We start from the raw sequence: 72089 nt of genomic DNA, 5'->3' as shown, positions 1-72089 counted from the left end.
TGGGATGAAAACCCGAAGATCCGTCAGAGAGAAAATGGCTTTTCTCTTGTTGGAATTGTGAATAATGAATTAATTTAATTCAGAAATCTATTTATAGTCCTGAAATATTTTGACAGAAAATATTTTTATTCCGGACATTGGACTATGACATTATGAAACTTGGAATGTTCAAGTTTCACAAATCCAGGAGCATCCACTCTCCTGATATCTCCTTAAACATAAACCCTAATGTACACAAACTTGTTTGGAAAAGTCTGAAAATCACTGAAACTGGACTGGCTTCTATTGAATAGATATTGTTCGTACAAATGGAAATTTCGGGTTGTCACAATTTACTTATTCAATAATCAACTATACACAACAATGCGTTTTATAACATTGAGTTACCAATGCGTTTTCGCATTATCAATGTATAATCAATTAGCAAATAACAAACCATATATCTAGGTTTTAAGACTATATGATATTATCGTCTTGCGATCACCCTTTTATATCATATTCCATAAGGTGATTCCAGCAAGCTCGGGTTTGTTCCAATGCTCAAAACCAGTTCATAAGCACTCATGAATGTCGCAACAACCCTTCGCTATGTCTAATACCATTTAGACAATCTACGCACCGATTCATGACAATCTTCATTCATATCTACTTCCAATATATGAACGATTGTGGACAATTTGAACAATTCGATTATTCCTAATAAACTCAATTATTCTGGAAGTCAAAACATGCAAAGTGAAACAATAGCTAAACAATTAACATAAGATAGTAACATTACTCATAAATAAAACTCCTTTATTTAATCATCAAATGTTAATTACATTTATCTATTACACGTTTCTAATACTATCTAATCTATGCTAATATCATCCTTCAGCCCAATACTCCTAGCATGCTGCAAGTGCTTAACCCTACTCAGTCCCTTCGTAAGCGGATCTGCTGGGTTATATTCTGATGATATCCTCTTCACTACAAGTTGTCCTTCTTCTACACGATGTCTAATGAAGTGATATTTTCTGTCGATATGTCGTGATCTACCATGATCCCTCAGTTCCTTGGTCAAGGCAACCGCTCCTTCGTTATCACAGAAAATCTCCATGGGCTCCTTTATGGCAGTTACAACTCCAAGATCACCGATGAAGTTCTTTAGCCATATTGCCTCCTTCGAAGCTTCGCTCGCTGCAATGTACTCTGATTCGCACGTTGAATCAGCTACGGTTTCCTGCTTGGAACTTTTCCATGTCACTGCTCCTCCATTTAGGGTAAAGACCCAGCCCGACTGCGAACGGTAGTTGTCCCTGTCGGTCTGAAAGCAGGCGTCACTATACCCTCGCACCTTCAAGTCATCACTCCCTCCGAGGACTAAGAACCATTCCTTTGTCCTTCGAAGGTACTTAAGGATATTCTTCACCGCAATCCAATGTGCTCTGCCAGGATTCCCTTTATATCTGCTAACCATGCTCAAAGCGAAGGCTACATCAGGGCGAGTACAAGTCATAGCATACATGATTGAGCCAGCTGCGGAAGCGTATGGTACTCGGCTCATTTCTGCTATTTCAGCTTCGGTACTCGAACTTTGAGTCTTACTCAACTTGGCATTACTTTGTATCGGCAATTCTCCCTTCTTCGAGTTTTCCATACTAAAACGTTTTAGTACCTTCTCCAAGAAAGTGTTCTGACTAAGTCCAATTAGTCTCTTACTTCTTTCTCTTACTATCCTTATTCCCAAAATATAAGAAGCCTCTCCGAGGTCCTTCATAGCGAAACACTTCCCGAGCCAAGACTTAACCTCCTGCAGAGTCGGGATGTCGTTTCCTATGAGTACTATGTCATCGACATATAGAACGAGGAAGCTTACTATACTCCCACTGGCTTTGACATATACACTAGACTCATCTTCGCTTCGTACAAATCCAAACTCTTTGACTTTCTCATCGAAGCAAAGATTCCATCTGTGAGACGCTTGCTTAAGTCCATAAATGGACTTATCAAGCTTACACACTCTATTCGGATGCTTCGGATCCACAAACCCCTCTGGCTGAGCCATGTAAACATCCTCAGCCAACTTTCCGTTAAGGAAAGCGGTCTTAACATCCATTTGCCAAATCTCTTAATCATGAAATGCGGCAATCGCTAGCATCACTCTAATAGATTTTATCTTCGCAACTGGTGAGAAGGTCTCATCATAGTCAACTCCGGGAGTTTGAGTAAAGCCCTTCGCAACCAATCGCGCTTTATATGTGTGTACGTTTCCATCCACGTCGGTCTTCTTCTTGAAGATCCATTTGCACCCAACGGTCTTATGTCCGGGCACATAATTAACCAAATTCCAAACTTGGTTATCATACATGGATTGGATCTCGCTATCCATTGCCTCTTTCCATTTCGTAGACTCCGGGCCTGCCATGGCTTCCTTATAGCTATTAGGTTCATCAAGATTTATTAGTGTACCATCACTAATATACGTGTCCCCTTCGGTAGTAATATGAAAACCATAAAACTGGGGTAGAACTCTAACTCTATCGGAACGTCTCAGACGTAAGGATTCGTCAATCGGTTCAACCGGAGTTTCCTCCTCGGTTTGAGTGCCAGCGGTAGAGGTTCCTTCATCTATCGACTCTTGAATCTCTTCAAGCTCGATTTGCCTCCCACTATCTCCTTGGCCTATGAGTTCTAGCTCTCGGAAAACTCCTCTCCTCGCAACAAAGACAACATTGTCCTTCGGTCTATAGAAGAGATATCCAAAGGATGTCTACGGGTAGCTGATGAAAATACATTGCTCACTTCGAGGTTCGAGCTTGTCATGAGTATCTCGTCTTATGAAAGCCTCGCAACCCCAAACCTTAATATGTGCCAACGAGGGAGCTTTCCCTGTCCACATCTCGTGAGGTGTTTTGGCAACCTTCTTAGTAGGGACTCAGTTAAGGATATGGGCGGCAGTCTATAAGGCATACCCCCAAAAAGAGATAGGTAGTGAAGCACGACTCATCATAGAGCGAACCATATCCAATAAGGTTCGATTACGCCTTTCTGCCACACCATTCAACTGCGGTGTCCTAGGAGGCGTCAATTGCGAAACTATTCCACACTCCTTGAGATAATCGTGGAATTCAAGACTTAGGTACTCTCCTCCTCGATCGGATCGAAGCATCTTGATTTTCCTACCCAATTGATTCTCCACTTCATTCTTGAACTCTTTGAACTTTTCAAAAGTTTCTGACTTTTGCTTGATTAAATAGATATACCCATATCTACTATAATCATTGGTAAAAGTCACGTAGAAGCGGTTCTCATCCTTCGTGGTTGATCTAAATGGTCCACATACATCGGTATGTATTAGATCTAATAGGCCCTCACCCCTTTCACACGTACTTGTGAAGGGTGATTTAGTCATCTTTCCAAGTAAACAAGACTCGCATGTGTCATCTTCCCTAAGGTCGAATGACTCCAACACTCCATCCTTTTGGAGTTGGGCTATGCGTTTCTTATTGACATGTCCAAGACGACAATGCCACAAGGATGCTTTATCCATACTAGTGGAAGAATCTATGTTCAAAAGATCATTTCCTAAGTTATCAACAATCATAACAGTTTCATAAATTCCATTACATGGTATAGTTTCAAAGTAAAAGACACCATTTAGATAAGCCAAAATAGAACCATTCTCATTATTAAAAGAAAATCTAAAACCTTGTCTATATAAACCATGAAATGAAATGATGTTTCTAGCCATTTCTGGCGAATAGCAACAATTTTTCAAATCTAAACATAAATTATTCCTAAGCACTAAAGAATACACTCCAATCTTGGTCACAGGCGACGATCTTCTGTTCCCCATGATTAGATTGATTCTTCCTTGCTCCACATCCCTACTTCTTCTTAGTCCCTGCACATTAGAACAAATGTGGTAACCACAACCGGTATCAAGAACCCAAGAAATAGCATGATTAGAATCGTTAGATTTAATTGTATATATACCTGCGAAAGATGGCTTGATCTTTCCTTCCTTGATGGCTTGCCAGTATTCCGGGCAGCTTCTCTTCCAATGTCCTATCTTGTGGCAATGGTGGCACTCTGCCTCCTTCGGGTTAGGGCAGGGCTTAGCAGGATCAACTTTGGTCCCACTAGAAGAGGCACCATCTCGGGCTTTTACCTTGCGATAGTTCTTAGACGAAGCCTTCCTCTTCTTTCCCTTTCCTTGACCAATAGCCAAGACAGGAGCAGCGGGTGGATTGGGAGTTGGTGCAACAGACTTGTCTTTGAAGTTGCTCTCAGCGACCCTCAAGAGACCTTGGAGTTTGCTTAGGGTGACCTCCTCTTTGTTCATGTGGTAGGTCATCCTAAATTGATTGTACATCGGAGGCAAAGAGTGAAGCACCATGTCGATCGCCAAGTCTTCCCCAAAGTCAACATTTAACTTGCGAAGGCGGTCGACATACCTTTGCATCTTTTGCAGGTGCACGGTAAGAGACTCTCCATGACCCATCTTAGCGGAAATCATGTTAGTGAAAATCTCATAACGCTCTTGTCTCGCGTTTTGGTGGTATCTGTCCAATAAGTCTTGATGCATCTCGTACGGGTACATGTCCTCATAGGACTTTTGGAATTCGGAGTTCATGGTGGCTATCATGATGCAATGTACCTTCGTTGCATCTCGCTCATGAGTTTCAAAAGCGGTAATTTTAGCCGAAGTAGCGATTTCGGGGTTAATCTTCTCGAGCTTCTCATCGAGGACATACTCCTTATCCTCATAGCGAGCAATGGTGCGAATGTATCTTATCCATTCGCTAAAGTTCGTCCCATCGAAAGTGACCTTTTGACAAAGGCTCATCAATGTGAAAGAACTAGCAGCAGCGTTGTTTGCGTTCGACATCTACAAATAGAAAGGACAAAGATAGATTAGAATATGAATCCCTAATTATCACCCAATAAGAAAAATTAGGGCTAGGATCCAACAACAATATTTACATATTAGAAAAGGGATGTCGTAATCTAACATGCAAATAATATGAAGGTAAGTGAATGACGATTCACTAATTCTCCACCATAAAAAAATTACTTTAAGTCCTAAATGTATTGAGAATTCCTAGGTTCGGATGAGATTCATTGAAACTATTCAATGGCATGTTTAAATCTTGATATGCCCCTCTTGTTTGTGACTGGGATACCGAGGATCACAAAGCGGGTGTGAATTACCATGCAAATTCACATGGTGCCTTCATTGTAACGATCACCTATTCGATGTGCCGATAAACCACACACGCTCCATCGAACTATGATAAACAATGAATCACCCTTTGCCACCTTTGCTTAGAACCAATTAGTGTGCCGATAAACCACACACGCTCCACTAACTTCTTAGCAAGGGTGCAAAGTGTAATTTTATGGGATTGCATCAATTCACTTTTCCTAAAGTAACTAAGATTGGAAAATTTTAAAATATGTGTAGTTACTTTGTATTTCCTATTATACTTTTAATGAGAGTATAAGGTTGCCCTATCCTACCCGTTCGGCTAACGACCCTCCACCGATCAAGCAAGCGGTGGGTGTGAGTGTACACCCATTAAGCGCCATTTTATAGGCCGCAACCTTATACCCACCTTATAGATCGGCTTCGTGAATGAGGCCTACTAACGGTAAGACTAGCATTTTCGTTATACATATATATATATATATATATATATATATATATATATATATTAATCTTGTAATATCATATTAGTATAGGGTTGTATTTTAAACCTTTTAAAATCTAGGGTTTGAAATTTAAATTGTCCAAATTAAAACTTTTAATCACAAAATATAAATTTCAAAACTTGAGGACAAGTTTTAAACATTTAAAACATGGAGGATCAAATAACAAATAATTCCAATTAACAATTAATTTCCTAATTATCTATATTTGATTTATTCAAGATTTCTTGCAAGATAAGTACCAAAATAATCAAAATAATTAATTAATTATCAGATAAGGAAATTAAATATTTTATTAGTTGATAAATATCTTTAATTAGATCAAGATAATAGTCATATATATATCAAAAAATCGGATTAGGGTTGATCTAATATGATTAAGGTAAGTTTCCATAAGATAATCATGAAGAAATCCCGAATCTGGCCATTCCTGACGCTTAGACTCGCCGAGTGCACCAAGTGACTCGCCAAGTCAGGCCAACTCGCCGAGTCCATGACTCAGAAACACAAAAATCGAATTTTGCAGTTTAGTTTCAGACAATTAAGCAACAATTTAATGAAAACCAAGCTAGGCTCTGATACCACTGATGGGTTTTAGCCATAAGAACTTTCCTATGTGCGCATGCAAAATCCTAATGCTTGGATCTAGGCTTTCTAATTAAACATGCTTTGAATCCAAGACTTCTAATGACTATTTAGGAATAAGAACAATATTAAAACAGATCTAGAATCATACCTTTGAATTTCTTGTTGATCTTGTTGTCTTGGAGCTTCTAGAGTCACAATTGTCACTCCTCTAATGGCTTACAAACACCAAATAGCAAGGAGGAGGATTTGGGAGAGAGGAGAGGGGAGGAAATTGGCCAGGGTTTTCTTACTTTAGATGAAGTGCCGATTTCCCTTTGCCATAGGGTCTATTTATACTTGTAGACTCCTTAAGGGTTACAACCTAAAACCTAATTGGATAATCTTCTCTTAAGGCTATCCAAATCCATTCCTTAGATAACCCCTTGGACTATTTGAAGCTATCCTTAGCTTCTAGAATCCGTCCAATGCATATCTATATGGATTTACAGTCTAAATTTTAACTATCAAACAATTGACAGTTTATACCCTCTTATTTAATTAAGTCACCAAATTAAATCCAATTAATTTATGACTTATATTAATCAAATAACAAAATATTATTCTTTATATTATTCTCATAATATACTAATAATATTTACTCTCTCTTAATAAATCATCCTATCAAGTTGTTATGGTGAAGGCAACCCAAAAGGACCATGCACAACCAGGTCAAATACTTGCCTAATATAGTTGCAGCCTTAGACACTATTCCAACAAGTTTATGATGGCTGACTTCACTACTGTTGAGATTACAGCGGTGACCTGGGAGACGTTCACCACCATGTTCCGAGATGAGTATGTTCCCCTTTCGAGAGGGAACGTTTAGCCCAGGAGTTCTTGTCCCTTAAGCAGGGGACGGAGTCCGTGACTGTAATTACATGGATGTTTCATGAGAGGGCGTTGTTTTGCCCTGAGCACGTGTCTACCGAACACGCATGCATGAGATGATATCTGAGCATCCTGAGGAGGGACATTCATGAGCTCGTAGAGAACTCGACATACCAAACATTTGCCAAGCTCCAATAAACTGCCCGGAAGAGGGAGATTGAGCTAGAGACTCAGGCCAGGGAGGAGGCCGAGTCTCAGGGGAAGGCCAGGCGACCGGTGCAGTCACAGCCGGTAGCCAAGCGGGTAAAGCCCGCAGATTCGAGATATGGGGTTCAAAAGGGCCGCACGTGTGGGAAGTGCGGCAAGATCCATGAGGGAGTATGCAGAGTAAGGGTGTCCTACAAGTGTGGCAAGGAGGGGCATTCCGCGAGGGATTGCCCCAAGGGGTTTGTAGTTTGCTTTCACTGAAACCAGACCGGTCATCGGAAGGTCGAGTGCCCGCAGTTACTTCATGGATCAGCACAGGGAGCCGCACATGCTGCTAGAGCTACCAAGGTCCAGCCAGCGAAGGACGAGGCACCGAAGGCTCGCTAGAGAGCCTTCCAGTTGACAGTGGAAGAGGTCCGCGCAGTGCCCGATGTCGTGGCTGGTATGTATCCTTTTATCTTCTATTGCTGAGTTGAGATTTTGTGCTTATTTTGTGGTATGCTTAGGTACTTTTCGTGTAAATTTTGTACCTGCTTTGGTGTTGTTTGACTCCGGTGCGAGTCGATCTTTTGTGTCATTAGCATTTAGTCAGCACATCAGTATCCGGCGAGAGGCGTTGAGTCGACCTCTATGAGTTTCTATAACTGACGAGCGAGCGGTTATTGCTGCCGATGTGATTCGAGGATGTGTACTCGAGATTTGTGGTGTTGAGTTCCTGATAGATTTGGTACCGATTGTGATGGGGGATGTATGTGTCATCGTGGGTATGGACTGGTTAAGTCGATTCGGAGCCGTTATCGAATGCGAGTGTCAGTTGGTAACCATACGAGACCCTAGTTGTCACACCCCAAAACCAAGAACGGCGGAAACGTTCTGGGCAGAGGACGTCATGTACAGTATCACAACAATGAAAAGTAGTAAACAAGCAACAACATCATCCATTGCATTAATAATATAATTATTATACAAGTGTGTTCTGTCAAATTTTGATAAATACTAAAGCATAAATCAAAATGAAAGATGAGTCTTGAACGAGCTCCATCTTCTCTAAACCTTGCATCGGTACCTGTCTATGTTTGACCTGAGGATAGAAGTTATTTTGAAAGAGAGTATCAGCTTTAAAGTTGGTGAGATCATAAGTATTTTAGTGTCTTAATTTGTATGTAAGAATTTGTATGTATATGAACTGTAAGTATTGAGAATGTATATGAACTGTAAGTATAACAATGTTTTGTAAATCAACTGTAAATATTTGAAAAACCCTAAAAATCCCTATGATTCCTACTATTATATAAGGGTGTCTTCTACCAAGACCTAACTGCTCTGAATGTAGTCTTCTACCAAGACCTAACTGCTATGAATGTTCGTTTCTTGTAAAAGTATGTAATTTTCCAAGTGTAACTATCATTAACAAAATATAGTTTTTACATTTAATGTTTAAGTGAAAAGATCACTAAATATATGTAAAGGGAAAATTAATGTAGTACTGTAGTGTAGTGCTATAAGAACTACTGCTGTACTAACTACCTTAAACCGGATTTATATTAAGGCATCATGTGATTAATTGTACCATACTATCGACTGGATAACAACGACAAAGGTAAGTCGTAAAAAGAAATGACGTTTGGCACCCGCAGACCTGCAGGTCCGGCTGTAGCTAGCAGCAAGGTGTAGGATAGTCAACCCAGTATAGATCTATACGCAAACTCACGCTCTCCCTCCAAGAGACTCTAGCTACAACTCGGGCCATGACATTGAAGGCATGCTCTGATACAGTGGATCACAATTATGTCAACGTATTTATGTATATGTAATGTACTGAAATGTTCTACGTGTGCTAGCTGTATTGTGTGTTCTCTCTCTATCTAGCAAGTATAGTAATGTATTGTAATGTCTAGCTGTAATGTATGTTCTCTCTATCTAGTAAGTATAGTAATGTACTATAATGTTCTAGCTGTAATGTATGCTCTCTCTATCTAGCAAGTATAGTAATGTACTGTAATGTTCTAGCTGTAATGTATGCTCTCTCTATCTAGCAAGTATAGTAATGTACTGTAATGTTCTAGAAAGTATTGACTCATGAATGAACTGACTCATTGTATGATATCGTGTTCTAGTAATAGTTCTAGTATCTTCCTAGACTACCCATATGGTAGTTTACTAGTAATCTAACTGGTACGTATGGACATGGATGTATACCCTTGCTACCCAAGGGCATTGGATGAACTGGAAGGACCTTTATGACTATATATGTACACATGATATATAACTAATATTTAAACGACCTTCGGACGGGTACCCGATATCCCACCAGACCACATCCAAATCGAGGAAAAGGAAATAGGGTGGATAGCCTTCCTAAGTATTTTAAACATTTCTTATATAATTATACATATATGGGCATGCAATTGATAATATAAAAGCATAAAATAAGTTTTGTAAAACCTTTGAACATAATTATTATCTAAGAAAAGATCGACTTGATGTCAATCTATAAAACGGTTTCAAGGCATGGGTTTGATAAAACAGTTTAGTATAAAGAAACATTTGTTTGAAACACAATTGTAAATAAGTTTGAAATGTAACATACAGAGTAAAATGAACAGTTTAATAATGAGTTTTAAACATATAAATGTTTATGAAAAACATTTTGAGAAAACTTTTTGGTAAAATGGCTAATGAGTAGCCAATCATTTGAATGTTGTTTATTAATCACAAGTGATTGATATAATAACTAGCATGATTCTACTTGTATCTCCCCCCCCCCCCCCATAAAACATTTAAAAACAGTTAAAACATTGATTAAGGGGTATGAACTCACCTATTGTGGGTGATATGGATGAACTGAAGAGATAGGACTGCTAGGTGTCAAGTGAAGACTTTAGACACACACAATGGTCCTAATTACATATAAAGACATATGTATATAAACAATTTGTGATTATAACACTAATTAAACATGTATAAACATCCTAATGCAAGGAAAACACTTTGGTCAAGTGCTAGGAGGCTAATGGGTTGCAACAAAGGAATGTAAGACCTCATATGGAAGTTGATGGTCTAAAGACCATGCGTGTTGGAGTTTACGGCCCAGGGGAGTAAACTCCTGGCCGTAAACTCTCTATAGGGTCACTAAATGAAGCTTAAAGTTATTACAACTCAAGTGGTGAAGTGCTTCTAGGCTTAAACAAGTGTTTGGGCTTCTTTTTAACTCCTTTGAGGAGTTTACGGCCCATGGACCAAATCCCATGGAGATTACGGTTTTAATCTCCCTTGGGAGGGTGTTTGTGGTGTTTTCAAGTCCTTAAATTAACTAGGAACTAAAGTAGGCTATTGTACAAGGCTTTAGAAGAGTTTATAGCACCATTTGGCACTATTTTATGGAGTTCACAGCCCTAGAACTTCTTGGGCCGTGAACACCTTACTCTTGGTGTTCTAAGGGTGTTTACTAGTCCTAAACTCATTAGGGTACATGTCTAAATTAGTCTCTTGGTTTAAGGAAGGCTTTTAGGGCATTTTGGCACATAAAAATGGAGTTCACGGCCCAAGAACTTCCTTGGCCATGAACTCACTTCTAGCCTTGATTCTTAATTGTTTTGTGGTCTACACATGTAATGGTAGCTTCTAGGTTCATTTCCAAGGCTTTTAGGGACATTGGGACACTTTTGGCCCTTAAAAAGGAGTTTACTCTCCAAGTGTTCTTGGGCGGTAAACTCCCAAATCTTGGGGTTTTGATCCAATTTTGATGTTATAAAACACAATCTAAGCTATAAAATACAACTAGATAGAGGTACTCACGATTTGGGATAAAAACCCGAAGATCCGTGAGACAGAATTCGGCTTTTCTCTAGTTGGAAATGTAACTAATGAATAAATATGGTTCAGATTTCTATATATAGTCCTGAGATTTTTGGCATAAAATATTCTATTCCTGGAATGAACTCTAATATCATAGAGTTTTGGAATAACAGTGTTGCACAAAACCCTAGTGCATCCACTCTCCTGATATCTCTTTAAGTGTAAATCCTGAAATACTCAAAAGTCTGGATTTTCACTGTAACTGTTCTAACTTCTATTGGCTTGATATGGTTTGTTCAGAATGGAAATTTCGGGTTGTCACACTAGTGGGGGAGTACTTACGGTGTATGGCGAGGGTACCCGATCTGGGTTAGCGTTTTGCACGGCTGCTAGAGCGAGGCAGAGTCTATAGCAGGGCTGCAGAGGGTTTGTAGCCTATGTCATGGATACACGAGTTGCCGCCGAAAGGCCAAGTTCATTCGATGAGGTCCCGTTAGTGCGTGGGTTCTCAGATGTTTTCCCCAAGGAGTTGTCAGTGGTGCCTCCGGAGAGGCAGGTGGAGTTTCACATTGATTTGGTTCCGGGAGCAGCGCCTATTGCCAAGGCACCCTATCACCTTGCGCCACCAGAGATACAAGAGTTATCCTCGCAGCTTCAGGAGTTGCTGGGGAAGGGATTCATTCGACTGAGTAGCTCACCGTGGGGAGCGCCGATCCTTTTTGTCAAGAAGAAGGATGGTACACATCGGATGTGTATTGATTACCGGGAGTTTAACAAGTTGATGGTCAAGAACCGTTATCCACTACCGAGGATCGGCGATCTGTTCGATCAGTTGCAGGGTGCATCTTGGTTCTCCAAGATTGACTTGAGGTCAGGTTATCATCAGATGAGGGTGTGGGATGAGGATATCCCGAAGACGGCGTTCAGGACTCGTTATGGGCATTACGAGTTCGTGGTGATGCCTTTTGGGCTCATCGATGCACCCACAGTGTTCATGGATCTCATGAATCGGGTGTGCAGGCTGATGTTGGATCGTTATGGTGATTGTGTTCATCGACGACATTCTAGTGTATTCGAGATCTAGAGAGCAACATGAGGAGCATCTGAGAGAGATCCTTGGGGTGTTGAGATCAGAGAGGCTTTATGCCAAATTCTCCAAGTGTGATTTCTGGTTACGGGAGGTCCAGTTCTTAGGACACCTCGTTAATCAGAATGGAATATTGGTCGATCCGGTCAAGATCGAGGCGGTTATGAGTTGGGAGGTGCCGAGATCCCCCACCAAGATCAGGAGTTTTCTGGGGTTGGCCGGCTACTATAGGAGGTTTATCAGATATTTCTCCAAGATAGTCGTTCCCCTCACCAGATTGACCCGGAAGGGAGTTGCTTTTGTTTGGGGTCCCGAGCAGCAGACCTCGTTTGAGACTCTTCACCAAAGACTATGCGAAGCCCCGATGTTATCCCTTCCCGAGGGAATGGAGGATTTTGTGGTATACTGTGACGCATCTTAGCCGGGTTAGGAGCGGTGCTCATGCAAAGAGGGCATGTGATAGCATATGCATCGAGGCAGTTGAAGCCTCATGAGACGAGGTATCCCACCCATCATTTGGATTTGGGGGCAGTAGTTTTCACCCTCAAGATATGGCGCCATTATTTGTATGGGGTTCGGTGTACCATATACACGGACCACAAGAGTCTAAAGTACCTGATGGATCGGCCCAACCTGAATATGCGCCGGAGGAGATGGTTGGATGTGGTAAAGGATTACAACTGTGAGATCATGTATCACCCGGGCAAGGCTAACATGGTAGCCAATGCTCTGAGTCGCAAGGCGGAGAATGCCCCGATTTGGGATATATGTATGAGGATGACGGTGATGACTCCGGTATTTGATAACATTCGAGAGGCCCATGCAGAGGCTGTGAGACCGGAGAACCGCAAGAGGGAGCGGGTGATTGGACAGGTATCCGAGTTTGTGACGGATAGCCGAGGGCTTATGACCTTTCATGGTCGGATTTGGGTGTCATATACGGGCGGGGCACGTAGCACCCTGATGGAGGAGGCGCATAGATCGATATTTTCGATCCATCCCGGGGCCACTAAGATGTATTTGGACCTGAAGATAGATTATTGGTGGCCTTGTATGAAGAGGGATGTTGCATGGGTCGTCAAGAGGTGTTTGACCTGTCGTCGGGTTAAGGCCGAGCACCAGCGTCCGCATGGCAAGTTGCAGCCATTAGAGGTTCCCCAGTGGAAGTGGGAACATATTTCTATGGATTTTATCACCAAATTGTCGAGGACCGCGAGAGGTGTTGATGGAATTTGGGTGATTGTGGATCGGCTGACAAAGAGCGCTCACTTTCTTGCTATCAGTGAGAGTTCTTCTGCAGAGAGGCTGGCAGAGATATATGTGACAGAGGTGGTGTCGCGGCATGGAGTGTCGATCTCGATTGTGTCAAACTGAGATGTACGTTTCACTTCCAGGTTCTGGAAGAAGTTCCATGAGAAGTTGGGTACGAGGATGCACTTCAGTACTGCCTACCACCCACAGACGGATGGATAGAGCGAGCGGATGATACAGACGCTCGAGCACATGCTTAGAGCATGTGTTATGGACTTCGATGGAAGTTGGGACACATACCTACCTTTGACTGAGTTTTCCTACAACAACAGCCACCATTCGAGTATTGGTATGCCTCCCTTTGAGCTGCTATATGGGAGGAGGTGTAGGACCCCCATCTGTTGGGGATAGGTAGGACAGCGAGTGATAGGTAGCACTAGGGATGAGCATATGGACCGGAGAATCGGCCGGAACCTGATGGATTTTAGCCATATGAACATTCCTATATGCACATACAAACCCTAATGCTTGGATCTAGGTTTCTCTAATTGAACATGCATTGTATCCAAGACTTTTGAACAATAGATCTAGGTAATAACATAAGAAAAACAGATCTAGAAGATTACCTTAAGTTGCTTGCTTGAATCTTCTTGTCCTTGGAGCTTAGAGTCACAATTGTCACTCCTCTAATGGCTTACAAACACCAACTTAGCAAGAGGATGATTAGAGAGAGAGGGGAGCGGCAAGAAGTCGGCCAGGGTTCTTCCAAAGGCAAGAGTGCCGATTTCCTTGACCCCATGGGTCTATTTATACTTGTGAGGCTCCTAGGGTTTCACCCTTAAACCCTAATTGGATAACTTAGGCCCTAAGCCATCCAATCTCCTTATGATAAGCCTTGGACGATTTCTAGGTCTATCCAAATCCCCTAAAACTGTCCACCCCTTATCCTTAAGGGGTTATAGCCCAAAGTACAACTATCATACAATTGACAGTTTATGCCCTTTTATTTAATTAATCTCTTTAAGTCACCAATTTAATTCCTAATTAATTTATGACTCATATTAATCAAATAACAATATTATTATTCCTTATATTATTCTCATAAAATATTAATAATATTTCTTCTCTCATTATAAATCATCATGTCAAGTTGCTATGGTGAAGGCAACCCAAAAGGACCATGCACAATCGGGTCAAATACTTGCCTAATATAGTTGCAGCCTTAGACACTATTCCAACAGTCTCCCACTTGGATAAGTCTAGTAACTATATACACAAGTATAATCCGATTAGCAATCGTAGCTCTCAAAGACGCTGTCAAACTCTGATCTTATCAGTCCTGTCCTTTAGATAAGGGATCGTACAGTCCTCTATTTAAATATCATGCGGAAAATTCTATGGAATCTATTGTCCAGCAATTGGTTTCTCGATCTCAGATTTATTCGACATTGAACTTAATCGAACACATCAATTTAGTTCTAACCGGGCCCGGCACATAAGTCAAATCAAATCATCGAGCGGCCGAGATATCGCTTTTACCCTCTTAGGATAAAAGTAACAGATAAACTTCGACTTATATACATTTACTTATTCATTAATCAACTATACACAACAATGTGTTTTATAACATCAAGTTACTGAAGCGGTTTCGCATTATCAATGTACAACCAATTAAAAAATAACAAACCATATATTTAGGTTTTAAGACCATATGATATTATCGTCTTGCGATCACCCTTTTTATCATATTCCATAAGGTGATTCCAGCATGCGCGGGTTTGTTCCAATGCTCAAAACTAGTTCATAAGCACTCATGAACGTTGCAGCAAACTTTTGCTATGTCTAATACCATTTAGACAATCTACACACCAATTCATGACAATCTTCATTCATACCTACTTCCAACATATGAATGATTGTGGATTGTTTGAATAATTCGATTATTCTTAATAAATTCAATTACTTTGGAAGTCAAAACATGCAAAGTGAAACAATAGCTAAACAATTAACATAAGACAGTAACATTACTCATAAATAATACTCCTTTATTTAATCATCAAATGTTAATTACATTTCTCTATTACACGTTTCTAATACGATCTAATCTATACTAATATCATTTTTTAGCCCAATACTCCTAGCATGCTGCAAGTGTTTAACCCTGCTCAGTCCCTTTGTAAGCGGATCTGCTAGGTTATCTTCTGATGATATCCTCTTAACCACGAGTTGTCCTTCTTCTACTCGATGTCTAATAAAGTTATATTTTTTGTCAATATGTCGAGATCTATCATGATCCCTCGGTTCCTTGGTCAAGACAACCGCTCCTTCATTATCACAAAAAATTTCCATGGGCTCCTTTATGGCAGGTACAACTCCAAAATCACCGATGAAGTTCTTCAACCATATTGCCTCCTTCGATGCTTCGCTCGCTGCAATGTACTCTGATTCGCACGTTGAATCAGCTACGGTTTCCTGTTTGGAACTTTTCCAAGTCACTGCTCCTCCATTCAGGGTAAAGACCCAGCCCGACTGCGAACGGTAGTTGTCCCTGTCGATCTGAAAGCGGGTGTCACTATACCCTCGCACCTTCAAGTCATCACTCCCTCCGAGGACTAAAAAACATTCCTTCGTCCTCCGAAGGTACTTAATGATATTCTTGACCGCAATCCAATGGGCTCTGCCAGGGTTCCCTTGATACTACTAACCATGCTCAAAGCAAAGGCCACATCAGGGCGAGTACAAGTCATAGCATACATGATTGAGCCAACTGCGGAAGCGTATGGGACTCGGCTCATTTCTGCTATTTCAGCTTCGGTACTCGGACTTTGAGTCTTACTCAACTTGGCATTACTTTGTATCGGTAATTCTCCCTTCTTCGAGTTTTCCATACTAAAACGTTTCAGTACTTTATCTAAGTAAGTGTTCTGACTAAGTCCTATTAGTCTCTTACTTCGTTCTCTCACTATCCTTATTCCCAGAATATAGGAAGCCTCTCCGAGGTCCTTCATAGCGAAGCACTTCCCGAGCCAGGACTTGACCTCCTGCAGTTTCGAGACGTTGTTTCCTATGAGTAGTATGTCATCGACATACAGAATGAGGAAGCTTACTATACTCCCACTGGCTTTGACATATACACATGATTCATCTTGGCTTCGTACAAATCCAAACTCTTTAACTTTCTCGTCGAAGCAAAAGATTCCATCTGCGAGACGCTTGCTTAAGTCCATAAATGGACTTCTCAAGCTTACACACTCAATTTGGATGCTTCGGATCAACAAAACCCTCTAGCTAAGCTATGTAAACATCCTCGGCCAACTTCCCATTAAGGAAAGCGGTCTTGACATCCATTTGCCAAATCTCATAATCATGAAATGCGGCAATTTCTAGCATCACTCTAATATATTTTATCTTCGCAACTGGTGAGAAGGTCTCATCATAGTCAACTCCAGGAGTTTGAGTAAAGCCCTTCGCAACCAATCGCGCCTTATATGTGTGTACGTTTCCATCCACGTCGATCTTCTTCTTGAAGATCCATTTGCACCCAACGGTCTTACGTCCGGGCACATTATCAACCAAATTCCAAACTTGGTTGTCATACATGGATTGGATCTTGCTGTCCATTGCCTCCTTCCATTTTGCAGACTTCGGGCCTGCCATGGCTTCCTTATAGCTATTAGGTTCATCAAGATTTATTAGTGTACCATCACTAATATACGTGTCCCCTTCGGTAGTAATATGAAAACCATAAAACTGGGGTTGAACTCTAACTCTTTTGGAACGTCTAAGACGTAAGGATTCGTCAATCGGTTCAACCGGAGTTTCATCCTCGGGTTGAGCGCCAGCGGTAAAGGTTCCTTCATCAATCGATTCTTGAATCTCTTCAAGCTTGATTTGCCTCCCACTGTCTCCTTGGCTTATGAGTTCTCGTTCTCAGAAAACTCCTCTCCTCGCAACGAAGACAACATTGTCCTTTGGTCTATAGAAGAGATATCCAAAGGATTTCTACGGGTAGCCGATGAAAATACATCGCTCACTACGAGGTTCGAGCTTGTCGTGAGTATCTCGTCTTACGAAAGCCTCGCAACCCCAAACCTTAATATGTGCTAACGAGGGAGCTTTCCCTGTCCACATCTCGTGAGGTGTTTTGGCAACCTTCTTAGTAGGGACTCGGTTAAGGATATGTGCAGCAGTCTCTAAGGCATACCCCCAGAATGAGATAGGTAGTAAAGCACGACTCATCATAAAGCGGACCATGTCTAACAAGGTTCGATTACGCCTTTCTGCCACACCATTCAACTGTGGTGTCCTAGGTGGCGTCAATTGTGAAACTATTCCACATTCTTTGATATAGTCGTGGAATTCAAGACTTAAGTACTCTCCTCCTCGATCGGATCGAAGCATCTTGATTTTCCTGCCCAATTGATTCTCCACTTCATTCTTGAACTCTTTGAACTTTTCAAACGTTTCTGACTTTTGCTTTATTAAGTAGATATACCCATATCTACTATAGTCATCGGTAAAATTCACATAGAAGCGGTTCCCATCCTTCGTGGTTGATCTAAAGGATCCACATACATCGGTATGTATGAGGTCCAATAAACCCTCACCCCTTTCACATGTGCTAGTGAAGGGTGACTTGGTCATCTTTCCAACTAAACAAGACTCGCATGTGTCATCTTCCCTAAGGTCGAATGACTCCAACACTCCATCCTTTTGGAGTTGGGCTATGTGCTTCTTGTTGACATGTCGAAGACGACAATGCCACAAGGATGCTTTATCCATACTATTGGAAGAATCCATGCACAAAACATCATTTCCTAGGTTATCTACAATCATAACAGTTTCATAAATTCCATTACATGGCATTGCTTCAAAATATGAGACACCATTTAGATAAGCATAAATTGAACCATTCTCATTATTAAAAGAAAATCTAAATCCTTGTCTAAACAAACCATGAATCGAAATGATGTTTCTTGCCATTTCTGGCGAGTAGCAACAATTATTCAAATCTAAACATAAACCATTACTAAGCACTAAAGAATACACTCCAATCTTGGTCACAGGCGACGATCTTCTGTTCCCCATGATTAGATTTATTCTTCCATGCTCCACATCCATATTTCTTCTCAGTCCCTGCAATTCAGAACAAATGTGGTAACCACACCCGGTATCTAGGACCTAAGAAATAGCATGAGATGAATCATTAGATTTAATTGTGTATATACCTGCGAAAGACGGCTCGATCTTTCCTTCCCTGATGGCTTGCAGGTATTCTTGGCAGCTTCTCTTCCAATGCCCTATTTTGTGGCAATGGTGGCACTCTGCCTCCTTTGGGTTAGGGTTAGGCTTAGCAGGATAAACTTTGGTCCCACTAGAAGAGGAAAGATATCAGGACTTTCCCTTGCGGTAGCTCTTAAACGGAGTCTTCCTCTTCTTACCCCTACCTTGCCCAATTGCCAAAACAGGAGCAGCTGGTGGATTGGGAGTTGGTGCAACAGACTTGTCCTTGAGGTTGCTCTCAGCAACCCTTAGGAGACCTTGGAGCTTACTTAGGGTGACCTATTCCTTGTTCATGTGGTAGGTCATCCTAAATTGATTGTAACACGGAGGCAAGGAGTGAAGCACCATGTCGATAGCCAAGTCTTCCCCAAAGTCAACATTCAACTTGCGAAGACGATCGACATACCTTTGGATCTTTTGCAGGTGCACGGTTAGAGATTCTCCATGACCCATTTTAGCGGAGATCACGTTAGTGAAGATCTCGTAACGTTCCTGCCTCGCGTTTTGATGGTATCTCTCCAATAAGTCTTGGTGCATTTCATACGGATACATGTCCTCGTAGGACTTTTGGAATTCGGTGTTCATTGTGGCTATCATGATGCAATGAACCTTTGTCGCATCACGTTCATGAGTCTCAAAAGCAGTCATTTCAGCCGGAGTAGCGATTTCTGGATTGATCTTCTCGAGCTTCTCATCGAGGACATACTCCTTGTCCTCGTAGCGAGCAATCGTGCGAATGTATCTTATCCATTCGCTAAAGTTCGTTCCATTGAAAGTCACCTTTTGGCAAAGGCTCATCAATGTGAATGAACTAGCAGCAGCGTTGTTCACGTTCGACATCTACAAATAGAAAGGACAAAGATAGATTAGAATTTGAATCCCTAATTATCACCCAATAAGAAAAATTAGGGCTAGGATCCAACAACAATATTTACATATTAGAAAAGGGATGCCGTAATCTAACATGCAAACAATTTGAAGGTAAGTGAATGACGATTCCCTAATTCTCCACCATGAAAACATAACTTTAAGTTCTAAATGTATTGAAAATTCCTAGGTTTGGATGAGATTCATTGAACTTTTCAATGGCATGTTTAAATCTCGATATGCCCCTCTCGTTTGTGACTGGGATACCGAGGATCACAAAGTGGGTGTGAATTACCATGCAAATCTACACGGTGCCTTCATTGTAACAATCACTTGTTCGATGTGCCGGTAAACCACACACGCTCCATCGAACTACGATAAACAATGAATCACCCTTTGCCACCTTTTCTTAGAACCAATTAGTGTGCCAGTAAACCACACACACTCCACTAACTTCTTAGCAAGGGTGCAAAGTGTAATTTCATGGGATTGCATCAATTCACTTTTCCTAAAGTACCTAGGATTGGGAATTTTTTGAAAAACATGTAGTTACTTTGTATTTCATATTATACTTTTAATGAGGAGATGAGGTTGCCCTATCCTACCCGTTCGGCTAACGACCCTCCACCGATCAAGCAAGCGGTGGGTGTGAGTGTACAACCATTAAGTGCCATTTTATAGGCCGCAACCTTATACCCACCTTATAGACCGGCTTCGTGAATGAGGCCTACTAACGGTAAGACTAGCATTTTAGTTATACATATATATATATATATATATATATATATATATATATATATATATACATATTAATCTTGTAATATTATATTAGTATAGGGTTGAATTTTAAACTTGTAAAATTCTAGGGTTTGAAATTTAAATTGTCTAAATTAAACTTTTAATCACAAAACATAAATTTCAAAACTTGAGGGCAAGTTTTAAACTTTTCAAAACATAGGGGATCAAATAACAAATAATTCAAATTAACCATTTAATCTCATAATTATCTTTATTTGATTTATTTAAGTGTTTCTTGCAAAACAATTTATCAATTTAATTAAAATAATTAATCAATTATCACATAAGGAAATTATTATTCAATTAATTGATAAATATCTTTAATTAGGTCAAGGATATACTCAAATATATATTAAAATCGGATTTATATTGACCCATTAAGATAAAGGCAAGTTTCCATAAGATAAACAGCAAGAAATCCCGAAACTAGCTCTTTCTGACGCTCGAACTCGCCGAGTACCACAATGGACTTGCCGAGTCCACTATGGAACTCGCCGAGTTCATCAGGCAGAAGACAAAAAATCGAATTTTGCAATCAACAATCAAGCAACCAATGCATCAATTCAATAGAAACCAATCAAGGCTCTGATACCACTGATGGGTTTTAGCCATATGAACATTCCTATGTGCACATACAAACCATAATGCTTGGATCTAGGTTTCTCTAATTGAACATGCATTGTATCCAAGACTTTTGAACAATAGATCTAGGTAATAATATAAGAAAAAAGATCTAGAAGATTACCTTAAGTTGCTTGCTTGAATCTTCTTGTCCTTGGAGCTTAGAGTCATAATTGTCACTCCTCTAATGGCTTACAAACACCAACTTAGCAAGAGGATGATTGGAGAGAGAGGGGAGGGGCAAGAAATCGGCCAGGGTTCTTCCAAAGGCAAGAGTGTCGATTTCCTTGACCCCATGGGTCTATTTATACTTGTGAGGCTCCTAGGGTTTCACCCTTAAACCCTAATTAGATAACTTAGGCCCTAAGCAATCCAATCTCCTTATGATAAGCCTTGAATGATTTCTAGGTCTATCCAAAGCCCCTAAAACCGTCCACCCCTTATCCTTAAGGGATTATAACCCAAAGTACAACTATCATACAATTGACAGTTTATGCCCTTTTATTTAATTAATCTCCTTAAGTCACCAAATTAATTCCTAATTAATTTATGACTCATATTAATCAAATAACAATATTACTATTCCTTATATTATTCTCATAATATATTAATAATATTTCTTCTCTCATTATAAATCATCCTGTCAAGTTGCTATGGTGAAGGCAACCCAAAAGGACCATGCACAATCGGGTCAAATACTTGCCTAATATAGTTGCAGCCTTAGACACTATTCCAACAAAACCGGCATTGGAATCGGAACCGGAACCCGATGGAACCGGTCGGGCCAGGACCGGGACATTATTTTTGTGGATTTTTGGAACCGGGAACCGGTAGGAACCGGAACAGATATAACCGAAACCGGTAGAACCGACAAAAACCGGAACCGTATGATGCTATTTTTCGAGGACCGGTTCCAACATTTGAATACACGACAAGAACCGGTAGGAACCGGGAACCGGTAGAACCGGAACTGGTAGAACCGTCGGGCCGGTTCGGTTCTTGATTTTGGCCGAAGCCGGTTCCCGGGTCGGGTCCGGTTTGGGTCGGTTCCAGCCGATTCGGTCCTTTTGCTCATCCCTAGGTAGCACCGAGATAGTGCTTAAGACGACTGAGCAGATTCAGTAGGTCAGACAGAGATTACTAACAGCCCAGAGTCACCAGAAGAGTTACGCAGATAGGCGATGATTCGTGCTCGAGTTCCATGTTGGAGAATTTGTTCTCCTGAAGGTATCTCCTTGGAAAGGAGTGATTCGGTTCAGGAAGAGGGGCAAACTGGGGCCCCGATACATTGGCCCTTTCAGGGTGATCGTTAGAGTGGGCAAGGTAGCATACCGTTTAGAGCTACCTGAGGAGTTGAGTCGGATCCATGATACCTTCCACGTATCCTAGTTAAGGAAGTGTATAGCCGATGAGACGGCGGTAGTGCCGTTAGAGGATATCCAGGTTGACGCGAGCCTGAATTACATTGAGAGGTCGATCGCGATCTTGGATCGGAAGATCAAGGTTCTGAGGAACAAGGAGGTACCCCTGGTTTAGATCCAATGGCAACACCGGAGAGGGTCCAAGCTGACCTGGGAACCAGAGTCGGAGATGCGGGAGCAGCATCCAGAGTTATTTACGGCAGGAGACTTCAAAGACGAAGTCTGATTCTAATGGGGGAGAATTGTAACACCCCGAAATTCAGGTATATCTCTTTAACCTTTCTTCTTGTCCAAGTTGTCGAAATTAGCCCTAGATAGGAAATGGTGACAAGTGGGTACACTGGGCGTACTAAAGAGTACGCTACGCTTACCCATGGGCGTGTTGATTACGCATACTCCACCCACGTATGTGACATCCCCATTTTCACGGCCAGAAAAGACCGATTTTGTTTATGCTTTGTAAAAATCAGAGTACTTCTTTTCATAAAAATGTTGCGGAATTTGTTCCCAGAAAAACATGGTAAATACGTTATTAAAACATTTTCGAAGAAACGTATTTATTTCATTTTAAAACGTTTGGGATGCCATCGTTAATACAGAAACATAAGCATAAACAGAACTTACAATTATTTACACTAGTGATCTACATCTCTTTAAATCTCTCAGTGTAATGTCACTTCATATCGTCACCTGTGATATAAATAAACTGAGTGGGTCAGGTTGGGAAACCTAGTGAGTACATAGGGTTTTCAACCCACAATAATATAATTATTATGTTAAACAATCAAACAATCCACCCAATTACCCATCCCCATTATCTTCTTTACTCTTAAGGATTTAACCTAAGAGTCATATATCCTGCATTCATTTATTCCAAAGTCCCTTACTTCCAGGGTTATAGGACTGGCACTAAATCCATAGAATGTTCGTTCGTAAAGCACTAATTCCATAGCTGCTATAGTCTACTCATCGGGTACTAAATCCATAGCTACCAGTGTTCATCTAATAGGTACTAAGTCCATAGCTACCAATTCCTAACATGTACTAAGTCCATAGCTACCAGCATCTAACTAATAGGTACTAAGTCCATAGCTACCGATTCCTAACAGGTACTAAATCCATAGCTACCAACGTCTAACAGGTACTAAGTCCATAGCTACCGGTGTTCGTCCCATAGGCACTAAGTCTATAGCTGCCAATGTATACTCACATCATCTTCATCATTCATCTACCCATCTCATACCCAACATATTCGTATATATAAAATACGTATACAGTTTAAATCCCTTAAAAAATGTATAAAACGTTCATCCAGCATAGACAGCAAGTATTCAGATAATATGTACACATAGCACGTAGTTTATATAAAATACTTCATATCTATGTGTAAGATGAAAGGGACTATGCACTCACTTGAAAGGTGGTGACTCAGCACTCGGACAGCGCTTCAATACTCTCAAAACGATATTCCTTCGATAAAACCTAGTACCAATACCACTAGGGTTTAGTCTAACGATAACCGCGACAAATTAATTAGTCTGACTATTATTAAGCGTTAATAACACTTAATATAACTCATAATAATAGCCCAAATAATTATTTTAAGGACCTAATAACATTTCTATAATTATTTGAAAGCTTTATTAAAAATTGCGTAAGCGTAGCACACTTACAGCGAATTTTATCGAAAACCGGAACTTAACTGGAGCAGTGTTTCGAAACCGAAAAACTCCTTTTTCTCGGGACTCCGGGAGCCTCGGGGCTTCCCTCGGGAGCTAGGGGTTTTATCTAGGGCTTAGGGGTGTTTAGAGGTGCTAGAGAGAGAAAGTAGTGAGAGAAAGAAGAGGTTTTGGGGTGAAGAGAAATGGCAGCCTCGCACATAAATTTGTAGGGTCAGGCTTCGGACATTACGCTGGGCGTACTCCTCGGATAAGAACTCCAGCTCGGACCCAGCTGTCTTCCACTCGTCGGATGGATCAGACCGAGGTTTACGCGGGGCGTTCCGGATCTCGTACGCGGGGCGTAGGGCGAGGCTTTGTGGCATGATCCGAAGCGAGATCTAAGACCATCATCGGACGGCCCACAACATGCCACGTCATCAATCCTCATCAGCCTTCGCAAATACGATCATAAACTTTAAAAATTCGTAACTTTAGCGTACGAGCTCCGTTTTCGACGTTCTTTATATCCACGCGAAGGCGGGAACGTACTCTACAACTTTCGTTTAGACTCCGTCGGCTAATTTTGGCTCGATTTTAAATTTTATATTATTAACGGGCCGGGATATGATTGGTCCGTTAAATCCTCATAACTTCTTCATCCGACATCCGTATCCGCCCATCTTTTTCTTGTTACGCTACTTTTAACGAGATCTTCGATTCTCATTTAGGTCGTGTCTGCTAAAACCGCTCGATCTAATATTCGAATTTCGGGCTGTACACTGCTAGTCCGAAACTTCGAAAAATCATAACTTCTTCATACGAAGTCAGATTTGAGCGTTCTTTTTATTGATGTTCTTAGTTTAACATATTCTACGACCTTTGTTTAGATTGCTAAGGCTAAATCTTGCTCTATCGTAAATTCACTATTTACGCTTCCCGGTGTCGTGCCGGTTCCGTCACGAAACTTCGACGGGTCATAACTTCTTCGTTATAACTCGGATTTCGGCGTTCTTTATATGTACGGAAACCTGGCGACATATCCTACATCTTGGTTAAGTTCTAAATAATCTTTTGTCGAAAAGTCGTTTTCGACCCCTATTGCCTCTAATTTGACTAGCCCGGATTTGCGGGCGTTACAATTATCTCCCCCTTAGGATGATTACGTCCCGGAATTATCAACGAAACAGGGTCATATAATGACTCCATACGTCATCTCTTCATCCTAGGTAATAATTATAACTTCTACATTCCTTCAAGTCTATATCTTAGACTCATTGACTGCAAGCAGTACTCAATCGTGCACCTGCTCTCTACCTCAGGCTAGACTCCCAATTATGACCTTCAAGTCACAATCTCGATCCTCCCTGGATACGAACTTGAGATAATTTCTTTTACTACTACTATGGATCGATGTGTCATATTCTTATGACCTATCATCGTACGTTGCAACTCTTAGACTTAGGTCTCTTAGAGTTAAACTCTAAAACAGACTATGCCTTCCTTCATGTTCTAATGTGATATAATCACACTTTAACATTAGGCATTTCTAGCTATCAACTTCTTTAACAACGAGCATGATATTTCTATTGATCGCTTTGATTCCAATCGTTTGGTTTAAGTCGGACGCTTCATCAAACTTGGTTCTCTGAACCACGTAACCTACTCATCGTAGTCGGACTCAATGGAATATGACCACTAGGGTCGGAATATCAACAATCTTCTTAGTCATTACTGAAACGATGGTAACAACACACTTGAATAAAATGAAATCAATTACTATCTTCTCGGTGACCTTGTGACTTTCCCTGATCCAAGTGTGAGTCCTGTGCTTCCGGTAGTATAGACCTCTACTACCATTCACACCTACTCATACTCGTCCCAAGTATTGTCCCGTAGTTTCCCAAGTCACCATCCAGCAAATCACACAACAATTTAACACACCAGATAACAAAACGAAGATTTTATTATTTCTTGAAACTATTACATAGGTGTTCAAGTTCACCCTAGACTATGCCTCTAATAGGCTACATCATAAAATACTATGGCTACTACATAACTTGATCTTCCGATATGAAGTCCTCATCCTTGATTCCTCGCACGGTTTTCTGCTTCATCGAGGATCATGTGAAATGCCCTTGGCCTTGGTGGTGTTTCTGGTCGTGCTGCTTTATTTTTCCTTGGGCAGTCTTTGGACATGTGCCCCTTGCCTCCACATCCGTAGCATACTTTTTCATCATGTGTGCAGTCTTTGGAATAGTGACCAGTCCTCCCACACTTGTAACAAGTCACTTCTTTGTTGCACTTCCCACCATGCTTCTTCTTACATTTATCACACCATCTTGCTTCACCTCCATCTCCTCCCCCAAGCTTTGAGAATTTGCTTTCCTTGTTCGACCTCGAAGATCCTTCAAACTTCCGCTTCTCTCCTACCTTATCTTTTTCTAGACCATTTTCTCTTATCTGGGCCTCTACATTCTTAGCTGCCCTAACAGCTGCTTTCAAGGTAGGTGCCATTTTGATCATTGGGCCAAATTCAGTGGGCAGTCTGTTAGCAAACCTATCAATCTTGGAGATTTCAGTAGGCACCAAGTAGGGGAATAGCTTCATCCTCTCGGTGAATGCGGTGGCATACTCATCAACACTCATCTTCCCTTTTCTTCAGGTTCTGAAACTCGTTGTTTAGGTCTATCAGATCTATCTCCGAGCAGTACTGCATTTTCAACTGTTCCAATAACTCCTCCCATGACATCCTTATGGCTTCTCCTCGTGGCATCGTATCTGCCAATAGCTTCCACCAGCTCAAGACTCTAGTTTTCAGTTGTCTTACAGCGAAGACGGTCTTCTGTTTCTCGCTACAGTCGCAGCTCTCAAACACCATTTCCATCTCGGAGATCCAATCCATAATCTCAACAGGCTTTGAGCTTCCTGAGAGACTTGGTGGTTTCGCACCCAAGAAATTCTTGTACATCCGCCCATCCTTGTTGTTTCTCCCTTCTGGGCCATCCCTTTGCTCACCTTGAGTCCCTACTTGACTCACTTGGCGGCTGTAGTTCCCTTCCTTAGATTGCTCGGGAACTAGCTCCGTCGGTTCAACATGTACGGTAGGTTCGTCCCTATTCAACATCTGTCTCATTTCTTCCCTTTGTTCAGCCAACATAGCCTGAATCATGGCTTGAACTCCAGCCATGGTGACTGGCTCAGGCACAACTTCTTCTACAACAGGTATTTGCTGAATCACTGGGGGTTGATTCCTATTCCCATTTGCATTCCCAGCTCCACTACAGATTCTTGCCATTTTGATCTATACACCGAATAAGGTGAATCTAGATCTTAATTTAGGATTGACGTCTTAAATCATTCTTATCACCCCGAAACGTTTACATGCTAGTTCTAATATCGTAGTCGTACGTTTAGAATCATTAACACATAAGGTTTCCAGATCCGGTCGGCAACAGACCATAGATCCCAACAAATAACAATATATCATGCACAAAGCATTTAGCACATAAAAGCAATTTAGGCATCATTCCTAAAATAAGCTAGTGCTCACACCTCACAATCATCGCTTAGCATTCTAAGTTTAAGTCTAGAAATAAATCCATATTCCTAGTTCGCTTAAACTAATGCTCTGATACCAACTGTGACATCCCCATTTTCACAGCCAGAAAAGACCGATTTTGTTTATGCTTTGTAAAAATCAGAGTACTTCTTTTCATAAAAATGTTGCGGAATTTGTTCCCAGAAAAACATGGTAAATACGTTATTAAAACATTTTCGAAGAAACGTATTTATTTCATTTTAAAACGTTTAGGATGTCATCGTTAATACAGAAACATAAGCATAAACAGAACTTACAGTTATTTACACTAGTGATCTACCTCTCTTTAAATCTCTCAGTGTAATGTCACTTCATATCGTCGCCTGTGATATAAATAAACTGAGTGGGTCAGGTTGGGAAACCTGGTGAGTACATAGGGTTTTCAACCCACAATAATATAATTATTATGTTAAACAATCAAACAATCCACCCAATTACCCATCCCCATTATCTTCTTTACTCTTAAGGATTTAACCTAAGAGTCATATATCCTGCATTCATTTATTCCAAAGTCCCTTACTTCCAGGGTTATAGGACTGGCACTAAATCCATAGCTGCTAATGTTCGTTCGTAAAGCACTAATTCCATAGCTGCTATAGTCTACTCATCGGGTACTAAATCCATAGCTACCAGTGTTCATCTAATAGGTACTAAGTCCATAGCTACCAATTCCTAACAGGTACTAAGTCCATAGCTACCAGCATCTAACTAATAGGTACTAAGTCCATAGCTACCGATTCCTAACAGGTACTAAATCCATAGCTACCAACGTCTAACAGGTACTAAGTCCATAGCTACCGGTGTTCGTCCCATAGGCACTAAGTCTATAGCTGCCAATGTATACTCACATCATCTTCATCATTCATCTACCCATCTCATACCCAACATATTCGTATATATAAAATACGTATACAGTTTAAATCCCTTAAAGAATGTATAAAACGTTCATCCAACATAGACAACAAGTATTCAGATAATATGTACACATAGCACGTAGTTTATATAAAATACTTCATATCTATGTTTAAGATGAAAGGGACTATGCACTCACTTGAAAGGTGGTGACTCAGCACTCGGACAACGCTTCAATACTCTCAAAACGATATTCCTTCGATAAAACCTAGTACCAATACCACTAGGGTTTAGTCTAACAATAACCGCGACAAATTAATTAGTCTGACTATTATTAAGCGTTAATAACACTTAATATAACTCATAATAATAGCCCAAATAATTATTTTAAGGACCTAATAACATTTCTATAATTATTTGAAAGCTTTATTAAAAATTGCGTAAGCGTAGTACACTTACAACGAATTTTATCGAAAACCGGAACTTAATTGGAGCAGTGTTTCGAAACCGAAAAACTCCTTTTTCTCGGGACTCCGGGAGCCTCGGGGCTTCCCTCGGGAGCTTGAGTTTTCGGCTAGAAGTGTAGAAGCGAGGATTATTTCAGTCAAACATATATATATATATATATATATATATATATATATATATATATATATATATATATATATATATATATATATATATGGTAGTTTACGGCTGAAACCCGTTTACGGTCAGAAGCGAGTTCACAGCCGAGAACGAGGTTCTCAGTTGCGAGACGTTTACGGTTGCGAAGGGGGTTTTCGGTTCCTGCGAGGCTCCTCGGATTTTGAGTGTTTAAATTTCAAATTTCCACAGCCCCTTTTAACTAAGTTTTTAACATGTAAATGTTATTAATCTAACCTTAAGATTACATCAAAGCACAAGTTTGACTTTTATTGGATAAGTTTGACTTTAGTTGACCAAGTTTGACTTTTATTTGATAAGTTTGACTTTAGTTGACCAAGTTTGACTTTTACAAGATACAAATTACGGGTTGTAACATATTGAGATGTTAGTATTGAGTCCTGGTATATAGGATATTGTTATGTTGTAGTAATCTGTAGACCTGTATGTTTGTCTGTTAACTGGTTATATGTTATCTGTCATGTATATGTCGACATGTTATGGTTTGGGGTTGAGGCTTTACTGCTTTGTGTGTGAGCTAATAGACTGGGGGTATTCCAGTCCGATGACTAAGCTGAACCGATGGTATTCCTGTCTGATGACTGAGCGGACCCGTTGTATATTTGGTATTCCAGTTCGATGACTGATTGGTCCGGGGGTATGCTAGTCTAATGACTGATTAGACCTAGCATGTAATGTTGTATATGCTATGTTGTTTGGTGGTACTTTGGAGGAACTCACTAAGCTTTGGCTTACAATTTCAGTTTATTGTTTCAAGTACTTTAGATGACTGTGGCAAGACGAAGACGTGATCGTACATATCCTTCGAAGATACAGTTTGGGAGATTTTATGATGTTCGAATCTTGGGGGATATTTATATTTGACACTTGACTTGATATGGTTTTGGGATTGAAAACAATGGTTTCTTTTATTTTAAAAATGAAAAATTTTATCGTAGTTTTTGGGATGTTACTATATATATATATATATATATATATATATATATATATATATATATATATATATATATATATATATAGGGTTATGTTCATGTGAGACGGCCTAATTTTGTGAGACCGTGAGACGCATTTTTTTATTTTTTATATTTTTTTAAATTTTTTTAGTTAATTCAAGTTCCGAAAATAATATTTAAAAAAAGAATTTTTTTGATTTTTTCATTTATTTTGCATTTTAAAATTATTTTTAGAATATGTACAGTGTAATATTCTATTTAGAACATTTCACGTATTTTTCAAAAAAAAAAGGATTTTTTTTTATTTTTTTTAGTTAATTCAAGTTCTGAAAATAATATTTAAATTTTTTTTTTTAGATTTTTCCATTTATTTTGCATTTTAAAATTATTTTTTAGAATATGTCAGTGTAATATTCTATTTAGAATATTTCACGTATTTTTCAAAAAAAAAACGGGATTTTTTTTTATTATTTTTATTTTTTTTAGTTAATTCAAGTTCCGAAAATAATATTTAAAAAAAGAATTTTTGGATTTTTCCATTTAGTTTTCATTTTAAAATTATTTTTAGATTTGGTCTCATGGTCTCACAAAATTAGAATGGTCTCAAATGAACCTGAACCTATATATATATATATATATATATATATATATATATATATATATATATATATATATATATATATATATATATATATATATATATAAGAGTTTATTTGATACAAACATAATTTTGTAAGATCGTGAGACTAAATATTTTTAGTGAAATATTCTAATATTCTATTGTTCGTAAAAAGAGAATATGCAATATATTCTAACATTATATGTTTTGGAATATTTTAATGTAAAATATGTAAAAATTATTGTTTTAAATAATTAGAATATTACACATATTTAAAATTACTATAAAAATATACATATATAAATTTATAATAAAATAATAACATTTTAATGAATATATGAATCATCAAACGATAATATTCATATTAGATTTATTTCAACAATATACATATACAACATTCATTACAGAATAATAAAATAAACATAGTGTTTTTACGTGCATATACTTTTTGTTGTTTTTATTTGAACTTTTATATTATATATATATATATATATATATATATATATATATATATATATATATATATATATATATATATATATATATATATATATATATATATCAATGCGATTTTGGGTTTGTTGTTTTTATATTAGAAACCAATGTATTTGTCCATTAACTAGTTAATAGATGATATATAGATAAAAAAAAAATCATTATCAAGCCTATTCAAAAACAAAACCATCTCCTTATTACACACTATAACGATCGGTTAACTACCACGCCCTTATAAAATGAATTTCTTATTCATATAGGGTGTGTTTGGCAAAAGTAGCTGTTAGCTGAAAGCAGGTAGCTGGTAGCGAGAAACTTTAGCTTTTATTTTTTATATGTATGTTTGGCAAAAGTAGCTGGAAGCTTTTGAAATATATAAAATTGCATAAAAGGACAATTGATTAAAAATAAATAAATATATAAATATATTTTTAATGGTAATTATGGAAATTGATTTCAAAAGCTCATAAGCGTTTTGTTAAACGTTACATAAAGTAGCTTTTAGAATTGGAGCGTTTTGTTAAAACTAAAAGCTAAACGCTCCTACTGCCAAACGAAGCTTTTTGTTTAAACTAGAGCGTTTTATTAAAAGCTAGAAGCTAGAAGCTCCCAAACGCTTCCAAAAGCTCCATGCCAAACACGCCCATAGTATTTGTTTGAAACAATCTTAGGAATTTATATGCTATTAAAACGACATATAATTAGAAACCATATGATAATAAAACAAACTTTTGATTAAAATAGTTAAGAAATCTAACAAGTCTCGTAGACAAAGATAACCTTCTTTTACAGCATCATTAAAAACCAATTGGTAACTAAAATCTGATTATAAGTACTAAAATGATGATTAAATTATAAATTAGAAGGAGCACTCATAGAACAATGTTAATGTTGTTAATTGAATATGCAAACAACATAATAATTATTTAGTTATTCTTTAAGAAAAAAAAATCATAACAAGAATCTAATTTCTTAGTAGATAATTATATAAAGTCATATGAACAAGTTTCATTGTAGATAATTATATAAGGTCATATGATCAAGTTGAGTAACCATAACTTTTATATTAATTAAAACGATACATAACAAATAAGGTTGTTAAGATCAAGATTCTATGTATGATTGTTTTTGGGTTCGCAAGATCAGGATCGGGATCTTAAAATCCCACAAAATAAAACATAATTTTAATTTATAATTTTAAAAATAAAAAAAAAAATTCAAAATTTCAATTTGTTGTTCAAAAATTATAAAAAATTCAAAATATTAATCATAAGTCAAAATACAAAATAATAAACGATAAATTGTTAAATGGTAAAAGATATAAAGTAGTAAAAAAATCATTTAACAAAAAATCATTTAAAAAAAATCAAGAGAATGTTGGATTGAATCGGATCCTAATCCTACCAGCGATCATACCCTAAATACGATCCGTTTACGGTCCGACTCGTTTTTCATAAATAGGATCGTAGGATCATCGTGATTTTAACAACCATAATAACAAGAATCATAGAATGAAATAATAGTTTACAAAGTAAATTACCATCCAAATTGATTTATATGTAAATAAATTGGTCAAAATTTTATAAGAAAAGTTTTTCCGAAATTAATAAATAGCACAAAGGTATTGTTTCTGTAAAAAGCAATTCACCCCACCATAAAATACAATCTCTTCAAGAAAATGATCCACCATGAAAATGATTTCAACTTTGATGGAGTTTGTGAAATAATGAAAACCGTAACAGGTGTATGGTGATCGAATCACCCATCAAAAAAGTTTTACACCATACACACATTTATAATTCAACCACACAAAAGACGAACACAAAAAGCACTATACAAAAAGGTAAAATTTCTTCACGGGTAACAACATATCAGCTCCAGTTCAAAAGTTTCTCTCTCTCTCTCTCTCTCTCTCTCTCTCTCTCTCTCTCTCTTCGGTCTTCATTGTCATGAGTCATAACAACTCTAAATTTAGAAATGTCAAAGACCATATCTTCTTCTTCAATCCCAAAATTTAGGTTGGATCTAGAGAGAGAAAGTCGCTGAAGGAAGCTATGTCTGTGGTGGAGTCAAGCTCTGCTACTACAGCGGATCAGAGTAACGTTAAGGGGGTTCTTACACATGGCGGTCGTTACGTTCAGTATAATGTGTACGGTAATCTTTTCGAAGTTTCCCGGAAGTATGTTCCTCCGATCAGACCTGTTGGTAGAGGCGCTTATGGAATCGTTTGGTAAGACTCGAATTCTGTTGGTAGTTTTTGAAACGTTTACCATGATTTGGTGTTATTATGTTTGATTTTATTCTGTGATGTTGATCGATTTTGTTTGGGGAATCGTGGAATTACGTGCTGTAGTTATGGCGATTTGTATTTGATCATCATCGTAAGGCTCTTCGAAGTAGTGGTTGATCATATTAGGGTTTATCAGCTATGGATTTGCAGGAAACTTGATCTTATAATCCTATGTGATTGCTTCGATTCATTCATTTAGCTACATTTTGATGGTGATTTACGGGTAACTTGAGGTTATAATCATTAGGGTTTAACCTGTTAATTTTGTAGAATCTTGAGCACGAGATCCAGATTTAGAATCATTTACTGTTGTTTATAAATAGGAAAATATTTAGGTGTTGTTTCTTTTTGACTTCTGGACACAGCCAAAAACCATGGCTTAATGTATTAAGATACCAACTGTTTACCTATTTACTATCATGTTGAAATTGATGGATGTTGTGATGTTTTTTGGAATGTAAGGATAAAATGGTCATTTAGTCTAGGAAAGTAACATACCTTATCTATTCAACACTTTATACAGACAATCATTACCCATTATATGACTTAATCTGAGTTTAGAGTAAGGAGTTTTCCCCCATTAAGTCCTAAGTTTTTACAATTTTAAACATCACAAAATGGAAAAAGAAAAAAAAGAAACAGGGGATTACTGATATTAATTCTCATTGTTTCGAATAAAGTTGACTTTTGTTTTTTCAGTGCTGCAACGAATGCGGAGACACGTGAAGAAGTTGCCATAAAGAAAATTGGGAATGCTTTTGACAACAGAATAGATGCGAAAAGGACTCTAAGAGAAATTAAGCTTCTTCGTCACATGGAACATGAAAATGTGAGTTTACAAACTCAAATTTGATGGTATTGATTTGGGTTGAAGGGTATTTACGTGATTTGAGGTGTACAGGTTATTGCAATCAAAGACATCATACGGCCTCCACAGAAGGAAAACTTCAATGATGTTTACATTGTTTATGAGTTGATGGACACGGATCTTCATCAAATAATACGCTCTAATCAACCTCTGGCTGATGATCATTGTCGGGTAACTATGTCTTCATTTTTATGATTATTAAATTACAAAAATGATTTACTCCAAAACTGAAACGTGATGTTTTGATGATGATGGCAGTATTTTCTTTACCAAATTCTAAGAGGACTGAAATACGTTCATTCGGCACACGTGTTGCATCGTGATCTAAAACCAAGCAACTTACTTCTGAATGCAAATTGTGACCTAAAAATTGGGGATTTTGGGCTTGCAAGAACCACTTCAGAAACGGATTTCATGACCGAATATGTTGTGACTCGTTGGTATCGCGCCCCTGAATTGCTCTTAAATTGTTCCGAGTACACGGCCGCCATTGACATCTGGTCCGTCGGCTGCATCCTTGGTGAGATCCTCACCCGACAACCCCTGTTTCCAGGCAAAGATTATGTTCATCAGCTCAGACTTATCACAGAGGTAATTAATTAATTATTATCACGACACAAATGAAAGGGCAATTAAGTAATTTTGGTTTGATTTTTTTAGCTGATTGGTTCACCTGATGATGCAAGTCTTGGCTTTCTAAGAAGCGATAATGCAAGAAGATATGTGAGACAGCTTCCTCAGTATCCAAGACAACAATTCTCTGCCAGATTCCCAAATAAATCCCCTGGAGCTTTAGATCTGCTTGAAAAGATGCTTGTATTTGACCCAAACAGGCGTATTACAGGTATTTTTACCATTTATTTTTATTTTTTTTATATACTAAATTAACATGTTTAAATATAAATATTGCAGTTGATGAGGCGTTATGTCACCCATATTTGGCACCTCTTCATGAAATCAACGATGAGCCGGTGTGCCCTCATCCTTTTAGCTTCGACTTTGAGCAGCCTTCATGCACTGAAGAACACATCAAAGAGCTTATTTGGAGGGAGTCTGTCAAATTCAATCCTGACCATCCAAATCACTGAGATTATCTCATCTCATCTCATCTCTTCTCTTCTCTTCTCTTCTCTTGTACACCTACCTTACCAACAACAAATTATATATGCTAGAATTACTCTGTATTATCCCTCCTCCCCCTCCTCACATAATCTTCTTTATTACAACAACCGATACACAATAATAAAAACATAATGGGCTTATTGGGGTTTTTACTTTTTACATCATTTGTTTTTTTTTTCTTTTTCTTTTTAACTTTCTGAATCGATTTCTTGTAATATTCAGTTGTCTATGAAGCGAGAGTTTACCCTCCTCATTGCTTTACCTTCTCAATTCTCATATTTGATGACTGCCAATTACTTGTTGGTTATTTTCTTTCTCCTATTCCTGACCAATGTACAACTGTCACTGCATAAACTACAATGTTATATGCATGATGTTTGAGCAACTGTGAATGAACCATATGTGCAAATTTGGACAACGAACAATGTTACCACATTTAGAGGTATTTTAGTAACAACACTTACATAATATTTTATGTTCTTGTCATCAATTGTCTGCATTGCACAAGCGTTCGTTCCAAAAACATTGTAAAGGCAAAAACAGGTCTGATTTGTTTGTAACCATAACTTGGAAGCCACCAAGTTAACCAACTTATACAAGTTATATACACACCAAGTTAACATCATTGAGTCTAAACTTTTGGTTAGATGAACTCAATATTAAACAAAAGAGAAAAAAGCATGAAAGGAGATTATATAACATTAATTAAGTACAATTTCTAATTAAAGCTCGACCTATATAGCAAACCGAATATGCCAAAATATATATATCAACAAATTCTGTGTTATGTAGAATAAAATTATATCATATATAATTAATTATATATACAGGATGAATGAATATAGGCAAAGTTTAGCCAAGTTTGTTGTTGCCCCAAAATCCTCTACTAGGCTTTAGAAGTTGTTTGAATAATGCCATCTTTGGCACATTCCAATGCTCCACATGCCTGAAAATAATTTACCACTAAATAAATACTTCAACACGGCTTTTCTAAGCAATTTGTATTGGGAAAATGACTTGTAAAGGTAACGAAGTATTAGACTTGTATAAAAAATACCATTGAACTTGTTTTTTTGTATACATATTACCAATCAACTATAGCTTTTGTATACATATGACCATTAAACTTCACCTTTGTTCAAAAAATACCATTATGTTACCGGTAATAGTAGGTCACCAGCCACGTGGCATGTCATGTGGCTGCTGACGTGGATTTTATTGTATATTATGTACACATTATACCATTAAACTATTTTTTGTACACATTATACCATTAAACGTTTTTTTTGTGTATATTTTACCATTAAACTTTTTGTACACATTTTATCATTAATCTTATATAATTTATTCAAAAAATACATGTTTTTACATAAAATGAGTTTTCCATCACCTATTGTGACTCCCTGATTTTGTAAGGTTTGGGGGAAACGATTTGTTTTTTACAATGATACTAAGGACTTTGTTTTACAACTACGTTGTGAATTTATGTTAGTCATACATCAATTGAAACCCACAAGGTTTGAACTTGAGACTTTTATCTGGAGCGGCGAAGAAATACTCAATTGTTCATTATTTTAGCTAATGTCTAATAAACATATTCTTATAAGTCATTTTCTTAGGAAACTACGTTTGAGGCATACTTATAAACTTACGAAACATTTTGTACATGTTACCTTATTATAATCCCCCCCCCCTCTTCTTGATTATGGTTGATGATTAAAAAAGTGCATTGAAATTATGTCGTTGTTTACCGATAGGAAAATGATTTATAATGATATTTTACTAAAATTTAGAAAATCAGTAAAATTCACATCAGGTGATAGGAAACCTACTTTTATGTAATAATATGTATTTTTTGAAATGATATTTGTTTTTCAATAAATTATATAACATTAATGGTAAAATGTGTACAAAAAAAGTTTAATGGTAAAATGTGTACAAAAAAAGTTTAATTGTACAATGTGTACAAAAAATAGTTTAATGGTATAATGTGTACATAATAAACAGTAAAATCCACGTCAGCAGCCACATGACATGCCATGTGGCATGCTACGTGGCTAATGACCTATTATTACCGGTAATATAATTGTATTTTTTGAACAAATGTGAAGTTTAATGGTCATATATGTACAAAAGTTATAGTTGATTGGTGATGTGTGTACAAAAAAAGTTCAATGGTATTTTTTGTACAAGTCTAATACTTTGTTACCCTCATTTTCCCATTTGCATTCTTTGAAGGGGTCTCATTTTTTTTATTTGGGTTCCAACATATATATATATATATATATATATATATATATATATATATATATATATATATATATATATTGAGAGAGAAAGAGAGAGGTAGGTTCCGTTGAGATTAAAAATAAAATAGAGATCTCGAGATTCAACCTCAGCCACGTATTTCACATCTACCGCTCTAACCCTTCGGCGTATCGGTGCAGCAAGTCTGGTGTAATCATATGATTACACAGTGTCACTCGTTCCTTTCTCCTCCGCCACCATCCCCACCACCGTAACCGCCACCGCCACCACCAGTACCACCACCTCTGACACCGGTCGACCCTACCATTGTCACCTCCATTACTTATACCACCGCCACCTCTGTCACCACCACCTCTTCTGCGACTAACTATAATAATCATTTATGATTACTCAATCTGTGAATAGACATATATGTATAATCATTTATGATTATGCATATACGTATAAACACGTATAATCCTGTATGATTATACATCTCTGCCATATAATCATTTATGATTAGGCATACGTCATTGCTGCTGGTACGCTGGAGCATTAGAGCGGCAAATGCGAAATATTTGGCTGAGGTTTAATCTCAAGATCTCTACTTTTTTTAATCTCAAGTGAACTGTCCTATATATATATATATATATATATATATATATATATATATATATATATATATATATATATATATAAAACCCGTAGCTACAATGAAATTCGGTTGTCAAGAAAAACAATAAGACCAAACGGTATACTGACGACGAACATCATCGTGGTATATGCGCCCACGAAATCCCGACGTGTACACTATCCCTTGTCTAACACCTTGTCTAACAGCTCCTGCAGCTATGCAAACAACTCCTGCATCTCGGGAGGAGTCAACCGATATGGTTCATTGACTATCGAAACCGTATCCGGAACTAGGTCAATCCTAAACTCCATCCGTCTCTCCGGAGGTACCCCAGACAAGTCCTCTGGGAACACATTCGGATACTCCCACACAACTGGCACATCGCTCACGGTGGCCTTACCCTCCTCTCGGGTATCCATAATGTAGGCGACAAAACTTGTAGATCCCTGATGAAGGTAGCGTCTGACTCTCGCTGCTGAACACATGACCGGTCCACGCTACGGTCTCTCACCCTGAATCACTAGCTCCCCCCCCCCACTTGGGGTCCTGACCCGAACCAACTGCTGCTTACAGTCAATCATCGCCTAATTAGGGTTCAACCAATCCATGCCTATGATGACCTTGTTCCCACGCAAAGGAATGGGAACCAAATCTACGAGGTAACGCTCGTCATACATCCTCAGGACACAATCTCTATAAACCTCTGATGCCCGGATGGATCGCCCGTCCGCAATCTCGACCTCTAAAAGACAATCTAACGTGCTTAAAGACTCAGCAAACCTCTTGTTGAGTGAAAGAGAATCGAAAGATCAGGTAGCTCCCAAGTCAAATAACATCAGCACTAGGATACCGTTCACATGGAACAATCCTAAAACAGAATACATGGAACATAAATATCAAAACTGAAACACAATAAAAGATAGGGAGAAGAAACATACCCGTCACCACATCTGGTGCGACATGCGCCTCCTCGGCGGTCAGCTGGAAGGCTCAGCTCCTTACCACAGGAGCATCTGGCTTGCCTTGTCGACAATCTGTGATCCGTCGGGTCGCTGGAGCTGGCGTCGCCACTGGCGGTTTCTCGGATTAGATGGGTCAGTTTCTTGAGGCTTTAAGTATAGGTCGGTTTCTCTGGTTGGATGGGTCGGTTTCTGGGTAAAAACCGAACCCGAACTTTCGGTTTTAAAAAAACTCAAACCCTAACCGTCGGTTTTGCTTTAGTTTCAGTTTCGTCAGTTTTAGTCGGTTTCTTGGTATGGGTTTGCTCACCCTAACTGCAATGACACTGTTGTTGAGGACCCCGACTTAGGCCAAGTGTTTATTAATAAATTCTCTTGTATTATAAATACTATATTTGGAATCTTTTTAGAGTAACTTATGGCTATTTGCGCTTTATTTATTTACCCATAATAGCAATGTACTTACCCTTATTTACCCAAAATTCTAGCGAGTGTAAAGTATATTGTTATTAGATGTAATTTTTCCTTCTTTTATTTACTTTAAAAAACTATGAATATTAGGAATCTACTATTTTTACTGTGTGTTCTATGAATATTTGGAATCTACTATTTTTACTGTAGTTATAAGCTTAGTCCCTATATTTCATTCACCATTGCTACTTCGGTCCAAAATTTGCCCCTGCATACTATTTTTATACTTCAAAAAAATTTGATTTTTAACAGTTTTGGATCAAACTGCCCCTACATATTGTTTTTATATATATATTTTTTTTGTTTTTAACATTTTGGATCAAACTGTTCCTGCATACTATATGTATACTTATTTTTTTTTTTATTTTAACAGTTTTGGACTAAACTGCCCCTGCATATTGTTTTTATACTTAAAAAATTATTTTAATAGTTTTGGACCAAACTGCCCCTACATATTGCTTTTTTACTTAAAAAAATTTGATTTTAACAGTTTTAGACCTAACAATTTTGGACCAAACAACCCTACATATCATTTTTTATGTACCAACTTTCTATTCAATGTATCAAAAAAAAGCATTTTGTTTTAAACTCCTGACCATTCAAACCCGCGCCAATGACGCGGGTGACCTTCATCTAGTTTTGGTTATTAAACATCTTATATATTAATGTAATTGATTTCCCTTAATTTGCTAGAAACTTTCATCGATATCTATCAAACAAATATTAGGCTCATAATTACAATGATAACGAAGGTATGCCATGTTCAAATTTGGCCCAACAGGCCTGTCATGTTCAAAATTTGCCCAACTAATAACAAAATAATATGGAAGAAGCTAGAGAGCATATCGGTGGTCCGACTTGTCTTGGAACCATCTCGTAGTAGTAGTTCGGTTTTGAAACGGATTGATATTTTTTGGACTGGTTCGGGCCGTCTTTCTGGAACTGGTTTTGGTCTCATGGTTTTTGCGTGTCTTTCGGTTCGGTTTTATGATTTATTTTGTTTTGTTTTTTTAGTTTCTAGTTTTCCCATTAACAAATATGTGATAAACACTACAATAGTACATTAAGATTTAGTAACAATTATATACAAAAATTTAGTAAAAGAAAAATGGGAAAGGAAAAATTGGATAATTTGTTGTTAAAAATGTGTAATTGACATAATAATGATATGTTTATAAGTTTGTTTGTTTTTTTTTTTTTTTTTTTTTTTTTTTTTTTTTTTTTTTTTTTTTTTGAGATCGGTCTTGGATTGGTTTTGGATCGGTCTTGTGTCGGTCTGAGGTCTAATTTTTTTTAAGACATATTTGGAAGGGACCTAGTCTTGTTTTAAAACCGATCTATCTTAGTCTTTTTTTAAAACCGATCTCCAATACTGATTTTTTTTCGTGCTTCAACTAGAAGAAGCACTCAACCTTAGGGGTGTTCTTTTGGATGGATCGGTTTGATCTGATCCAATCAAGTGAATCCAAATTGATTTTGGTTTTCAAAACATGGATCCGAATAGTCAAACTAAATTTAAATCCAATCCGATCTGATCCAATTACAATTCGGTTGGATCGGTTTTTATAATTCGGTTTTCAAAAACCGAAACATTTTAAAACGACAAATAATTATAATATTACTAAGCTTTACACAAGAAGCAAAAACAAATTACTTAGTTGTGATTTGAAATTTATAAGCAACTAATAAAAAGATATATTATAGTTAAATATTTTATAAATAGAAAACTTTTGAGTGAAAATGCATATTAATGTTTATTTATCGGGTGAAACGTTCCTATTTGAAAAAAATAAATTACAAAATTAATAAAAAAACTATAAATATATATTATAAATAGATTAAAATTAAATGTTTATTCGGTTTTTTTGATTATTCGGTTCTTATTTTATAAACCAAAACAAATCCGAAATCCCAAATAATAATTCGGTTTTGTTGAAAACCAATCCAAAAATCCAAATATCCGAACCAAATAATCCAATCAAAATTATCCAATTAGATAATTCGGTTTATCCGAATAGTGAACGGTGCCTAATGATATCAATATGTGTTTAGTTTTGTGTTTTAACTTTTTCTTTATTTATTTATTGCTTTTTAAAAAACAATATGTTGAAAAAAGGGTTTAGGAAATCAGAATAGCTTCCGAAAGAAATAACAATAATACCCTTCTCCATCTCTACGCCTCTCATTGCTTCATCCATTCCAGTTCCACCCTTTCTCTTTCGTCTCGTCTTCGTCGCTGCCATCGATCCAGTCAATCGTCAATCGTCAATCGTCTGGTTCTTCCATTTGCTTACAAAACATTTACGGTCCCAAGCTCAATACAAAGTTTACAGGTACGGTTCCCTCCTCAGTTTCACATCTTTTAGTTTTCTCCGTTCTGAAAAAATCGACTGTCAATCTATCAAATGGAATCTCAATTTCTGATTGCTAGGATTATTTCGGAATAATGTTATTGATTGTGGATCATACGTTCTGATTGCTGCTTTTTGGAATCTGTTAGATTAAAAAAGTTTACTTGAATCTGTTAGATTGAAAAAATTGGTATGTACTTTGATTGTAAATCTGTTAGATGCAATAGTATCTTAGTTTTTTCTGTTCTGATCGTGGGTAATTTTTTGAGGTGCGATGGTTGACAAATGACAACAGATTGTATGGTGATGATGCCTTACAAGTGTTTGTTGAAATGCTTAAGCCTTATTTAATTACCCATTCTATAATTCTGATTTTCATTACAATTGATCATGTAAAGTTTGATACTCTTCTATCGTTGAAAAACTTGATTTGTATTAGCTAGGTAAAGTATGCTACTATTTTCAGCAATTCACCCCATTAACATATTAAAAATGAAGTCAGGGCTTGTTTCTGTAAGCTCAATATGAACAAACATTATTTCTTTATTTTGACCAAATAAACTGTTTGAATAACTCAATAACTGTAAATGACCATTTTACCCTTGAGTAAATCACATTTATCTCAACATATTCAACAGATTAGCACTTGCTATATGGATCTTGATGACATATTTGGTCCTTCACTAAATTTAGAAGACACCCACTTAAACGAAGGCTATCAAGAAGGCTACAAGACTGGTTTTGCTTCAGGAAAAGACGATGGACATGAAGTTGGAATAAAAACCGGGTTCATAACTGGTGAAGAATTAGGGTTTTATAGAGGTTGCATTGATGTTTGGACTTCTGTGATTCAAATTGAACCCACATGTTTCTCGACCCGGGTTCAAAAAAAGATTAAAGAAATGGATGAATTGGTGTCAAAATATCCGATTTTGGACCCTGAAAATGAGAATGTAACGGATATTATGGGATTGTTAAGGTTGAAATTTCGGGCTATTTGTGCAACTTTAAATATGAAATTGGAGTATAAAGGGTACCCGAAGGCATCAGAACCGAATGAGATTCAGTTTTGAGGAATGTAAAGTGATAATTACATGGCTTTTGGTTTGCAGAATGTTTGTAGAATGAATGAAATCTATTAAAGGAATTTCTATATGAAGGAATTGTAATTTGTTACGTGTTTTGGTTGGTAGGAAACGAAATGAAAATTTAATGATAAAACATGGGTAAATTTTAATCTTTTTAGGGGGTGTTTGGCTTATCTTTTGAGGGGCCAAAAGTTCTTTTTGGAAAAGATAGAATGCTAACACCATTTTAAAAGCTACTTTTTTGATTTTTTATATAAGGAAAAATGAATTTTTGAAAAAGTCAGGAAAAACTGTCTTTTTGTAACTTTTGCCAAAAAGACTTTTGACTCCCAAAAATATAAGCCAAACACCCCCTTATTTGATTTTTTTTTTCTGTATTTATACAAATGGAGGGTATTTTTGTCTTTTAATGATAAAATATGAAATCTATTCTAATAATCTACTTTAATAAATGAAAATCTTTTTGCTATATGTCACATTTTTATTGATTTAGCCACATGTTATTTTGTGATTATTTTCAATTAAATTTTTTTCCACGTGATATTTTGTGGTTTTTTTTTCCATTTCATTAAATTTTACATAATATTTAGTTATAATAAATGTATATCAATTTCATTAATTGACTTTTTTTTTCAATTTCAAAATTTTAATTTAACTCCTTTGTTTATCTATCTAAATTATTTCTTTAAATTTAAAACAAAAAAAAAACACTTTAATTTTAATAATTCAATATTTTAAAAATTTTTCTTATAAATTCAAACTTCTTAAATTTTATATGTAAATTTTCTTTTAAATAAACCCATATAATACATGGTTTTTATATCTAGTTTACTTATAAGCTCATTTCTTTTACTCGTTGGTTAGTGATAACTAACAATTATCGGTTTCCAATTACAACTTGACTAGTTTTGTAGGACACACCCATGTAACTATTTTAAAAAATATAATTTGTTTTACTATTAAACTTTAAAGTCCTTGACAAAAGAAGAAATGAAGTGAAAGTATGTAACAAGTTATTGCATTTGTCCTTTTTTTGATCTTTGATAGTACGTTTTCTTTATCACCACCTTACAAATTTATCTAAAACTGATTATTTTAAATCTAAGAAGTTGAGAAATAAAGATCATAATCTGTTTTGAGAAAACTAGTGATTAAACACATTCTTATTCAACCGAAAATAATTCGTGTCTATTTTGTAAAGTTTAAAACTATGGTGGCCAAACTTGAAAATGGAGAAAAAGGTGCCACCGTAGAAGAACCGCTCAAGTTGAAAAAGTCTACAGGTAATGACAGTGAAGCTAAACAACGCGTCAAGACCCCAAATTTCTTCTTCACATCGATTAAATTTCAACAAATTTTGATTAAATTTTCCAATTCAGAATCATCAAATGCTAGCGATGTCGATCCGAATTACATCTCTTCTTCTTATTTCCCTCGCCGTTGTCTCCGCTTTCTCCCCCGCTGATCACTACCTCATCGACTGTGGCACCACCGAACCCACGGTGGTTGACCTAGACCACCGGACGTTCACCCAAGATGGATCGTCTGCGGTACTCTCAGCAACGAAATCATTCGGATTAAAGAACTCGAACCCAGATCCCAGTTTGTCCCCAATTTATCACACTGCTAGGGTTTTCACGAAACCCTCAGATTACAAGTTCAAAATCAAAGAAAAAGGGACGCACCTGGTACGTATTCATTTTCATAGATTCGGTTTCAAGAATATTGGTGGTACTTGTCATGATCAATTTCATGTTTCTGCTAATGGATACGTGCTATTACACAATTTCGCTGCCCCAAAAGGAAGCCCTATAATTAAGGACTTTTTGATTTGGGTTGATGATGATGAGCTCGTGATTAGGTTTATGCCAGCAGATAGATCTAGTTTTGCATTTGTTAACGCGATTGAGGTGATTTCTGCTCCTAAAGATTTGATTCCCGATGAGTATGTGAGTTCTGATCAAAATGATAGGATCAATATCAGACACGCATATGAGACTATGTATAGGATCAATGTTGGTGGTGTAAAAGTAACTCCTTTTAATGATTCCTTATGGAGAAATTGGGTTCCTGATGATAAGTTCTTGAAACTTTCTGATGCTTCTTTAAAAAGTTACAGTAAAATTCACTTTGATGGTCGAATTCAGTACCATTTAGGTGGTGCAAGCCGTGAAGTTGGTCCTGATAACATGTACAACAGTGCAAGAATGATTTCTAGTTTGAATGATTCAATCCCAAAACTGAATATGACATGGGTTTTCCCTGTAGAAAAGCGTTTTAGCTATCTTGTGAGGTTACATTTCTGTGATATTGCAAGCATTTCTCTTGGAATGATATATTTCAATGTGTATCTAAACGGGAATTTAGCTTATGAGAATGTGGATCTTTCAACCCTCACAAACTATGTGCTAGCTTCACCTTTCTACGCTGACTTTGTGGTTGACCCTGAGAAGTTTTCTGATGCAATAAGAGTTGAAATCGGGCCTTCAAATTTGAGCAGATCACATGCTGTTGATGGTATATTAAACGGGTTAGAGATATTTAAGATGGATAATTCATGGAGGAGTCTTAATGGTGAAGTGTGTGTTGACCAGTTGGAGTCAAAGAACAGGTCAAATGGTCAAATGAGTCGTTTACTATCATTGACTGGTGCAGTATGTTTGTTGGCAATTGCATTTCTGGTTATGCGAAGAAAAACTGAGGTCAAAGATTCTTTTGGGTGGTCAAGAGTACCCGTTGATGTGTCTGAAATTGATCTTAAATCTAGCTTTCCAAAGTCTAATGGGGTTGAGGTTTAATTTCAAGAATCATACAAAATGAAGAAGAAGATTTAAAGAATGGATTTCAACTATGTATATCTTTCTCTCTATACAATGTAAGTTTATAACTTTTCAAAACGAATTTTAAGCTATAGTTCTTGTTTTTTCATTGCAAATTGACCATTGATCTTATGAAAATGTCAAGAATGAAAGATTTTTAGACAAACTCCCCACTTTTGTTTGTCTAATTATATCTTTGCATTTTCATAATCATAAGAATGATGGTCTCTTTGTGATGAAAATAAAAGTTGTTAGGGTTTGTTTTTGAAATAGGTATTCCTGCAGAGTTCTTGTTCATGCAGTATATATATAAGTTATTGGCTTGTTATGTTCTTGATTAATACGAATGCAACTTTGTTGTAGTAATTATTATTTTTAAAGTATGTGCTAATAATTTAATATTATGTCCCATGAAAATTATGTTGTTTCAGTTTCTGTCACCCATGAAATGTATAAAAACATCGATTTCCATCATGGAGCGACACATCTATTTATTCTAATGTGTCCAAATTATATGTTTAATGCATACATCATAAATAACTATATTAAAAGTAAGCTTACTATTGTAATTATAGTTTTTGTAATAATATTTAATATACTAATTGTTAATAAAAAAATTAAAAATAATACAAAAAAGTTCGTTTTGGGTAAACCACCTATTGGTCACCTCATGTATGTAGGATTAATGGTGAGCAAAATTATATTTCTTTTGATTTGTATAAATTAATGACTTATTAAAGTAATTAAGTTTCAAAATTAATTAAGTTTCAAAATTGTTCAAAAAGTACTATTTAAGTTAAGAGATAGTCGGTATAAAAAATACCACATACCAGTAAACTAAGGCCTTTGTACGTAGACGTTTTGTTCAAATTGATTGTGTTAATATTACTCGCTTGGAAAAATATCTTAGAAAGGTAACTAAGTTTCAAATTTGTACAAAAAACATCATTCAAGTTTTGTCAATACAAAAATACTCGAGAAGTAAAGCCTTTGTACGTATAATACCATCCAAATATACGTTTCGTTCATATCACACCTTATACTAACTTGGTTGCTTATCTGACGTATTTAATGCTTAGTTGACATATTAATTGACATATTGTAGTTGCCTACCCTTCCCATCGTGTTATATTCTAACTTTTAGACCTCCACTCCCTCTATCACTAGGGCTGTAAACGAACTGAACGTTCATGAACCGTTCGGCAGGAAGTTCGTTTATGTTTGTTTGTTTAATAAATGAACGAACACGAACATAAATTATCGTTCGTTTAGTTAAACGAACGAACATGAACAATGGTCTCGTTCGTTCAATTATGTTCGTGAACGTTCGTTTATATTGTTTGTTTACGTTTGTTTATGTTCGTTTATGTTTTTTAATATAGGTTCATTTTATGTTCATATATGCTTAACCGTGTTTGATTACATTACTATATTATATGTTCATTTATGTTCATATATATTCATATATGTTTAATTATGTTTTTTTTATATTTTTGTTTGTTTATGTTTGTTCGTTTACATTTAAATTGTTCATGAACATAAACAAACGGACATGAACAATGTAATTTGTTAAACGAACGAACATGAACAAGAAAACTCGTTTATTTATCTGTTCATGTTCGTTCATTTGTTCGGCTAACTTAAACGAACAAATATGAACAACCACCGTTTGTGTTCGTTGGATTCGTTTATAGCCCTATCTTCTAGACTTGACTTTGTAGCTTCTTGTTTGAGCTAAGCGTTGATTTTTTTTTGAATCTTCATCTCCTTCTCACACTTCTCAATCAAGTTTTTGTCATTTTTAGTTACCGAAGTAGGGCTTAGGCCCCATGTGAATCCATCAATCCAAGTTGCATGTTGGTAGAAAACGATGGGCCCTTATGTATTTCATAGGATAAAAGAGTACGTCCAATCATAGCGAACCATCTTTTTTTTTTCTTGTATTTCATTCGATTAAAAGGACAAGTTCATTATGATGGGGGTACATCTTTTTTTTTCATTCCGGAAAGAATAAAATACATGAGAGACCTATCTTTTTGTTTCAACATTAGCTTAATACCCGTAGAAACAGTTTATATATATATATATATATATATATATATATATATATATATATATATATATATATATATATATATATATATATATATAGAGAGAGAGAGAGAGAGAGAGAGAGAGAGAGAGGTTCAAATGTGGATTTACATCTATTGTGTTGACGTGTGGATAATGTTATTCTATGAGAATTACAAAGAAAATATGTTGTTTGATAATATAGATACGTTTAATCTTATATAATTATTTTAATTATTATGCATTTTCATTAATTAAATCGTCCATAAGGTTATTATACACTTTTTTTTTAATTATTCTCATTTTGTCAGAATGTTATCATGATGTTTATTGAGTCGTATTCTGTAAGAATTAAAATTAATAAAAAACGATGAATGAGAACAAAAATGAATTAAAATTGGTGAGAATCTATTAAAATAACAATAGTTTTGTGAGATTGAACGTATTCATATTACTAAACAACATATTCTCTTAGTAATTTTTATAAAATAGCATTATCCACACGTCCACACAATAGTTGTCTATCTACATTATAACCTGGCCATATATATATATATATATATATATATATATATATATATATATATATATATATATATATATATATATATATATATATGGTATATATTTCTCGACGAAATTATCAATTAGAGATTAGAGATAATAATAAATATTAGAGATAATTATCAATTAGAAAACAAATAGTTTTGTTTTTAGATAACGTATCTACTTGTAACGAATTTTTATACTTGCTCTTATGAACCGTCTAACATCAAGAATATGATTATTGTTTAAATTTGTACCTTGATTAGTAGTTTTATAAGAATCTTTAAGATTTTGCTAAGAGTTATTTATAGATTCTTGGATTTGCTGTATTTTAAAAAAAATATTTCTATTAGGAATACAATTCATCAAGATTTTGTTAGACATAATTAAATGATTTAAGCATGAATTTGATTAATTTGATTATTAAAAACGATTACTATTTTAACAAAAATTTCAAATCTTGTAGAATTAATAGTTAGAATAACTCGAAATGAAATTATCATAGAGAAATAAAAACAACACAACGATAAAATATTTTAGATAATACCTTCTTGAATTAGGCTTGAATTACAATCAGTACATACTTCTGGAGAAAGAATTATTTGAAAATCTAAAGACTTTGAACATCTACTAGTAGAAAGAGAGACTCTTGGATATTTTTTAGGCATGAGATGAACATTTTTTTTTGAATGATTTTTTTCTTCTGTCTTCAACTAAAGGATAGTCTTTATTTATAATCATCTTGGAGTCTTCAAAGTCTTGAAATCATCTAGTGATATTTTTCACCGTAAGAACCCATAGCCAATCAATAGAAATAATTACTTGTAAGTGGTTGTCCTTGAAAGTGGTTGTCATTCATCTTTTGAAACAATTGTCGTTTGTAATCAATGACCATCTTCTTTTCATAAGCCATTATAGAGCATCTTCTAAAGTTTTTTGTCTTCATATCATCATTGATTATAGATTTGATAATAATTTTGATAAAAATTATTTATACATAAATACATGAATACCTACATAGTATACATGCATACGTATTTGAAAAACGAAATTTTGATAATAGAAGAAACGAAATATCCTACATTTAAAGTATTACATCAAATTTATGGATAATGATTTCTTATTCTTCATAAGGATCATCAAAAGGGTCTTGAGCGTCTTCAAATAAATCATTCTTTATAGATTTTGGAGAATCGTCAGAAACTGATGGAGTTTGGCGAATTTCTTAAAGTAATTTTTGAAGTTCTTCAGGGGAAGAGGTAGCAACATCTTTAATTCTTGCAATTAAATCCACATCACTTTTGGGAAGACTGTTGATAAAAGTGGCTTCAACTTCTGGTTTTTGAATATATATTTCTTGATAATGTTTAATTACTGCTTGTTCACTGGCTTGGGAAATCTTCATTTTATCCCACCATTTTGAGCGAAATTGGCGATTAAGCTAAGGAGGAGAGGAATCCTTTGCTTCTTGATAATGAAAAGTCCAAGACATTATCCATGGAACTTTAAATATCATGGTGAATTGTAACATGTATTCAAATTCTGGAATTTGTTGAATAAACAATTCTTTAAATTTGAGATATCCAGCGTAAATTTCTTTTGGCAAACAATTTGGAAGAATACCCATATATTTGTACCAATTGATAAACCATCTTGGATATTCACAATTGAGGTTCAAATCAAAGAAGATAAACCATGAATGTGAATAATTCTGAATAAAGAATGCCTTAGTCCAGACGTCTTGATAATCATAGTAAGAAAATCTGGGATAAGCAGGATAACTTATAAGAGGTTTTGCAGAGTGAAGGTTTGGAACCCAACTTTCTGGAGAAATGATTTTGATAATATGAGCTTTGCTAAAATCAATGTTTCCCTCTTTAGAATTAAAACGATGAACAAAATTGACTGAACCAGATTCTTGCAGAATAGCTTGATAATATTCTCGGGTTTTATACGAATCAACATAAAAGGTTTTCCCTTGTCCAAAGAGATGATTTGTGAGAACATGAAAACCTTGGTGTAACTTATGGATTTGAAAATCTTCAAGAATTTGAACTCTTAGGAAATTTGGATTAAGAACATAAGGAGTTTTTGTAGAAGGGCTAGGAGTAATAGATTTTTGAGTTTGAGGAGTTATAGGTTTTGCAAAAGGGCTTATTGTGTCGGTTGAAGTAACTGTTGGAGTAACAAGCTTTGACTGAAGGATATTAGAATAAAGTTGTGAATTCTTAGAAGTAGGAGTTAAAGGAGAAAAACGATTTTGATTTTGAAATGGAACTAGCTTTTGAGAGACTGGAACAAGATTTTGAGAGACTGGCTTCTTGTCATCATGTTTGGAAGAGGACGACGAACCCATTTTCCCTGCAAAAATTCTCGAGAAAGAAAGTCAGGAAGCGAATTATTTTCTCCCTTTATAAATTCTATTTCGAAATCAAAGTTACCTAAGAGGGCTTGCCAACGAGCAAAAATTTGCTTGGAAATAATATTTTTTACATTTTTTTTTCCAAAATAGTTTTTGCAGATTGACAATCTATTCTTAATAAAAAACTTTTCATAAATAAATCATCTTCAAATTTCTTAATACATAAAACAATGCTTAAAATTTCTTTTTTGACAGTTGAATAGTTTTTCTATGTATCATTCCATGCACCAGAGTAATATCGAACCAATTGCTCTTCAGTTGAGTTAACAAATTTTTGTTTTAAAATTCCTCCGAATCCAATATCACTAGCATCGGTTTCAACTATGATTTTGGCATTGGGATGAGGTAAATTTAAACATGACAAAGTAGGGACCTTTTGTTTTATATATTTAATTATATCTGTATGTTTTTGAGTCCATGGTTCAGGATTGTCTTTTAATCGATTATAAAGTGGTTTACATATGATCCCTAAATCTTTGAAAAAATCATGGATATAATTTAAGCATCCTAAAAATCTTTGAAGTTGCTTTTTATCTTTAATTTCATCAGGAAATTTAGTAGAAAATTGCAAGCTTCTTGTAATAGGTCTAATAGTGTTTTTGACTATATCATGTCCTAAAAAACGACTTTCATTTTTAAATAAATGCATTTTTGCTGCAGAGACAGCTAAACCATTTTGATAAATTAAGTCATGAAATTGATTTAAATGTTTAAAATGTTGATCAATTGATTTTGAAAAAATTAGGACATCGTCAATATAAGCAATAGCAAAACTACTTATAGGAGTTATGATATCATTCATAATATTTTGGAATTCAGAAGGAGCATTTTTTAATCCAAAAGACATTACATTCCATTCAAAATGCCCAAAGGGAACATTAAAACCAGTTTTGTATTTATCTTCTTCATGAAGTTGTATTTGCCAAAATCCTGATTTCATATCAAACTTTGAAAATATTTTTGAATCATAAAGCTTTTTTAGCAAATTTCGTTTATTAGGAATAGGATAACGAATCCATTCTAAAACTTTGTTTAAAGGTTTATAATTGATAACTAATCTTGGTGATCCTCTTTCTAATTCTGCGGCATTCATGACATAAAATGCTGAACAAGACCATGGTGATTTAGAAGGTCTTATCAGTTTTTTATTTATTAAATCCTGAATTTCATTTTTACAATGACTTTCCAATTCATTATTCATGTGAATGGCTCTAGATTTTGAAGGAATATCATTTTCATTAAAATTTTTTATATATGGTAGTTTTACAATATATTGCTTTCTATTCCAAAAGGCATTAGGAATATTAGAACAAACATTTTTTTTCAAATTTTAAATTTAAACCTGTTATTTTATTTTGAATATTATTATCATTTAATTGATTAGTTATTCGAACATTATTTATTTCGTTAATAAGATATTTGGCTTGTTGCGTTTTATAATTAAGGACATTAATCGTTGAATATAGAGGAGGTTCACAAAATTTAAATATAATTTCCTTTCCAAAGACATTGGTTCTTATACCATCATCATGAACCATAGAAGGATACAGTTTTGTAATGAAAGGCGTTCCTAGAATTAAAGGAGAAGAGAGATCTTTTACTAAAATTAGGTGAGTTTTATAACAGTAATCTTTGTCATTACAAATATGAACATCAGAAACTTTATAATTTACAATTAATTTTGTACCTCTGGCACCAGTAAGTCTAGATGTAGTTTTTTCATAAAATTGTGTAGGAAAAATTCCTTCTTGAATACAATTCATATCAGCACCACTATCAATTAAAGCAGTTAAGTTGATTTTAAAATTATCCTTGACTAAAGTAATTTGAGTGTTCCATTTTTGAGAAACTTGATTATTTATAAGTACCAATAGTTACATTTTCAATTTTATTTTCTTCTTCGTTATTAATTTTTATATATTTTTTTTGAAAGTAGAAGGTTTTTCCTTTTCTAAAATAAAAATTTTATTTTTTATTTCTTTTATTTCTTGTTTTACTATTTTTAATTCTTCTTGAAGTTCTTGCATAGAAATTGGTTTTGCTTCAGTAAATCTTTCGTATATATTTTTTAAATTAAAATTTTCATTATTAGCAGGAGTTATGTTATTAGTTTTATTAAGCATCTGTTTTATTAGCAATTCTTGGATATTTTTATCTTTTATAGAATCAAGAGAGTTTAAAAGATCTTTATCATCTTGTGAAAGAACATTAATGGAGCTACTAGTAATTACATTGATTAAATTGTTACAGTGACATTTACCAATACACTCGCAAATATCAGAATCTTCAGAACTTGAAGTAGGATTTTCGAGAATATTTAAATCATTTGTTTGAAAGTCAGAAATACTTTCATCGGAATCTGAATCAGTATTTAAAATGATTTTTCTTATTTGTTCTTTCAAGTCTTCAGAGACATTTAACTCATTTATTTTTGTCTTAACATAACAATTACTAGCTGTATGACCATTACGCCTACATTTATGACAAATAATAATATCTTTTGATTTTCTTTTAGATTTTTTATAATTTAGTCTATAAGGTTTTTTAGATTTTGAAGCGTAATCTTTGCCTTTTTTATAATTTTCTGGAAGATTATATTTCTTTTTCCTGAAATATTTTGAAGATCTTTTCTTAAATACTTTAGATTTTGAAGTAGACGGACTATTCAAGGGCTGATAACCATATTGTTGGCAAAAATTTCCCAATTCATTTTTACTGTTAATTCTATCTTTTTTGAGTTTTTCTTTAAACCTAAGATCAGCACAAACTGCTAATCCCTCTTTATTAATATAGTTTATTAAATCTTCATAAGTTAAATTTTGATAAGGGATGGTATTATTAAAATTTTCTCTTAATTTTTGTCTAACTCTTTCCGCAAAGAGTTTTGGAAGGTCAGCAATAAAACGTTCTTTCCAATAGGACTCTTTACAATCAGGTCTTGAAAAACTTTAACAAGATAATTATCTTTATACCATCTAAAATCAGTAAGTTTTCTACAATGTAAGTTCATTAAAATTTCTGAAGTTTTTTCTTGAAAAGTAGTAGGATCTCCTACAAAGTTTTTGATAATAGCAAAAATTAAAGTGTTAACCATATCATCTTCAAACGTTTGTATTTGTTGATTATTTTCTTGTTTTATAATAGTTTTCTTAGCAGATAAAATATAATCTTTTTCTTCTTGTGAAATATAGAAATCCCACCAGCCTTTAAGACTGCCAGTAAAACCAGAAGTAATAATATTAACAATTTGGAGTTGAGTATTATTATGAGCTTTATAAGCATTAGCAGCCATAGTCATTTCTTGTACAATATTCATAATTTGATGTTCAGAATGGCCATCAATATTCCATTCATAAACAGAATTACCATCATATTGAGAATGATCAAATTGAAAAGTTCGTTCTTCAAGTTGAACATCTGGAAGAGAGGGTCTATTCCAATAATTTCTTATGGTTGGTTTTGGATTTTTTCCGAAAGTGCTTTGCTTTGATTGATGAATTTTATTAAGTTTTGAAAAGTCATTAGTGAGTTGATTAATGTCATCATTTGTATCAAATTGTTGAGCAAGAGTTTCAAAATTTGTTTCACTATTAATATCACTATTTTCAGATTCTTCATTCGTAAGAGTATTAATATTATTAGTGTTTGAGATATGAAGTTTTGAAAGTCTTTTTTCTAATTCGTTAATTAAATATGTATTTCCTAGATTAAAATTACCATCGATTTGGCAAGGAACAAAACTTAAATTACTAGTGCTTGCCATATCATGCTTGTTAACGTTTTTATCTTTGAAAATTTTTTCTTCAATTTTAACTAAATGCTCGGTAATACTAGATAAGGTTTCATTTGCATAATTATTTTGGTAAATAATTTTTTGAAGACCATTTTCAGTAGTTAATTGGTTTGGGGCTTGAACTAAAGGAGTTGCAATAAACATATCGTTAATAATAATTTCTCCTTTTGGTGGAAAATTAGCAATAATTTCTTTATTAGAAATAATATCTTTATATTTTTTCTCAAAAATGGGAGTGATAGAATCATTTTTAAATGGGTAATTTATTTTATGTTTAGGGGCATAAATTAATTCAAACCATTGAAAAAAAGGGGAATGAATTTTATTTGATAAAACATAATCTTCCCAAAAGCCTAAATGGAGAAATCTTAAGTAGTATGAAAAATTTTCTTCGTGCCAAACTCTTTTTTTATGGTTATAATCTTTATAATACTCAATATCTTTTAAGTAATCAAAATCAACTTGATATTCTAAATTCGAGAAATTCATTTTAACAGGTTGTTTTTGTTAGGATTGAAGAAATATGTTTTATCGATTCTAAATTATGACTTCTTGATTTTTCGTATTTTTTTATGCCTATCTTTAGCCTAGAAATTTTTTCTATTTGTTTATTATATTTATTAGCATATGGAGGTAGTTTGTATAAATTATAATTTTCATGAGTTATAGTTTGTTCTAAATGTTGAATGGTTTTGCATATATTAGAATTTATCTTCCAATGCCTTTTTAACATATTAGCCCAAAGCTTATTATTTTGTGAACAATTAATTTGTATTTTAGAACTCATAATTGTTGTTTAAAATTTTGAAGTTCATCAATAAAATCTGATTTAGTAGGACTAGGAAGACTATTTTCACTATTTTGATCATCTTGATATAATGGTTTGGGAATAGAATTAGTATAGTCAACAGTTTTTAGTTTTAAAGATCTCGACTTTAATAACGAAGATTTTGAAGAGCCTGTTTCTGGGATAAAAGAAGTTGATAATCTGGATGATGAAATATTTAAGGAAGAAAAATTTATATCTACAGAACCATCATTATATTCAATAATATTTGAGATTTGTTTTGAAGAGTCTAATGGTTTTGGATCAATAACATTTTGTAAGTTCCAATTACATGATTGAGTTATATCAGACCATTTTAATCTTTTCGGTGTATGAACTTTGGTATGGTTAGTATTTGCTTCAAAAATAATTGTTTCATTTCTAGGACTTGATAAACGTGTTTTTGGTTCAAGTGTAGTTGTCATAGTTTTGTAACAAACACAATAAATTATTGCTAAAGGCTTTGTATCATCTTTAAATTCTAATTTTTTTGTTTTTATAGTTAAAACCAAAGTATCTAAAATATTTTTATCAAATAATCCTACAGAGAAATTTGGATAACAATTGAAATAAATAGGTCCGTTAGCAATATTCGTTTCAGCCATAGCTAAAATAGAATTTTGAAAATCTTTATGTCTCTTGTCTCTTAGAATAAGGAGAACAGGGGCATCTATTCCAATTCTAAATAGAGGCTTGATAGCAATTTGGACTAAACCGACATGTAAAAATTTATATTTCGTTCTATGCTCTAAAATAGATCGTGATGATAACAAATGTAAATTTTGTTGGTTTTGACCAATAGACAAAGTTTGCTCTGTCATTTTAATTAATTTTGTTTTAAAATTCTATAAGAAAACTTACTTGTTTTAATAATGGTGAGCAGAGGGGAATCGTCCCGACGATGATTGTGGTCCGGCACCGCGACTTACAATTACTAGCTGTATGACCATTACGCCCACAATCATCGTCGGGACATTTAACTCATTTATTTTTGTCTTAGCATAACAATTACTAGCTGTATGACCATTACGCCCACATTTATGACAAATAATAATATCTTTTGATTTTCTTTTAGATTTTTTATAATTTAGTCTATAAGGTTTTTTAGATTTTGAAGCGTAATCTTTGCCTTTTTTATAATTTTATGGAAGATTATATTTCTTTTTCCTGAAATATTTTGAAGATCTTTTCTTAAATACTTTAGATTTTGAAGTAGACGGACTATTCAAGGGCTGATAACCATATTGTTGGCAAAAATTTCCCAATTCATTTTTACTGTTAATTCTATCTTTTTTGAGTTTTTCTTTAAACCTAAGATCAGCACAAACTGCTAATCCCTCTTTATTAATATAGTTTATTAAATCTCCATAAGTTAAATTTTGATAAGGGATGGTATTATTAAAATTTTCTCTTAATTTTTGTCTAACTCTTTTCGCAAAGAGTTTTGGAAGGCCAGCAATAAAACGTTCTTTCCAATAGGACTCTTTACAATCAGGTCTTGAAAAAACTTTAACAAGATAATTATCTTTATACCATCTAAAATCAGTAAGTTTTCTACAATGTAAGTTCATTAAAATTTCTGAAGTTTTTTCTTGAAAAGTAGTAGGATCTCCTACAAAGTTTTTGATAATAGCAAAAATTAAAGTGTTAACCATATCATCTTCAAACGTTTGTATTTGTTGATTATTTTCTTGTTTTATAATAGTTTTCTTAGCAGATAAAATATAATCTTTTTCTTCTTGTGAAATATAGAAATCCCACCAGCCTTTAAGACTGCCAGTAAAACCAGAAGTAATAATATTAATAATTTGGAGTTGAGTATTATTATGAGCTTTATAAGCTGATTGTAATTCAAGCCTAATTCAAGAAGGTATTATCTAAAATATTTTATCGTTGTGTTGTTTTTATTTCTCTATGATAATTTCATTTCGAGTTATTCTAACTATTAATTCTACAAGATTTGAATTTTTTTTTTTAAAATAGTAATCGTTTTTAATAATCAAATTAATCAAATTCATGCTTAAATCATTTAATTATGTCTAACAAAATCTTGATGAATTGTATTCCTAATAGAAATATTCTTTTAAAAATACAGCAAATCCAAGAATCTATAAATAACTCTGAGCAAAATCTTAAAGATTCTTATAAAACTACTAATCAAGGTACAAATTTAAACAATAATCATATTCTTGATGTTAGACGATTCATAAGAGCAAGTATAAAAATTCGTTACAAGCAGATACGTTATCTAAAAACAAAACTATTTGTTTTCTAATTGATAATTATCTCTAATATTTATTATTATCTCTAATCTCTAATTGATAATTTCGTCGAGAAATATATACCATATCTATTGATGGTATCAAAGCCAAGAAAAGATTTTGGGGTGGTTATGCATGATATATATGCATGATATATTTACTTCAAATTTATTTAATTTTGGTTTAGTATCATATATGCATGATATATTTACTTTAAATTTATTTAATTTTGGTTTAGTATCCTATAAGAAATTTATAAGTTTTAATAAGCATGATTCAGAGACAAGACCAGTGATTGGTTGGATTAGCGTAAAGCGCGCAGATAAGGACGTAAGTCGCGGTGCCGGACCACAATCATCGTCGGGACGATTTCCCTCTGCTCACCATTATTAAAACAAGTAAGTTTTCTTATAGAATTTTAAAACAAAATTAATTAAATATGAGTAAATTTTCAGGCATACTATATATATATATATATATATATATATATATATATATAAGGTTAGGTTATTTTGTTTCTAATAACTATTGTGTGCCAGAATGCACAGATCTGGACCATCGGATGAAATATAATCAAAAGTCATGATCTGAGGGTCTATGATAGTACAATAGGGCAATATGTACCATATAATCACACAAATTTCAGCATGAGGACATTGTAGTCAATTGAGACAAATTTAAAAAAGAAAAAATCGAGATTTATGGGATAATTAATGATTTTGATCTAAAAAATATGATTTTTTTTCAAATTAATTCAATTTCAAACGTAATTTGTAAACATAAACTGATTTTATTCTATCAGAATGTTATTTTGTTAGAATGATATTCTGTAATTCTGTCAGAATGGTATATAACTATGAACATAATATTATAAAAACATATTATCAAGACCAATAACTTTTAATGAATACAAATTTTATATAAGATAAAGTTTAATAGTTTAGAATAAGTACTTACATTCAATCTTAAAGAATACAACTATGAACATAAACTACATTCATTCTTGAAATCTCTTGTAAAAAAATATCGACATTCTTGAAAGAATCTTCATTCACTTTCTTGTTTCGTTTCTAGATGTCTTGTGTATGTTTGACCTCTAAGCCACTTCAAAATATGCTAGCATTCTATGAGATTGACATTCTGTCGGAATTGTATTGCATGAGAATAATTTTATACAGATGAGTCTTTCCCATCAGGTCTTCAAGTCATTTCTATCAGAAATTTATTGCCAAATAATTTGTAGTGATACACTTGTACCAACTGCATATTAAACATACAAATAATTAACTACAATTCTATCAGAATACATCAATAATATTCTTATAGAATAAACTATTCTTGCAGAATGGTTTTTAATATTCTTAAAGAATTTGTATTATCAAGAATATATTACTCTAGTTAAAACGGTGGCATAGAACCATAGCAATTAGTTTGTGGGCTGTAGTGAAATTGAAAGAAGGTTAATCTCAAACAAAAGAATAGACAAAAGTTTATGTTATTGCCTAATTTAAAAAAGGTATACAAGTAAAGTATAAACTAAAATGTTTTGCTTACAGATCAAGACGAATGCATAACCAATCCAACACTGCAACAACCAACAAAATTTTAGTAAAAAAATTCAAAACAAAAAAAAATCCCAAAACATATTACACCTTTTATAATTCGAAAAAAAGTAACCAAATAGTCAAATTGATAGTTAAATGAAATTACAAAATACTAGTATGTGTTGTGTTTGGTAATTCCCTACTTATGTTCACTTCGAATTCGAGATTCCATTATGACGAAATTGGAATTCGAGATTTCATTCGGGCAGAATTGCTGTCAGAACTGCAGAAAGGCACCCTTGGACTCCTTTTTTTTTTTTTTTTTATAGCGAAAATAGATTATAAATATCACAAAAATTGAATCTCTTAAATCCAATGAGGTGAATAAGATGTGAAAAAGCTTAACACAAAAATCTGTGTAAAATACAACCTCTACTAATATTTTATTAGGATGTAATTAACTATACCAATATAAGTACAAAATCAGAATTTATACGACTATTATTAAAAGACAACAAATGAATGTGAAATTTAGGGTATCTCAAGAAAAGCATCCCAAATGAATTAAAAATTTTGTATGGTGGTAACTTAATGGTAAGAATCATACACATAATATGCCATATATGGACAATAGGCATTTGAAAACCAACGTAGCTAATATATACGCAATACTTTGTTTACCTTGGGATTCGTAGAATAATTGGATTTTGCCCATAAACCAATGTTATTGACGCCAATCTGATCAATAGGCTCAAATAACTAATTATGGATTATTGTTTTTTTTATAAACGATATCTTTAAAATTATATTTTTGCAAGGCTAAAAACGGTAAACAGTAAATTATTATCATACGTTTCATACCTACTGTAATTACGAATGAATATGGTTTCGTTTCTTCTTTTGGTCGATGTTTGAATGGGTCTGGCAGAGCTAGTGAATGACACAAGCTGGGAGGGAAATCAATGATTGTTGTGATGGTGTTGATGAGGTGGCGATGGTGGTTGTTGTCGGCGACTATGGAGAGGAATAGATGGAGGATGTCACAACTAGAAATTTTGGCGCCTTGTAACTACAACACTTATAACTACTATGAATCAATAACATGAAAGCATGCATGATGCTCATTCTATAACAACAAAACTTTATCAAATACTACATTCTAGCCCTACAAATGGTCAACAAAGAATTGGAAACCTTTGAAATCCCAATTTGAGTTCCTTATTGGGCCTAATGGACTAATAAACTTCCAAATTGTCTATCTTGAATCCAGAACTCTCTAATGGGCCCTAAATGGACCCATATACATGAAACATAATATTTTGGGCCTTAATGGGTCACAACCAAATTAATTTAGCCCTAATAGGTCATAAAAATTATACTTTGATTTATTTGGGTCAAGCATCATCTAACTTAACTAGAATATGCGCTTAAGGACAAAAAGCCCAAAAATCTCCTCTTTCCCTCTCCAATCTCGGCCCAAGCCCACAAAGAAAGAAAGAGTTGACCTTGTGGTGCCAACTCATTTTTATTTAGTGGACTTCCATGCATACTCTCATACTTCCATGCACCTATCTCATCAAACTTCTCTCTTCTTCTTCTTCTCTCTTTCTTCCTCTCGGCCGAACCCAAACACACACACACACACGCACACTTCACTCAAACTCTCTCAAAGGAAACTCTCTCCACTCCTCTCCAATTTTTCGAGATCTAGGAAGCTTTCAAGGGGATTTTTCCCACAAACACATCATCTAATGTAAGTTGATGTTAAATCCATGATCTAGCTACTTCATTTCATCCAAAAATCTCTTCTAAATCCATTCAATCTTGTGATCTTGCACCTTAGAAGCATCTAAGTTCGAGATCCTCCAAGAAGACTTGCTAGGATCGAAATTTCCTCTTCTATTCTTCTTCAAAACCGAAACTACAACTCAAGGTGAGCTTCATACCCATATTTTTTCGGTTTTCATATGTTTTATGGGGGAGAATACAAGAAAATGTGTAGATCTGTGTATATGTATGCTATGTGTGATTTTATGCATGTATGTTTGTGATTTTATGTGTTTTTGTGATGAAAATGCAACCAAAAGGGGTATTAACCCGAGATCTATGACATGAGAAAGGAAAAAAACATAATCTAAGTTATTTTACACTAATCTAGTCAAGAAAAATAGCTTATAAGGTTATGAGGAACATATTCCAACATAAAACCCATTTTAGGACTTAAATTGTCAAAAATACAAAACTTAGGTTAAAAACTGTAAACTCATGGTTTTTTGAGGGTCAAAAGAGCCAAAACAGTTTCTATAATCAAATTCCTGAATATTAGAATTTTCAAAGGACTAAAAATGCAAAAATTTAGGTTAATGGGCTAAATTTGGGCTTTTCGGCCCAATAAGCCCAAAATTGGTGAAATTTGAAGTTTTAAGGGGCTGAATTGTAACATTTTGCAAAACAGGGGATAAGGAGAGAACTAAAACTATTTCAAAGGTCAAAAATGCTTTTCAATTTCAAAAAGGATCAAAAATGTAAACTTTTTATATTTTGGGCCAAAACTGTAAAAGTTGCAAAATAAGGAGTTCTAACCGAGAAACTCCATTTTGGAAGGGCTAAATCTATTTACAAAATAAATTTTGGGTTAAATATGTCTTTTCAACAAGTTTATGATACAAAAGTGTCAAGAAAAATGTTTTAAGGACTAAAAACGAAATTCTTTTATATAAATGACTAAAAGTGTTATTTTTATAAAAGAAAGGTAGTGAGAAGGTAAAAATATTACTTTTAAACAAATTAATTCATTAAGACAAAATACAAGATACCCGACTAGCGAACAAAACGGAAAACGAATACACCTTTAATACCAAATATCGTTATAAACGAATTGATCCGGTTTCGAATCAATACAAAACAACAAGCATCAAATTAAAAACACTTCAATAGATACGTGATGACTACAATGAGTAAATCTACAAACTTTGGGCTTATGAGTTTCAAATCATGCTTGTTGGGCCTTGCAAGCCCACCAACATGATCTTTGCGGCCAAAGGGATTACGTTTATATGTTATTGGGCCTTCAATGACCCAACATTTTATAAAAGGACTTTCAATAGCTCTTATGTGCTAGTGGGTCAAAGTGTCTCGTTAGAAAAGCTAGTAAGGTCACAGTAATCAAGTGCGAGTTGTACCATCGTGTCTTTCGCATCCACGACAGCCTAAAGTACTTACGATAGTAGTGGGACATAATACTCCCTTTCTCTTCGTTTGTTAAGGCTTACGAGAAATCAAAGTAGACAAAATTAGGACTATATATAATATGGATTAATCAATATTCATTCGTTAAGACAATACAAAAATCAGTAATCATGAATACATTTCAACATCGGAAAACATCGGGTTTTCCGGGGGAACTCAAGACTACTCGTTCGATATTTTATAACTATAATACAAAATACCCTTCATATATATATATATATATATATATATATATATATATATATATATATATATATATATATGTTTTTAAAATCATTCATGCATCAACTTATGGATCTTCACACTTTGATAAACAAAAGTCTTTTTAGAAAATATCGGATTTTCTGGGTTTTACAAAATACACAAATCATTTTATCACAACATTGCTTATGAACTCACCAACATTTCATATGTTGACGTTTTTCGAAAATAACTTGTATTCTCAGGTAACAGGTAAGCAGAAGAGTTATAAGAAGTAATGTTAGATGTTATGTTGTTAAATGTACTCAAACTATTTAGCTTATGAATGTGTAGTGTTAAAACAATGTACTTGATGTGAACAATTCCAGTTGTAATATATTGATGCGTGGTGACGCTTATGTTATGATTCATGTATATTCATTGTGATGATATTCAATTAAAGTCACGCGAGCCCTCGGACGTTTCCGCCGTCTGGTTTGGGGGTGTGACAGGTTGGTATCAAAGCATTGTTTATAGTGAACTAACATATCTAACCACACATTGGTATGCAACTATAAACCAAAAAGGGACTAACCCAACTCTGAACAAAACAAACAAATAAAAACACAACTATAAAAACATCTTTGCCTTTGTGAATTAGAAAACAGAATATAATACCAAACCAAACAAGATAATGCTATCATCTCGGGTAAGCCGGGACTGTTCACGGTTATATTAAGGAGAGGATGTAGCCTGATCAACTACATTTCCTCCAAGGTACAACTATCACGTGTCCCGAGGAAATCGCGATGGTAGGGAAAACCTAAAAGCATACCCCTTTAGCACCAAAAAGAGAACAACGAATCAATCTATACAATAATAGAAGCGTCATAGAGTAACGATAGTTATTCGCATGCCTCTTCTCAATCGACATGGAAGGAGAACACCAGGGCCTCCAGTTTCACCAGGTCCTAGTAGCACACAGGATGATCGAGGATGAGCCAGAGGTAGATCAAGGAGGGGCACACGACATTGGACCTGAAGAGGAACAGGACGAATACATGATAGTTGATTTCGATTATGATGAGCTGGACCGGGAGCCAGACGAAGAAAAGGGCGTAGAGGAGGCGCGTAGTGGACCTCACCAGTCGGAAGCCCCGTCAAATTTCCGCATGTTTCAAGGGGCGAATATAGACTATATACGCTCTCTCGAGGAGGCAGTTATCAGCCTAAAGCTTCAACTCATCATGGCCAAGGCAAGGGCTATGCGAGCCGAGCGAAAAGTAGAGGTAATCACCCAAGAGGCGGATGAACTGGCTGAACTTCTGGTGCGTCACCTCGACGATTGAGTGTCGTCGTCATCCTTACTAATAGGACCTGCTCTACTACCTGCTATATAGGTCTCACCGTACGAGGGACTAGTCATACCCGTCTTTAGTACTATGTCACTAGGATCTATGCTATGTACCCCGACTCTATGTTTAAGTGATTACACTACTCATAGAGCCGTTATGCTGCCAAAATTGCACCACTTATGTATTGCTCTTCCAAGCAAAATTTTCATGTATCAAAAATGCGGATAATATTAATGAAAAGTTTTATGTGTTCCACTGTGATGTTGTAATCTGCTATGTGTTATATATATCCATGATTGTATGCTAAATTGTGAAATTGCGTAAGTTCGTGTCACACACCTAGTTTATAGGATCACCATCTCACGAACCCGTAGGCACTCAACATATTTCCGTTCCATGACAGAAAGATGCCTCGACGACCAACTCGCGGTAACCCTGGACCAACCCCTCCAGAGGTTGACGCAGCTGCATTCCAAGCAGCTGTGTCTGCTACGGTGACCGCAACAATGGCACAAATTCACCAAGGGAACAATGGAGGAGTCAACGGACAAGGGGCAAGAAGTTCGAACAACGGGATAAATCAAGGACCGACCAAAACATGCTCCTACAAGGATTTCACCAATGCCAAGTCGCGAACCTTTAATGGCATGGGTGGTGTGATAGCCCTAAAAAGGTGGATTGAGAAGGTGGAATCAGTGTTCGAAATATGTGAATGCCTCAAGGAATTGAAAGTGAAGTTTTCCGCGTGCACCTTTGTCGACCAAGCTCTCACCTGGTGGAATGGACATATAGAGGCCATGACTCTCCCTGTAGCCAACTCGATGCCATGGACGGAGCCGAAGGAAATGCTGATGGCTGAGTACTGCCCTCATGGCGAAATTCATAAGATAGAGCAAGAGCTGTGGGATCTCACCGTCCGAAACTCTGATATAGATGCATACATATCAAAGTTTAGTGAGCTGTCATTATTGTACCCTGGCATGATTACGTCGGAAGGAAAGAAAATCGAACGATTCATCTGGGGATTGACCTCCCCGATCCAAGGAAATGTGATCGCTGCCAAACCTGAAATGTTCGACAGCGCCAAGAGATTGGCCAAGAAGCTGTACGACCACAACAACAAAAAGGGCGAGAAGCTAGCGGAAATCGAGGGCAAGAAAGAGAATGACAACAAGAAAGGAAAGGACAACAAGAGAAAAGGGCGACAAGGCTCGGAATCGGCAAAGAAGAAACAAACGGTGACGGTCAACGTTGCAACCACTCAAGTACCCTTCACACCACATGCTCCAACCTCAGCTAATCCAAGTGCTCTTAGGCAGTATTCTGGGAATCTCCCAAAGTGAAACAAGTGCAACTACCACCATAACGGCGACTGCAGGGAAATGCATTGCACCAGTTGCAATCAGAAGGGTCACACTGCAAAGTATTGTAGGACCTAGCCTCCCCAAAATCAACCATAAGGAAACAATAACAACAACACCAACAACAGCAGCAATAACACGGGATCAAGCCCCACTTGCTACAGATGTGGAAGGACATGGCATATCCGTCGGAATTGCCCCAACACCAACAACTCTGGGAACGCAGGAACAGGAAGGATGCTAGCTATGGGTCAGCGAGAAGCGGTTCAGGATCCCACTGCTGTTACTGGTACGTTTCTCCTAAACCACACTTATGCATGCATCCCATTTGACACCGGAGCAGAACGGAGTTTTGTGAGCAATAAATTCAAAACACTTGTTAAATCAACAAACCCAAAAGCTTCATGAAACTTTCACGATGGAAATCGCTAATGGGAAGACAAAATCCACTGGGGAAATCTATATCGGATGTACCCTAGCCTTAAATCACCACGTCTTTCAAATAAACTTAATGCCTATTTCCATTAGGAGTTTTGATGTGATTATTGGCATGGATTGGTTAAGCCCCCACCATGCTGAAATTATGTGTCACGAGAAGGCCGTTCGCCTTCATCTTCCAAATCGCGAAACCCTAGTTGTTTACAGGGACAAACCCAGCACGAACCTTCGTATTATCTCGTGCATTAAGGCGCAGAAGCACCTACGAAAGGACTTAACATTCCTAGCTCACATAGTAGACAAATCCAAGAAAGAGGTCAACATTCAAGACATTCCAGTAGCTTGTGAATTCCCAGATGTTTTTCCTGATGATCTTCTGGGGATACCCCCAGAAAGGCAAGTCGAGTTTTGAATTGACCTTGTACCAGGAGCTACCCCCATTGCCAAATCGCCCTACAAATTGGCTCCTGCGGAGATGCAAGAGTTGTCCAGTCAACTCAGTGAGCTTTTGGATAAAGGATTCATCCGACCCAGTTTCTTACCTTGGGGAGCTCCAGTTCTCTTTGTCAAGAAGAAAAACGGTACATTCAGGATGTGTATCGACTACAGAGAACTTAACAAGCTTACTGTCAAAAACCGATATCCACTTCCACGAATTAACGACCTATTCGACCAACTCCAAGAAGCTAGTCACTTCTCAAAGATAGATCTGCGATCTGGATACCACCAACTCAAGGTCCGGGAGGAGGATATTCCAAAAACCGCCTTCCGAACTCGTTACGGACATTATGAATTTGTCGTAATGCCCTTCGGTCTAACGAATGCTCCTGCCGCATTCATGGACCTAATGAATCGAATCTGCCGACCTTTTCTTGATAATTTCGTAATCGTTTTCATTGATGATATCCTAGTATATTCCCGAAGCGAAGAAGAACACGACCAACACCTTCGACAAATCCTGGAAACCCTGCGAACCGAAAAGTTGTACGCAAAACTCTCCAAATGCGAGTTTTGGCTCCGAAGCGTGAACTTTTTGGGACATGTTGTTAGCCAGGAAGGAATTCATGTGGATCCTTCTAAAATCCAAGCTATCGAAGGATGGGCAATCCCAACAACACCCATAGAAATTCGCTAGTTTCTGGGTCTCGCAGGCTATTACAGGAGATTCATCCAGAACTTCTCTAGGACGGCCAAACCGCTTACCATGCTTACGCAAAAGAGCGTACCCTTCGTATGGACGGACAAGCAAGAAGTTGCGTTTCGATCTCTGAACCAAGCACTCTGCAGTGCGCCGGTGCTATCGCTACCCGAAGGAACGGATGACTTTATAGTCTACTACGATGCGTCAAATCAGGGTTTAGGCTGGGTACTCATGCAGCGTGAAAAGGTGATAGCTTACGCGTCCCGGTAGCTAAAGATGCACGAAGTGAATTATATGACCCACGATCTGGAGCTGGGAGCAGTGGTCTTCGCCCTGAAGATTTGGAGACACTACATGTACGGTACCAAGTGCACTATCTTCACTGACCACAAGAGTCTTCAGCACATCTTGAATCAAAAGGAGCTAAACATGAGGCAACGAAGATGGGTCGAACTGCTAAACGACTACGAGTGAGAAATCAAGTATCATCCAGGCAAGGCTAACGTAGTAACCGATGCCTTGAGTTGGAAAGAATACTCAAGTCGTCGTGTGAAAACTCTCTCGATAACCATCCAATCCCACCTGACCTCGCAAATCAGAACGGCCCAGTCAGATGCCATGAAGGCGGAAACAAGATAAGTGAAGCGCTGTGTGGAATGGAGAAGAACTTGGAGGTGAAGGAAGATGGAGCATACTACTTCATGAACCGCATATGGGTCCCTAAACTTGGGGGATTCAGAGAGGTAGTCATGAATGAGGCTCACAAGACGTGATACTCCATCCATCCGGGTTCAGACAAAATGTACTTGGATGTTAAGCAACATTATTGGTGGCCAAATATGAAGGCAGAGATTGCCATTTATGTGAGCAAGTGCCTCACTTGTGCTAAAGTAAAGGTGGAATATCAGAAGCCCTCTGGATTACTATAGCATCCAGTAATTCCTGAGTGGAAATGAGAAAGGATTACCATGATTTTGTGACCAAACTACCCAAGTCGACGGACGGTTTGGACACAATCTGGGTAATAGTTGATAGACTAACGAAATCCGCCCATTTCCTGCCAATAAAAGAATCCTACAAGATGGAGCGCCTGACAAGAATCTACATCAAAGAAATTGTGAGACTCCACGGAGTACCGGTGTCTATCATCTCAGATAGAGATAGTAGATTTACTTCACGCTTTTGGCAGTCGCTTCAGAAAGCTATAGGAACACAACTCGATATGAGCACTGCCTACCACCCACAGACGGATGGCCAAAGCGAACGAACCATCCAAACGCTAGAAGATATGCTTCGCGCGTGCGTAATAGACTTTGGAAAATCGTGGGATACCCACTTGCCCTTGATCGAGTTCTCGTATAACAACAGTTATCACTCGAGTATCAAAGTTGATCCTTTCGAAGCATTATACGGGCGCAAGTGTAGATCACCGTTGTGCTGTGTTGGTTCAATATTATGGCTTATACTTTTTCTTTTCTAGGAAATTGATTTGTTATGTAATATTATATAGATGTTTACGGCCCAATGGGTGTTTACGGCCGTAAACCCATTTACGACCATAAACCCATTTAAAGGCCCATGTTTCCCGTGTATCTATATATAGGGGTGAGGGGTGTGAGGAATAGGATGATGAACACCAAGGAGCTTAAGTGTGTGCATTTGAAGGTGTTTTAGAGAGAAAAAACAGTGTGTGTTAGTGTGTGTGAATCTTGTATCCGGATCTTCATTCATATCAATACATACAAGATTCATCATCTTCTTCTCCTTCTCTTCTATTTGATTTGACATCATCCGTTTGATTGGGATTCCGCACCATCAAACGGATCTGATTGATACACAAGCATATTTGTGGACTTACAATTGGTATCAAAGCTTGGTTGTATCAATCATTTTTTTCAGATCTGGAGCTTATTTGATCTTATTTTAAAGATATTTTTGCATTTCTGGATAGATCTCGCAAAAATAAGGGGGGTTTGTTCTTCTCATTTTTCGTAAAAACAAGTTTTTGATCGAGTTTTGGAGCAAAAAGTGTGAAAAAAACGTTGTTTTTCGTCAAGAACAACGATTTCTGGAGAGTTTACGGTCTTTGAAGGAGAGTTTACGGTCTTTGAAGGGTTTACGGGCCGGAAACTGTTCACGGTCGTCGGCGGTGTGCGACCTCGGCTCGGCGGCTAGCGGGTGCGGCTCAGCTTAGTTGATTGTGGCTCCTGTCAGCGTTTCAATAAAAAAAAGGGGGGGGGGGGGGGAACGGCTTTGAAGGCTGCAAGGATCGAACTCACGACCTTGAAATCATCAGTCAGCACCTTTTCCATCTCCACCATCAGACCTCTTGTGACTTAACTCCAAAATATTAAACTTAAACACTCCCAGTCGCATCCAACTTTCACATTTTTTGTCATTTTCAGCCCAAAATTGATTTTCCTTTAATTTTAAATTCCTTTTTCAACCAAAATTTTAGTTTTTAAATTTTAAATTTTTATTTTTGACTTTTTACTTAAAATTTTGATTTTGACTTTTAAAGTTTGACCTTTGACTTTAAACTTTGACTTTTTCGTTTAACTTTTAAAATTTCAAATTTAGCTTTTCGGTTTGACTTTTAAGTTTGACTTTTTAAATTTGACTTTTAAGGTTGACTTTTGAGGTTTATAGTCAAAGGGCATTTTTAAATTTAAGTTTGAATTTTAACTTCTAGTTGTGCTTTTAACGGTTTTTGAGGTTTACGAGGGAATTGAAAAACATGAAAGAGAGTCGTCAGGAGATGTTAAGACAAAACTTCAACATGTTTGATTATATCCCTGGAGAAACCCTCGAAACTCAGTTGCAGCGATTTACTACACTCTCTACTGAGATGAATATATTTGGGATCGTCTTGACCAAATCTAAGATAAACAAAAAGCTGCTGAATGCACTTCCGAAATCGTGGGATATGGACATGGCTGACATCAAGAAGACAAAAGATCTTAATCGTCTTAGTCTGGCTGATATAATTGAAGAACTTAACGCTTTGAATTGTCGAAAAATAATGAGTTCCGCAAACCTTCCGGTCAATGAAGTGTCGTGTTCTCATTCATGTGAAGTTTCATGTTCTCAATCATGTGAAGATACGATTAAATTTCTTCGGGAACAAATTGATTTATTAAAAAGGGAAGTTGAGGACCTGAGATATAAATGATATCAACTCAGGAAAGGACAGAAACCCCCGAAGGCTGAATTAGAAGCAAAAACCAAGGACTTTAGGAAGCTTCAGGAAGAGTATAGCAACAAGTGTGAAAATTATGATTATGTTAAGAGACAACTTGCTGCTGTAACTGAAGAACTTGACGCTTTAAAAATTAAGTGTGGAAAAACTGATGTCAGTTTCAAAAACTATACTACGTCAAGTCAGACAGTCGAGTCCTTATATGAAACCCAATTAAAATTCAAAGAAAATCAAAACAAGGGTCTAGGGTATGATAGTGTACCTCCTCCTTATAATCATAACTACACATCCATCCCTATGACACAGGACGAAACTGACAGGGAGCCACATCTTCGATATGGAAAACGAGCTGGATTTGTGTCAGGAGGAGTTATTAATGTTGAAGATACTAATGTTGCTACTTCTTGTGCAGGCAAAGTAACAGAGGATGAGAACAAGGAGAGTTCTTCTGAACAAACAAACGACCCCTTGAACTCTGAATCTGTTGCTTCTAATCAACCTGCCGTTGGTAAATACAGGCCACCATTTCAAGCTAAACAGAGTGCCTGTTGCAACTGTGCGTGTGGGAAAAGCAAGAGACAAGACAAGGATACGCCACCAGGGGCAGGAAGAAACAACTTCACAGTGAAGAAAAAGACATGTTTTCACTGTGGAACACCTGGACACATTGCCAGAAATTGTCCAAATCGCGCATACGTTCCCTACTATGCACAAGGCTGGCAGAACGCGCCAAGAGGGAGATACTCCAAAAGATACCCCTCGAGATCACGATCAGACATTGACGACTGGAATGCCAAGAAGGCCAAGAATTCAACTCTAAAGGACAAGAATCAAAATCCCAAAGTCAAGAATGGAATGCCGGCCAAGAAGTCCAATCCAAGAGATGCTCCCGTGAAGTCAAAATTAAAGTCATCTCAACGGCCAACATCAAGTTCAAAAGCAAGTACCGAGGCGCCCATCGGATCGAAAAAGAAATGGGTTAAACCCAACTACAAATGGGTTCCAAAGGCTCACTCTCCCAAATCAACTAATGGATCTAATATTTCTTCATCTTCTATTTGTGATAAACAGGATATGTCATGGGAGAGAGTATTGTGCAAGGATGACAAAGGTCGATCCAGTTTCAAAATGGACTGGGTTCCAAAGACCAACTGATCCTGCTTTGTGTCAGAGCAGCTATGGAGGCATATCATCAGACTTCGGTTTGTTGGTAGTAGCTGTTCCAGGCACATGATATGAGGCATCTCTCAACAGTACAACACTCAAAACATTGTTTGGGAGAATATGTCCTTTGCGGGAAGGGAAGAAAAGAAGTGATCACTCACGGGGTTTGTGCTTAATGACATGAAGAATTTTCGGATCTGTTCTGAGTTTACGCGTGCTGTTCTCAGACCTCCTGGTTGCAAATTCAATCGTTGACTTACGGTTTGAGTTTTCTTCTCTATACTACTGAGTTTTTCTTAAGTTGTTTCGCTTTAAAGACTAATTTTTGTTTTAGGATAGTTTAAATTTGCACATTTACTTTCGTT

The 72089-nt window shown here is 36.0% G+C and overlaps 3 protein-coding genes across 3 annotated transcripts; all 3 read left to right on the top strand.

The window, feature by feature from the left end:
• The first annotated feature begins 33011 nt into the window (after positions 1-33011).
• On the top strand, positions 33012-35765 carry LOC145094130 (mitogen-activated protein kinase homolog MMK2). Its single transcript, XM_079032415.1, has 6 exons — positions 33012-33556; positions 34316-34445; positions 34518-34655; positions 34743-35075; positions 35145-35328; positions 35397-35765. The coding sequence occupies exons 1-6, from the start codon at positions 33381-33383 to the stop codon at positions 35570-35572; spliced, it is 1137 nt and encodes a 378-aa protein (XP_078888541.1). The 5' UTR covers positions 33012-33380; the 3' UTR covers positions 35573-35765.
• Positions 35766-42042: 6277 nt separating this feature from the next.
• On the top strand, positions 42043-43444 carry LOC145094129 (uncharacterized). Its single transcript, XM_079032414.1, has 2 exons — positions 42043-42250; positions 42907-43444. The coding sequence occupies exon 2, from the start codon at positions 42922-42924 to the stop codon at positions 43339-43341; it is 420 nt and encodes a 139-aa protein (XP_078888540.1). The 5' UTR covers positions 42043-42250; positions 42907-42921; the 3' UTR covers positions 43342-43444.
• Positions 43445-44628: 1184 nt separating this feature from the next.
• Positions 44629-46574, top strand: LOC145094128 (receptor-like kinase). The gene has a single exon (XM_079032413.1). The coding sequence runs from the start codon at positions 44745-44747 to the stop codon at positions 46152-46154; it is 1410 nt and encodes a 469-aa protein (XP_078888539.1). The 5' UTR covers positions 44629-44744; the 3' UTR covers positions 46155-46574.
• Positions 46575-72089: the final 25515 nt, after the last annotated feature.

Source organism: Lactuca serriola, chromosome 3 (genome assembly GCF_051521515.1).
Source record: "Lactuca serriola cultivar US96UC23 chromosome 3, Lser_US96UC23_V15, whole genome shotgun sequence".
NCBI classification, from domain to species: domain Eukaryota; kingdom Viridiplantae; phylum Streptophyta; class Magnoliopsida; order Asterales; family Asteraceae; genus Lactuca; species Lactuca serriola.
Note: the sequence above shows the minus strand (reverse complement) of the source record. Positions and strands in the feature narration are given on the sequence as shown.

Bases quoted from the DNA above. Each gene is read 5' to 3' on its own strand.
- LOC145094130 (XM_079032415.1), top strand. From the start codon at position 33,381: ATGTCTGTGGTGGAGTCAAGCTCTGCTACTACAGCGGATCAGAGTAAC. The intron at 33,557-34,315 runs GTAAGACTCGAA...TTGTTTTTTCAG, and splicing joins GGCGCTTATGGAATCGTTTG to TGCTGCAACGAATGCGGAGA. The intron at 34,446-34,517 runs GTGAGTTTACAA...TGAGGTGTACAG, and splicing joins GTCACATGGAACATGAAAAT to GTTATTGCAATCAAAGACAT.
- LOC145094128 (XM_079032413.1), top strand. From the start codon at position 44,745: ATGCTAGCGATGTCGATCCGAATTACATCTCTTCTTCTTATTTCCCTC.
- LOC145094129 (XM_079032414.1), top strand. From the start codon at position 42,922: ATGGATCTTGATGACATATTTGGTCCTTCACTAAATTTAGAAGACACC.